The 72089-nt window shown below is 41.5% G+C and overlaps 1 protein-coding gene across 1 annotated transcript; it reads left to right on the plus strand.

Annotated features, from left to right (window-relative positions):
- Positions 1–18714: 18714 nt before the first annotated feature.
- On the plus strand, positions 18715–46854 carry QPCT (glutaminyl-peptide cyclotransferase). The gene is made up of 7 exons (XM_084793639.1): positions 18715–18916; positions 25220–25366; positions 31610–31888; positions 39102–39278; positions 41107–41206; positions 42712–42828; positions 46284–46854. The coding sequence occupies exons 1-7, from the start codon at positions 18791–18793 to the stop codon at positions 46427–46429; spliced, it is 1092 nt and encodes a 363-aa protein (XP_084649765.1). The 5' UTR covers positions 18715–18790; the 3' UTR covers positions 46430–46854.
- Positions 46855–72089: the final 25235 nt, after the last annotated feature.

Below are 72089 nucleotides of genomic sequence, written 5' to 3' on the forward strand. Positions count from 1 at the left end.
AACGGTCACTGTCTATGCGACCGGCTGGCAGTGTCTTGGTGTGTTATAAAAATCACAGAGTAGATAAATAAATAAATAAATACACTGGGTTTTCTTTTTACTATACTCAGTTGTAGTGGCTTGAATGCTTTACTATAACGTGTACCCTGATTACACCTCAAGTTTAAAAATTTCAAGTATCTCCAGACACACTTCTGATTATATGACTTGATGTTAAGCTCTCCTGTTTCCTTTAATGATGATGGTGACTTACCTGAAAAAAATGCTTGGTTTTAATTTAGTTTGGTTTCGTTCCTTTTGGCCCCCCCCCCCCCGAGACATCACAGTCTTTGATTTATTGATTCACAGAACATTTGAGAACCACTTGTGCATGTCAAACATTTGTGCAAGGCATTTGATCTGGAAGAGAAAGAGCTCCTGTTGAAATTTATTGGCTGTGATATGGACAAAAATATATAATACAGAGAGGAGTTTCAAAAAGTATAAGTAGAAGGCAAAATACAGGGATAGAAACTGTGGGAGAAGTTCATCTCAGGCGTTTGTAACCATGCTGATGGAAGTGAGCCTGTGTTGTCAGGTGTACAACAGCAAAGCCCATAGAACTATGCACAGTGCATAAAACTTAATAACATAACAGTAACAGAAAGCTCTGTGTTGTTGCATCTGTGTTTACCATACTGTTTATTTGTTTTTTTCCTTACTTAGTAACCCCTTGGTACTGAGGGTTGAACCAAAGACTTGTGGGAGCTAAATGCAAACCACTGAGCTGTATTTCTAGCACCCACTATGTTGCTTGCTATTTTAGACTGCAATACTGCCATTTTTTTTAAAGCATACTGTCAAATGCTGTATTTTGTGTTTTGATGATGGCAGCCTCATACATCTCATAGTTACAGTGCCTCTTGATCTCCCTGGTGCTTGATTCAATGTTCTGCTGGTTTTGTTCATCATGGCCCTAGGAGCTAGATGGCATACCAAACACACCAAATATGTAACCGTAAATGTGGGGAACTGGAGAGACGGCTCAGCAATTAAGAGTCCTGGCTGCCCTTCCAGAGGGTCAGGGTTCAATTCCCAGCACCCACATGGCAGCACTGTCTTTAATTCCAGGTCCAGGGGATCTGACATCCTCACAAAGACAAACATGCAGGTAAAATACCAATGCACGTAAAAAAGTCATTAAAAATTAAAAATAAACCAAATTTACACGTGTTCTTTGTAATACCAACTACATTGGTAAAGTCTGGTGTTTATATAGGGATGAAATCACATAACGACGTACTTCTTAGAAGGTTTTCTTGTCTTTAAGGGTCATGCAACTAGATTTATATGTTAAAGCTGTGTATACATTATACATTAATAATACTGTATGCTAGCTGTATGATCTGATAAACATATGTAGTAACACACAGAAATATGAGTAACATGCTGTTTATCTATTATTCTGTGTTTCCCTCATATTTTCAGCCTGTAAAATGCTTGAATAATAACCTTTACTGCTATATATATATATATATATATATATATATATATATATATATATATATAACCAGAATGGCATCTATTTCCTGGCTGAGACATTGCCTTATTTTCTTTTCTCAAAATCATAGTATTTATTTGGGTGTGAGTGAATGTGTGTTGTATGTGCATGCCTGCATGTAGAGGCCAAAGGAAGATGTCAGCTGTCATTTTACATCATTCTGTGTTTTATTTTCTTGACATAGACCTGTCATTATACCTGGAGTTACACTGGTGGCCAGACTTTCTCCATTCCCCTTGCTGCTGGGGTCATGGGAGCCACACCTAACTTTTTATACGGGTGCTGCGGATTTGAAATCAGGTCCTCACTCTTGTGACGCAAGACCTCGTACCTGCGAAGTCATCTCCCCAATGCTGGTGTCCTGTTTTCTTATCGATGCTTTTTTTTTCTCTTCTAAAAGCAATATTGACAATAGACCGTTTTGCCTTAACGCAGAATAAAGATGTCCAGTCCTGGAATGGCCACGCCTTTTTGTTTATGAAGCGTCCTTCCAATTTTCTTTCTAAAATTATTCCTTTGTTTCCTTCTAATTTGTAATACAATTTTATGACAAAACAGACACATATATTATGAAAAATAATTATTCAAAAAATTATTTTTCAGGACAGAGTCTCACTATCTCTGTCTGTCCCAGAATTCACTGTGTAACTAGATCGGCCTGGAAATTACAGAAATCTGCTTGCCTCTACCTCCCTTGTGATGAATAATCAATCAAATTATTTTTCTTTGTCCAAATCTCTGAGTTGACATGTTCTCTGTAATAGGTACCTGAGTTACTAAGTGATAACCTAAAAGACGAAGCCTTGTCAGTGACAGAAGGGGATTAGTCTTGCTAAAATTGTACTCTGAGATTTAAGCTTTTTTTTTTTTTGGTGGGAGTAGAAATTTAGGTACACTCTAGTTAATGATCAGCTTTGTTGAAGTGCTTTTTTGAACATTTAAACTGAAGATGGATTAGTTCATCTAATTTATGAAATGGATTGTGTAGTATAAATAAATTATAATATTCAAAAAATTTTATGACCACACTTATGTTGTTTTAGGGTTACAAAAACACTCAAAATACTTCACTAATGTTTATAGATATATAAATAAAAGAAACCAGTATGAAGTTAGTCTAAATTTAAATCCACATCCAGACAAAGTTAAATATAGTGTGTGTGTATATATATGTATATATATGTGTGCATGTATTATATGAACATATATGAGTTAAAGGTAGAATTTGAGTTATAGTATTATGTTGCTACTTCCTGGTAATATTGGTTAAAATAGCTATATGTGGTATTACCAGCATTATTTTTAAAGACTGTTGCTATTTCTGTAAATTTGTGTCATTTGTATTTGTTTGTTTTGTTCTGTGATTGGCCAGGGTTTCATGCTAAGCATGTGTTATGCCACCAGCCACACTCCTGGCCCCTATGTACTTTTTTTAGTATTCTATTTTTGGGGCCCTCTGGAAAGCGATGTTAGAGTATTTCTTCCTGTTTCAATGCATATTTCTAGACTTAACCTGCACCTTAACCACAAGCTTTTAAAAATATGTACATATTCCTTGAAGAAGGCCTTGAGTGTGAGGATGGGAGTGGGGGCAGGAGTGCTCCTAGATCTCTTTGTCCCTCTTTCCTGTGTGGCCACCTTAAGTAACCTCTTTCTTCCCATTTTCAGTTGCCTCTTATAATTGTTCAATGAGGATGAGCGGTCAGACCTTGACTGGCCTCAAATTCAATAACTGACCCCTTTTCAACACAGAACACCAATACAACTCTATTTAACAATAATCTTCCTCTTTTCATTTATCCCTCAAGATCTCATATTAATACAGATCACAATATAAAACATATTAAAAACTCAAACATTTTAAAAGTTCAGTCTCTTTACAAATCCAAGGTCCCCAAGAAATCTAAAGTTTCTTTAAAACTTCAGAAATCTCATTAAAAGTTCAAAGTCTCTCAGCTGTGGACTCCTATAAAATAAATACTTTCTTGTTCCAAGAAAGAAGAACCAGGTTGCAATTACATTCTGAACAAGGCAAATCCAACTCCAGCAGCATAAATAACTCAGTGTCCAATATCTGGGGCTCACTCGCAATCTTCTGGACTCCTCCTCTGCACAACACAGACAGCTTGTCCCATAGGCTCAGGCCAGTTCCACTCCATGGCTTCTGCTGTTCTTGGCCGTGGTCTCATAGTACTGCTGTCTCCAACCCCCTGGGGTTTCCTACAGCAATATGGCTGCGCTCTCACCACTAGCTTCTCCTGGGCTCCCTTCATGGTGCCAGGCCCCATCTTCCCTCTGTGACTCCTTCAATCCTGAAGCTTCAACTGCTACTGAGGTTGTCTCTTCAGCAGTGACTGCTCTTGACCTCTCATCTGTTCTCCATGACCTCCTCATCCTTCAAAACTAATATTACCTGGGAGACTCTTAACACAAGATCAAGTTCAGCTGCCAGTATAGCTACAGTTATACTGTCCATCTCTGGAACAGAGTTTACGTGCACTGCGCCTGAAGAAACACTTCCTAGAAGACTTCACCTCAGTGGGGCTGCTCTCTTCTTAGTCACCACTTATCTCCCAACCCTAACTAACTAACACCAATGGTCCAAGTAAAGCAAAGGCTTCATTTCAGTGGTCCAGACCTCTTGTTGAGCATAGCCAGCTCTTCAGCCCCAGCTGACCAGAACCACAGATTCTTAGTGTAAAAGGCCCTGCCTGACAGTCTTTAACAGAACTCACAAACTACCCTCTGAAACTTCACAAGCAAGGCCTCCGTCACCTGCATCCTCCTCCACACTCTTGCTTTCTAAGCTCCTACAGAACAGCCCACTGACCTCTCAACACTTAATGCATTTTCTAGCCCCAAATTCACAGGTTCTTCCTTCCACAGTCCTCCCCAAAACAACATACTCAGGTCTTCACAGCAATACCCCATTAGTTAAGGTTGATGTTGCTGTGATGAAACACCGTAATCAAAAGCAACCTGGGGAGGAAGAGGTTTATTTCACTTACACTTTCATAAAGTTAGTCACTGAAAGCAACGAGGGCAGGAATTCAAACAGGGCAGGAACCCTAGACAGGAGCTCATGCAGAGGCAATGAAAGGATGCAGCTTACTGGATTGCTCCTCATGGCTTGCTCACTCTGCTTTCTTATGGGACCTAGGACCTCCATGCCAAGAGTGGCCCCACCCACATAGGCTGGGTCCTCCCACATTAATCACTATGTAAGAAAAGTCCCTATAGACTTGCCTACAGTGTGACTTATGGAGACAGTTTCTCAGTTGTGTTTCCCTCTTCTCATAAGACTTCAGCTTGTGTCAAGTTGACACACAACTAGCCAGCACAATAACGTAATGGTGACCACGAAGGTGCAAAGACACATTTTGGGCAGGTGTGCCACTCATAGTGAGCAGACCATGGGTAGAGAAGAAAGATGGGAGTTCCCAACAGCTTCTGGAGCCATTTTATTCCAGGGACATTTTCCTGCCTTTCCACTTCAGCCCAGCTGCTTTATCTTTTTGTGGGAAACAGAGAAATGAGCTGCACTTTGTTTTGGCTTCTCAAGAAAGTCTGACCCTTGAAACACAGCATTGGAGAAAGGAACCTGAATTTTTGTTCAGGATTTTTGAGAATTTTGAGATGCTAGGACATTACCTAAAGGATAAGCAGAACATACTTAAGTTTGTTTGACCCTAAGAACCACTGCTTCAGTTGAGACTACATGGTGTATTGAATTCTAACTTCTTGACATCTGTCATCCCCACCCCCACCCCACAATGTGGGATCAAATCAGACCAACCAGGACAAACTGGCCTGGCATCAGGGGACAATGGAGAACAAACTAGCTGATGTTTAACCAGCAATGTCTTCAGGGGATATTGTTCAGAAACACGGGGCACGGTGTCAGAGCTAAAAGTCACACTGCACAAGGAAGTGGCTGCCTGAAAGCCACACACTTGAGAAGCTGAAACAGGAACATAGTAAGTTTGGGGCCCATCTAGGTTTCATAATGAGATCCTGCATCAAACCAAGAAGACAGAGTTGTATGTGTCTGCTCTTCCAAAAGTAACGAAAAGCCAAGGGCCATTATGAAAACGTATTCTTATGCACAGCTACCTGGCACTAAGTAAATGTGTTCACATTGATTCCTCCTTGCATTCTAGTCCCTGTGTTTGTTTCAGACATAGACATCTTCCACATCAAGATTAAGATGCTAAAATAGAAAGTGAGGAATCATAACAACCCTGGAAACAATGAAGATATTCTAAAGAGACACTGAAGTCTCTCACGGTGTCAGACCATGGAAACAATGGATTCCAAAGAAAGGGGAGTTTCCCTGGAGAATCTCATGCTGGGGAAAGGAAAAGGCAGGACAGAGGGAAGAGGAGGGAACTTGCTCATGGAAAGAGATCTCACAGAGTTCTAACGACTTGTCAGACGACATTACAGGATGAGACAAAGCCCAGGTAGGGGTGGTCAGAGGTGAGCGAGAACACACATCGATGAAGACGGTATAGATGTACAAATCCTTGGCCTTTTATTTAAACTTAAACTCACTTAAGGACTGTTTCGAAGGAACTGTGTGTGTGTGTGTGTGTGTGTGTGTGTGTGTTGGGGGGGTGTGGTCATTAGAAAGCTTCCTTATGTGACCATATTAAATCAATCATTTTCTGCTTTCACACACATACCTTGAAAGTTACTCATTGAAAGATTTCAAAGATCTTCTTTGAAAAGTTAGAAGAGGATAATTAATAACCACAGTTAACATTATCCCAACAATATAAGACTGAAAGAGCTTCCCCCCAGTAAAGACTGATTATATTCTTTATAGCCTCATCAGTCAAAAATCATTCACAATTTCATAGTGTTACAACACAGATGAATAGAATATAATTCCTTAGGAGAGTTACAAGCAGTTCCAAAGCAGAAGAGAACCGAGTGCCTCAGCCCTGATTTTAGATTAAGTTATATTTTCATATGCATTTTAGAAAAATATTATTTTTACCCCTCTTCTAACAGATAAAATAGATATTTGATCAAAAACAGAGAAAACAATACAACAATAAACACTCTGCTAAAAACCTGGAAGTAACACTTTCGAAGATGTCCAGCAGTCAAAGCTTACCTTAGCATATTAAAATTGTATCTTAATGACGACTTAAGTTTTCTCATTTGAAGAGATAACTGCCTGCAGGACTGCTTTGTTTAGGATATAATCTGTCTCCACATTGCTGCCAGTGTGACGACAGGAGAGGTGGTGGACTTTTAAGAATGGACCAAATCCCAGGAGGTTCGGTTCCGGTGGTGGTAGTAGCCTGGGAAGGAATTGCTATAGCCCTGGGTGACTTTTTTGCTTTGTTTTGTGTGCCATGCTGGAGCTAAAACCCAAGGCTGTGCATGTGAGGAGCCAGTGCTGTGCCCTTCAATACCATTCTTATAGGATCCTGGAGCATCCTCAAAAGAGAATTGTAACCGCTATGCAAGGACAAGACTGGGCCGTTGCCCTGCTCTGGGCTCCTGTCTTGATGTGTGTGGGCTTCTGTCATGATGTCATTTGCCCTGATAGGATGTGATCAATGTCTTTGCTAGAGCCAGCTCCACAATTGTTTAGACTTTCAGCCTTCCAAACTGTAAGAAACATCTTTTTCTTACGAGTTATTAGGCGTCGAGGATTTTGTTGCAACAGAAAATCAGCTAAGACAAGGGTAGATTAAAGTATATTAATTAGCTCTCTACAGCCTTTGACAGATAACCTCTTTGTGCCTTAATATTCTTGTTCACAATGAGGACGATGATATTACTGATATACTGATTTTCAGAATTAGAGGGTCTGTAAATGTATATTGTTGTTGGTACACCTAACCTCCTTCGTCATATTTTCAATGTATAACATAAAACTATAACTTACTATGGAAGTATGCTGCTTTTGCAGATCTGGCTATCCTGGAACTTTTTATGTAGTGCAAATTGGCCTTGAACTTGCAAGTTTTTCCCACCTCTGGGATTACAGATGTGTACCACTATTCTTGGCTAGAGGTAAGGTCTTAGTATAGAACTTTCATATCTTCCGTGTATTATCTTTAACATGTGATAGAAATTGGTGCTTTACCATCCTGTTGATTTCACAAGATACAAAAAACCATAATGCAATAAAAAGCCAACATATGTGTATTGGTAAACATACACACATGCACCATATATATAAATACACTTTCCAGATAGATTCTTTCCATGACAGCCACTTAATTGTGACTTCATTTGATGATCTTGACATTGTATATTTCAGAGCTGTCTGCTCTGTGAGAAATAGGGTTTTTCTTTAGTTCATCTTTGTTTTTTTTTCTGTGCTCATTTCTTTGAGTGCATAAAAATTCCTCATTAGAGATTAGTTTTTTCTTTTCAATTTTTTCTTTCTTTCTTTTTTGCTTTCTGTTTCTTGCTTTTTTGAGACAGGGTTTCTCTGTGTAGCCTTGGCTGTGCTGGACTCACTTTGTAGACCAGGCTGGCCTCGAACTCACAGAGATCTGCTTGTCTCTGCCTCCTGAGTGCTGGGATTACAAGTGTGCGCCACCACTCCTGGCGTGGTTAGTTTCTTCTAATCTTGAGTATCTTTAGTTTTTAGAGCCCTCACAGAATATTTAATTTAAAAGGCAACATTTATAAAAGGAAGCAAGAAAAAAATTTCTTTCTTTAAAATTTGAACTGTATTTATTTACTCACTTTACATCTTCTTTTGCAGCCTACCTCCTCCCAATCCTCCCTCGCATACCCCTCCCCTTATTCGGCCCTCTCCTCCTTCATGAAGAGAAAGAGAAGGTCCCCCTATGGGTACCAAGCTGCCCTGGCTCATTAAGTAGCTGCAGAACTAGGCACATCCTGTCCCATTGAAATTTTGTTGGAAATTCAAGATTAGTCCTCTAATCCCAGCACTTAGGAAACAGGTTGGTGGATGGCTGAGTGTGAGGCCAGCCTGGTCTAGGTCACAAGTTCCAGGTCAGTTAGCCAAGGACTGCATGGTGAGATCCTGTCTTAAAACAAAGAAAAGGACTCGAGGGCGCTGGAGTCTACCTTTTCCTTTCTTTGAGAGTGACTGCTGTTCTAACAGACTCAGGGAGAGGACACCAGAAAGCAGAGATGAAGGGCCCCTGTCCTGGCGTCAGTTTCTAAGGTCTCTGAGGAGCAGCAAACCCCTTACAGGACTGCGGGAGGGACTGGTTTGATTTCCCTTCTGGTGGACGGATTTGGGCAGAGGTAGGATGCGGGCTGCTTTAGTTCCCTATGACCATGAAAGGAGCGTTAACCGGAGGATAGGAGTTTCGCTAGTGTGTTTCTCAAAGCTCGTGGCTCAGTGCTGTGCTCCTTGGTTTTAGCTGCGCGTTAGAATCAGCTGGGGGCTTTTAGACAAGCCCACGCCAAGACGACACACTAGAAACAAGGCCAGTGCTGTACCCACAATTAGAACCGTTGGCCTAACACATTACCTCTCCCAAGTACAATGGTTCTTAAATGGTTTGGTCTCAAGAGCGTTAATTTTAATAACAATTATGGAGAACCACAAGTAGCTTTTATGTGGGTTATGTCTGTTGATGGCTGCTCTGTTAAAGAGTGAAGCAAATACTTTATAAATATTTAAGCATGGGTTAAAATAACGAGAGCATTACAGGTTACAAAGTACATTTTTATACACTAAACCCCCCTATATTTTCCAAAAACAAAGACTTTTGTAAGAGCACTGTCATTGTTAAATACATTTTAAAAAATCTTTAGAGCCTCACTTCTTAGAAGATAGCTAGAGTCTGATACTCATTGATCCATTTAAGCTGTTATTGGTTGACGTCTAGAAAGAAAGCCTGGCCCCCACACAAATGTGTAGCAAGAAGAGGGAAAATATTTTAATAGGACTTTCAGAGCCCTATTGAGAATCTTCATTAGTCGCCTGAATTATGACCTAAAAGTCAGTTGCCATTTAGAGTCTTAAACCAAATGGGTAAACTTCTTTATCCTGCTCCTTGTGTCCTTTACTTTGAATGGATCTTTTCTTTGTGACTTTATAACATGTAATCTGACAAAATTTGATTTTGAATTATACAGATATTCCAAATGTTGAGCATTTCATTATATATTATAATTATGCTCTTAAAAACTACTAATTTATTCAGGAAAAATGGCTATGCAAAAAGGAAACTATTAGGCTTATGGTAGCAGAAACAAAAGGAAATATTCTCCAAATCCATTTTTTTGTTTGAAAATCCAGCGTTATCATTGGCAACAAATGCTGCCATGTCCCAGAGGACATAGATGCTGTTTATTCATTTTAAAGCAAATGTTGGCCAAATACCCAAGTCTGAATACTCATAATTTATCAGTCACTGTTCTTTCAATTAGAAATGGTATTTTATGAGAAAACCAAATAGTTCACAGTGCATCTCAAATGACGGCACAGCTGAGATGACAACCGCCCTTCAGCGTGTAACAGAAATGCTTTATGTATACTTCCCGTTTGTCACGCAGCATAGGAAAAGGGAGCACACTGATGCTTCCAGTCAGGATGTGCACGGGTTTTTCACCTCATTTTGAAACAATCCTATCCAGAAATGATGCATACATGTTGGGAGAAAAGCACCGTGGGGAAGTGATGGGGAAAGGCATGAGCTGGAAGGAGCCTGAGGCTTTCCCGCCCCCACTCTGTGTATGTTCAAAACGAGAGACTGGGCCTTTTAGTCTTGGTAATGTTTTCTAACATTGGCTGTTCATTGTTCCACTTCGAGATGCACCTAGAGAGACCCACTCCAGAGAAGGCTTCGAGGTCCTGGGTTCCGGCTGCTGCTCCAGGTTCCGGCTACTGCAGTTGCAGCCCCCTTTGCTGAATTGCTGGTTTGCTGTTTAGTGGGTCTGCTGGAATCCTGCCAACTAAGCAAGTGGAATCGCTCCCAGGAACTGAGTCTAAGAAGGTCTGTTTCTCCTGTTCCCATTAACCTCTTTTCTCTCCTATCTCAGGTAGGTGGGTTGGAAGGGAAGTAGAAGCATTAAAGAAACCCAAATAAAGTAGGTTTGAAAAATTTTGAAGCTTACACATTGCCTCATGGAGGAATCAAGTGAGTCCCAGATTGCTCACTGCTCTCCCATGGCTAGTAAAAGTTAAAATCAGTTCTCCAAAAGATTAAAACATTTCCAATTTAATCAACTGTATTCTAGGACAAAGATGGAGACTATTTAAAGAAGTATAAAATAAATTCCAAGTGTTAAAAAAATAAAATTTACTATGCCTATTCTCTATCAAAAATTACTTGCCATGCAAAGGAACAGGCATATTCAATCCATAGTAAGGAGAAAAAACATCTACCAATAGAAAAAGATACAGATGATCAGTGATCAGATGAGGACAAACCATTCTTATAACTATATTCCATGTATTTAAGAGGACAGAAGAAAATATATGAACATGCAACCAAAGGCATGATGTTATAAAGAGGATCTAAACCAATCATATAAAAGAATGTCTGAGCTGAAAAAAACACATTAATGAGATGAAGACCAGATTAAATACTGCAAAAGAAAAGAGTTGTAAACTTGAAGTGAAAGAAAATAAAAGTGGAAGAAAGAAAGAAAGGAAGAAAGAAAAGAACAACACACAGAACCCAAAAACCTACTGGAAAACTTTATTTCTTTTCTAAGTATTTATTTTTTTATTAAGTATAAGGGCATCAGATCACATTATAGATGGTTGTGAGCCACCATGTGGCTGCCGGGAACTGAACTCAGGACCTTTGGAAGAACAGCCAGTGCTCTTAACCGCTGAGCCATCTCTCCAGCCCTTCCAGGAAAACGTGAAACAAATGGCTACACGTATAACGAGAGATCTCAAAGCAGTGTGTAGTATGTACAAGAACAGAGAGAAAATAGGCACATTTGAAGAAGCTATAGCTAATATATTTCCAAATTTTATGAAAACTTAAAACCCCTTGGCCAAAGAAACTCAGTATATCTGAAGCACAAGAACACACAAAATTCTACTAAGGAATCACACAACTAAATATAAAACCTGTAAAGAGTGCTCGCTGCTCCTCTAGGGGATTGGAGGTCGTTTCCCAGCACCTTCATAGGGTGCCACCTGTAACTCCAGCTTCAAAGGGATCTAACTCGCTCTTCTGACTTCGCTGGGCACCTGTGTGCTCCCAGATAAACACACAAGCAGACGCACAGAAGTACATATACAAAACCGTAAAAGTATATTTTACAAAAGAGTACGACAAGTTGGGTGTGGTGGAGCACATCTGTCCTTTAATTCTAAAACTCAGGTGGCGGACACAGAGGGATTTTTAGGAGTTCAAGGCCATCCTGCTCTATATAGAGAACTGCAGGGCTCCAGAACAGCCAGGGCTACATAAAGAGACCATGTCAAAACAATAATACTAAAAAATAACAGCAGCAGCAGCAGCAGCAGCAGCAGCAGCAGCAGCAGCAGCAGCAGCAGGAGCAGCAACAACAACAACATAAAAAAAGGAAAGAAAATAAAAGAGCAGATTTTTAAAAAAGATATATTCAGAGGCAAAAAAAAAAAAAAGATGATAGCAGAACTCTCCTCCAAAGTAAAACAAATCAAGATGGCACTGCACAAGTACATTTAAAGCACTGAAAAAAGTCTGTCAAGATAGATCATATACTCCAAAAAAAAAAAAAAAAAGGTAATGATGAGGAAAAAGTTTTTTTAGCATACAGAGCAAGAGAGAACCAGTCGCTACCAGACCTAAAACACATGAAATATTAAATCTCTATTTCAGGTTCAAAGAAAACTGTACCAGATGACTATATGCATCTTACAAAAAAGGGAAGAAAGTTAGATATTGTTAATATGTTTATAAGAGACTTAGCCATACTCATTTTAACACTCTCTTTAAAAGTCATTGTTTTAACCTTCCTTTGAGAGGCCTCACTCAGCAGCTGACAGGATCAGATGCTGAGGCTCACAGATCCTCTAAGACTGGCATTACAGATGGTCACGACCTGCCATGTGGGTGCACACAGGGGGTCAAACCTGTGTCCCCTACAAGAGTATCCAGTGATCTTAATCTCTGGACCATTTCTCCAGCCCATGTAATAAAAAATTTTTTAAAAGAATTTGTGCTTCTATAAAACTTATTTTAAAAAGGAAGTATAAAGATGGGAAAACATACCATATTAATATTCGTTAAAATAAACTTCAAATTATTATATTAATATCTGAAGAAAATAGACTGCAGAACAAATAATATTACCAATTACAAAACCATTTAATTGTGACAAAGGGATGATTTTAAAAAGGATATTATACTTATATATAACTATTATATACTCACTAGACAAGCTTAGAGATGAATAATATAACAACTTATAGAGCTGCAAGGAAAAATAGACAACTTTACAACTGTAATTAGATATCCCACCATTATTTTTTGAGTAATTAGTGGAACAAGTAGATTTAGCAACATATCAGCCACCTTGACCTAAGTTGCACTGAGTACTCTTCCTTGTAACAATAGAGTGCACAATATTTTTTAAAAATCTATACAAGGAACATTTATGGAGACAGATTTAATTCTTAGATATGAAGCATTCCTCAAAATTAAAAAAAAATACTAATCTATGTATTCTCTGACTGTGATGGAATTAGTATGAGGTCAATAAAAATCAGTAAAGAAAATCTTCAACTGTTTGAAATTTAAATAATACAATTTAAATAATGCCTGGGCAGGAGGCTGGAGAGATAGCCTAGTGGTTTGAGAGGACTGGCTGCTTTGCCACAGGACCAGAGTTTGACTGCCAGCACTGATGTGGGACGGCTCACCACCACCTGTAACTCCAGGAGATCTGACACACTCTTCTGACCTTCGTGGGCATGCATACCATGTGGCATACACACACACACACACACACACACACACACACACACACACACACACACACATGCATTGTGTAAAGGAAGAAACTGAAGGGAAACTGTGAAGTCATTGAATTGAATGAAAAGAAAGAGTCACCATAGTGACACCCATGGAACGTAATTAAGTAACATTTAAGGGGGAATTACAGTAACCAAAGGCCTCTCCTTAGAAAACTGAAATATTCTAAGTTACTGACTTAAACTTACCCTGTCCACGGCATAAATTAAAAAGTGAGGAATATCAATGTAAAAACAAAATGAGAAGAAAGGAAATAATAACCACCAAACGGAATAGAGAATGAAGCAGAGCAGAGAAAACCATCCCTCCGTACAGTTGCAGTTAGAGACTGGCCATGCGGAGCGTCGGTGAGGATGTGGAGAAGCTGTCGTGCGCATACCCATCGGCTAGCAAAGCAAAGTTGTATGTGCATCGTGTAATGTCTCCGCAAGCCAGAGCGGCTGTGTGGGATCAGGCAATGCAGGAATGGATTTATCAAGAGAGTGGGGCGTTTGGAGGTAGTAAAGATGTTCAATTTCTGGCACCAAACTCATATATATATATATATATACATATATTTGTTAAAATTGATCATAGTTTATATTTAAATTGCATGGTTTAATGTATCATAATTATAGCTTAATAAAGTTGTTTAAAAGATATGTACTTGGAAGTTGATATTTAACAAAAATGGTACTTCTTATTGTATCATCAACAAAAAATTTTAAAATATTAATTTTTTTACCAATTAATTTGAGAGAGAGAGAGAGAGAGAGAGAGAGAGAGAGAGAGAGAGAGAGAGTACTTGTATGTGGAAGCTTAAAGAGAATGTGTGATAGCTTCCTCTATGACTCTGTACTATTCATGTGAGGAAATGTCTCTCTCTCAACAATCCCCATTAGTTCCCTTGACTCCACTCTTTCAGAAGTAGGATTAAAACACTTGGAGGAACACCTTGCTTGTTATGGGATCTGACTCCAGTCCTCAAGATGGTAGAGCAAGCACTCTTAGCCACTGAGATGTCTCTTTAGTCCCTGTTGGTAAATTTTTCAGCAATACCAGCTATTTTTATTTTCATCTTTCATCCTTTTATGTTTTTTACTGTGTGCAGTACAATAAAAATGAAGCATCTCTTCTAATTTTTATTGATATATTTAAATATTTGTGTATTTCTTATATTATTTTTATTTCTTTTTTGAGAAAAGGTTTTGTTAGGTATAGCATCTTCAATGTTTAAAATGTAAAGCTTACTATTTCTATTGTTCATAGGAGGAGATTTCCAGAAGCTTTGAGAATAAAGGCAGGGATGGAAGAATGAGTGAAGAAAGGCGAACGAAGGATATTTGGTGTATATGAATCAAGAATGGCTCTTAACTCCCCCCACTCCTGTTCTAGAGACAGCCACATTTTCTTGTGCTGTGCCAGACTGGTCCTTGAAACGCAACACTGAATCATGAAGTGAGTGAATTGGGCCATACTGGGTGCCTGGTCACCAGGATGGCCTTCAACTCTGGCAAAGTGGATACTGTTACCATCAACGACCCTTTCATTGACTCCAACTATATGGTCTACGTGTCCCAGGATGATCCCACCTACAGCAAAGACCCACACAGCACAGTCAAGGCGGAGCATAGGAAATTTGTCATCAGTAGGAAGGCCATCTCCACCTTCCAGGAGTGAGGTCCTACAAATATCAAATGGGGTGATGCTGGTGCCGAGCATGGTGTGGAATCTACTGGTGTCTTCACCAGTGGGGACCACTTGAAGGGTGGAGACAAATGTGTCTTCATCTCTGCCTCTTCTGCTGATGCCCCCACGGTTGTGATGAGTGTGAACCATGAGAATTGTGAAAACTCAAGATTACCAGCATTGCCTCCTGCTCCAGCAACAGCTTAACCCCCCCGCCCCACCCACATCCCACCTGCCCACCACAGTAGTCCATTACAACGTCAACATCATGGAGGGACTCATGACCACAGTCCATGCTATCACTGCCACCCAGAAGATTTTAGGTAACCACTCTGGGAAGGTGAGGACCAGATTGTCTCTTGTGGCTTTCACAGTGACACCTACTCTTCCGCCTTTGGTGCCGGGGCTGGTATTGCTTTCAGTGACAGTGTTGTAAAGATCACATCCTGGTACAACAATAAATACAGCTACAGGGTTAGACCTCACGTTCCACATGACTTCCAAGGAGTAAGAAACCCTGGACCATCCACTCCAATAAGAACAAGAGGAAGTAAGAGGTCTTTGGCTGCTGAGGAACCCCTGTCCCAACTCAAGCCCTAACACACTAAGCATCTCTCCTTACAGTTCCCAGGAGAAGGGGAAGGGCCTAGGGAAGGTAAGGATTTGTCGATTTGTGGAAAGGTGTGAGAAAAGTTTTTACATAAGCAGAAACTCGATTGGTCAGCATCATTTACTGCATGAAATATTTGACTCATGTACAAGTTTCAACATTTGCATCAACGGCACTTGAGCACATCTGGGTGCATAGAGATGGGCTACCTAGCTCTCACTTCAGGGAAGGGCTGCTCCAGCTGTTGGAGTGCTGCTGGCTACAGCTTCTTCGGCAGCAGAGTCTCTTGCAGAAATCCCTCTGTTGAGATGAGCCGGAAAAGCCCGAGCCATTTTGGCCTACCACAGGACAGCCCTGAGTGCTATTACAGCTCCACAGCCCCCTAATGATGCTGGGGTCCCACTTGGATAAATGATGTCTCCCTCTGCCCTCTCCTGTTCCTCCCCAACAAGGGTTTGTCCCCAGGGCACTCTTTAAACCCAACCTACTTTCTAAACTGCAGACTTCAGAGTCTGCTTCTCGTGGATGCGAGATGGCAAGAACACTTTACTGAAAAATATAACCCCAATCAGAGAACTCTAGAGAGAAGGAACCATCTTCAAGCTACATGTTAACGGTTTATCTTGAGCAGTTCCACAGTTTCATTGAGTGGCTTTTACTTAGCATGCGATTGTGTTTCACCATTTTTTCCCCATATAGCCTTGGTGTTCCTGCCTCCTCTCTTTCTCTCAAAGGAGTTATATTGTGAAATCATAAAAAAGCAATAAATAAGGCAAGCAAGATAGGCTCCTTGCTCCTTAACCATTCAGGAAACCCACTTATTTCAAGGTTCCCTTACCTGCAGAGAGAAAGAATACTAGGAACTGCTGGTGGTGCTTTGTTCTGAATACTGAACCAAAAGAAACCCCTAACGTGGTCTGATTATGAGAACCGTCCCTGGATGTCCCAAGGCATACACCTAACGTTAGGCCTGGATACTTTAACTGCCACACAAACCTGAGACCTGAATAGGTTTACAGAAGTCTCGTGGACTAGCAAAACCATCTCCATTCTCTTTTCCGTTGCAGCTCCAGATGGGGCCAGGACAGTGTTCCTAGCGCTTCTTAATATTCCAAAGCCAAGCTTCGGAAGGTGTGTGTGTGTGTGTGTGTGTGTGTGTGTGTGTGTGTGTGTGTGTGTGTGTGCGCGCGCACCCTTTTGAAAGATTTCCTTACCATTAACTTTGGACCTTAAGAAATTTTCTGTGTGTCTTTGTTCTGATTTTTCTAGGAATTCTGTGCAGCTGGAAGCCGACTTGGGACTGAAGGAAGTCTTATCTTGACTGAGGATGAAGAAACCACCATCACACTTTAGGCCAGAAACATACACACCCCACCCTCCACTTTCGTTTTCTGCAGTGCTGAGAACTGAAGCCAAGGCTCACAGTACCCTCCCACTAGACCGCCCTGCAGCCTTGGTTGCAACCCTTCTCCTTCCGTGTTTTGTGGGACTGAACACATGTGCTTTACACTGTGACCCCATATCCAGCCAGTTTGTTTGTCTGTTTTTGTTTTAAAGATAGGCTTGTCTGGAGAATAATGATTTATGATGAAAAAAATCACCCCCTCCGGTGTCTGCAGAAAATTGTTTCTAGTATTACCCTCTCAATATCATAATCCACAGGTGTGCAATCCCTTATCCCATTTGTATAAATGGTATACCATTTACATATAAGATGAAATCCTCCCGTAGACCTTAAATTATCCATGGTTTGGTTACAAAAGTTAATGCCTTGCAAATAAATATTGTATTCTTTAAGGAATATGGGAGGGGGCTGATCACGTAGAGATAAAAACTCCTATTTTTTTTTTTTTTTTTGATTTATGGTTAGTTGAATGCCCAGTGAAAGTAAGGGGCCACCTAAAATTTGACTTGGGCTTTTCCTTTTGGAGACAGGAATTAGAAATAACTACCTTCGGGGGGGGGGCACAGTTAAATCTCATATATTTTAGTAATTATTTCAACCTTACTTGTCAATTTGGGAATACGGTGGTCAGTCTCTTAAAGGAGAGGTAACTACTTGAGAGAAAAGAGACACAAGATAAAAATCGCAGCCTCTAAGGAAGTGGTTCTCAATCTGTGGGAGACTTAGGGGAGGGGAGGGGAGTAGGGGGGAAGTGGGAGGAAGGGAGGAATGGGAGGATACATGGGATGGGCTAACAACTGAGATGTAATATGTATAAATTAATAAAAATGTATTAAAAAAACTAAAAAAAAAATAAAAAATTAAAAAAAAAGTTATTTTCACAGGGCTTGCCTAAGACCATGCTGAATATCAGATATTTACATTACGAATCATAATGGCAGCAAAATTACAGTTACAAAGTAACAATGAAAATAGTTTTATGGTTGGGGTCACCACAACATAAGGAACTGTATTAAAGGGTCGCAGCATTAAAAAGGTTGAGAACCACTGTTTTACAAGAAACACTTTCCCTAGGGGCTTCCAGTCCAGGCTTCTTCCAGTGAGGGGTCAGTTTCCACAAGTGTCAAATGGGGTTGGCAGATTAAATGGGAGCACCTAGAAGTTGGCACAGTGCCTGGTACAGAGCACACTGCACAAATATTGACTCTGTCCAGTCTCATCCATGAATAGGTGCAGAAAACCACTTACAGCACCAAGGGCCTGTTAAACCCCTTTCCTGTCTATTACTCCCTTTTATAGTGCTGGGGAAATCACTGAAAGTCTTTTCCATGCTCTTCCTTCCTTCCTTCCTTTCACTCTCTCCAAGACAAGGAAGTGGCCTTTTTGTTCCTTAGATTCCGAAGCTCGAATCTCTTGTCACCCAGGGCAGCCCCGTCCCCTGGCTTGCTGCCTTCAGGAGAAGGAGGGCTGCTGGCTTCTGCTTGCGCCGCTGTGCAGCGGGAGGCCACGCGAGGCAATGGGGAGGCGGGCACAGTCGACCCAGGGGTGGAGAAGGGGGAAGGCGACCGACGCGCGTTCCCGGGCTCGTGCCCGTCGGCGGCCTGGGCAATCCGCGCCCACACACTCTTGCAGAGATGGCAGGCGGAGAAGACCAGCGCGTCCTGGGCATCCTCCACCTGCTGCTGCTGCTGCTGGCGACCGTCCTGTCCCTGACAGCTGGGACTCTGAGTCCCGTCACCACTGCCTGGAGGCAAGAGAAGGTGAGGGGTCGCTGCTGCATGCTGTACCCTGATGGTTCTTGGATGGTGTCAGGACCTGGGACTCGGGCCACCTTCTTCTGGAGGTGGGTCAGGGATTCTGTCCCCCTGTCCAGGCTCAAAGTAGTCACCCAGCACCTGGGGAGCCAGGGCTCTCCTAAGCCTGGGCGCCAGGGCTGGTTTCGGGGCTGCGCTGGAGACGCCTGGGGGCTGGGTGATGTCACCGCCTCCCTTTGGCTGAGCTCTGATGGGGGTGCTGATAGACACAGGAAGTGTGTCTCGCTAGCTGTGCAAGAGCAGGGGCATAGGGGTTCCTTTGCCCACTCGCGAGGCCAGCGATCTCCGCGCCTCGGTGTCTAGACTGCGCATCCAGGGGTGTGTCCGCGGATCCCCAACTACTGCGTTCAAAGATGCTCCACCGGGATAGAGTTTCCTTGTGGACTCAGCGCCAACATCTTGTTAGGTATTTAAACCCAAAAGAGGCACATGCTGTTGTCAGATAAATGAATTCAGTTGTGGAAATCTCATTTAAGGAATATAGAATAAAAATGATTTGCCAAGTCGCTCTATGTGGGGAAAATAGATTCACAATTACTTCCTTTTCTTGTGCAACAGTTGTGAAATCATGAAATTGCTAAGGGCTGTGCAAATGTTGATGGTTTCCGATTAAAATGGCAATGCCTTTAAAGAAACTAAGAGAAGCATCGGTCTGGGGATATAAACTTTAGACGACATCGCTAAGTGGCTGTTTTAAACGCTTTCAGCATTTCTGTATGTCAGTGTGAGTGTGAGTGAGGAAGTCTCACAGCTTCAATCACTCCGCAACCGCAATGAGTAAGCTGCCTTCCCACAGATGCCCGGAAGTGCTGCCTAGGACCCTGAGCAAAATTCACTTCAGCACTCCTTTTGGTGTACCTGGGAGGTCAAGCACTGGGAAGGGGGATATTAAAACCAGAACGTGGCACCAGGCCAAATGTGTCTTTAAGACATATTTAAATGGGTGGAATATATTGTCGGGAGCTCAGCTACACTCAGGGCCTGCCTGTGGGGACGTGTAGTGGACGGGGGTATTTCTAGGTGGGAGAACATTCTGTGATCCTTTTTTATAGATTTTTTTTTCTTTTACATTTATTCTTCCTTACTTCAGTTTCTCCTTCCTCCCCCAACCCACCTCCCCCGCCTCAGTCAACCTCCTCTCCCTTCAGCTTTTCTCAGAAAAGAGCAGGCCTTCCAGGGACATCCACCAAATATGGAGGAACATGCTACAATAAGACCAGGGACATATTCTCACAGCAGGGCTGGACGAGCCAACCCAGTAAAAGGAAAAGGGTCCCGAAAGCAGGCAAGAGAGTCAGAGACAGCCCCTGCTCCCACTGTTAGGAGTCCCTACAGGAACACTGAGCTACATAACCGTAACATAGCCGCAGAGGACCTTGGTCGGACCCACGAGGGCTCCCTGAGCTCTGTGAACCCACCTGAGTCCTGGTCAGTCGATTCTGTGGACCATATTCTTAAAATGTCTTAAAGTAATGTGTGAATTTGACCCTTGAGAAATGTCTTTTGAAATATGAGTTTCCATTTTCTCCTAGAAGCTTCTAATGACTGTTTCACGGGGAAAGCAAACACTCTCAAATGGCACAAGAGAGTGACAGTTCAGCCATGACAGTCCTCAGATAATAGCTCCTCTTGAACTTCTGGTTCTAAAGGTCTCCGTAAGTCTTCCGGGCAACCAGCTCCGCTTTGCTGCCTGGCAGATGAATCAGTCCATGCTAAAATACGCACCTTCCTGCCTTTTTTTTTAAAAATGACGTTTGACTGTTTTAATCAGATGAGGTGTGCTCTTGGCGCACTGGTGTGCTAACCAGAGACGTGTGCTGAGGAAAGCTTCCTGGTTTTGAAATCCACTGCCTCGGTGGGGAAACAGAGGTGTGTCTTGTTTAGTGGTATCTAACGCGCAAAAGCAGCTCAACCCCTGGTTTACAGCTGTGTGTAGAACTAAGATGTGATGATTTGAAGCCTAGAAACATTAGAAAGGATTACATTCCCCACTGGGCCTGCGTATGCATGTATGTTAAAGGGTATGGACCTGAAGGTACCAGTTGGCAGATATACAAAAGCACCCCACTTGAATGTCACAGCTCCCCCCTCCCACCCCGTGGTCCCTTCCCCCTCCCCCAAAGAATGTGATTATCTCCATTTACAGACTGGAAAGTAGGATTTTTTAAGGAAGTGAGCCAAGGCTCTAGAATTTGGCTTGACACTCTGATCTTCTTTGGTTTGTTGTTGTTTTAAATTTTCTCTTTTAAGGTCAATAAGTATTGGCTGACTAAGGACCGAGGAACAGTGTCTAGATAGTTCATGTGTGTATGTGTTGTTTGAAGGACAGAGGAAGAGCTTTTTAAATCCTAGCTCTAATGCTCACCCTAACCCTAACCATCTTCCTGGGCCAAGATAGACCCTAAGTGGCATCATGAATCACAGAGCTTGTTTGGGACATCTTTTCTTCCCTAACCCCTAGACTCCTGGTTCTTGACCGCTCCCCCTCCACTTTTCAAGTTATCATTATGCTGAAAGTTGATCTATACCTAGAGTGTGAAGAAGAGATAAACATTTTTTGTTGTTGTTGTTGTTTAGATCACAAGTTGGGGATGACAAAAAGACTTGTGAGAGAGCAGGTGATGTTTATCCCCTTAGAAGTCAAACCACCGTGTGTGGGAGATTGGTTGTTAACCAGATGAAAAACATCCTTGAACAAAATGTGAGGAGATATAAATGTGAGCCAAAAATAGGAGGTGGGGCCTTTGGAGACTTGGGATAGTTTTGGCTGTTCATCGCTCCACTTCGAGACGCTCCTAGAGAGAGCCGCTCAACTGAAGGCTTCTGGGCTCCAGGCTCCTGCTGAGGTTCCAGGTTCTGGTCGCTCCAGGTTCCAGCAGAAGAAATCCTGCTGACTACGCCAGCAGAATTGTTCCTCAGAACTGATATCTTTATGGTTTCATTATTGTATTCTTTAATCTTCTTTTCCTATTGTTTAGGTTAGTCGGTTATAAGTGAGATACTCTTGGTTAATAAGTTCGTAATAAAATATATTTGTTAAGATAATTGAGCCTATAAAAATGATTGTTCCTGAATCCCACCCTTCCCACAATCCTCAGCTTTGGTTCTTTGCTACAGACTCATTATTTTGGTTTAGTTACAAAAAAAGAAAATCTCGCCAGGTGCAAGTGGCACCTACCTTTAATCCCAGCACTCAGGAGGCAGATACAGGTGGATCTTTGTGAGTTCAAGGCCAGCCTGGTCTACAGAGTGAGTTCCAGGACAGCAAGAGCTATACAAAGAAATGCTATCTCAAAACAAAAACAAAACAAAAAACCAAAACAACAACAACAACAACAAAACCCTAAATAAATAACAATCTCTTTAAATCAATTTTCCTTCACATGAGAAGTGCTTGCTATTGAAAAGCTTCCTATGTTTTAAAAGGAATGTTAGCTCCAATGAGGTAGATGGTGCAGCTTTGCCATGTCCTAGTGTGAATGTAACATGTACTCATTCTAAAAAACTTCAAAAGCACAAAATAATATGTCCTAAACAAACACACACACAAACAAACAAACATTGCCCACAAATCTCATTCTTCAGATAGTTTCTCTTAATCTTCTGGGTGTTTTTATTGCCACCCCCATGTACACACACACACACACACACACACACACACACACACATTGTCTTTGGCTCCTACACACAACATTTCAGTGTTAGCTGAATGGAAACTGCAGGTAGCAGAAGTTTAGTCTGAGGACTGTCTAGAGTGTTCATAAAAGATAGACCCTTGAACTGGCTGTATGCCCATAATAATCTCTTTTACGTTCAGTGTTTTGGAATTTCCACCGCCTCTGCCGGCTAGGCCACCTTTCCAAATTATGTAACAAAACGCCTCTGGCCCGAGCCCATGTGATTAGACAGGAGATGCTTCAGGATATCTGGTTCACAGGTTAGTTTTAGCTGACAGATTCTTGTCACCTAGAGCAGACTTCATTGTCCTTTCTGCCTGGATGGAAAGACAAGGCCGGGGCTGTCACCGAGCTTGCTCCTCTGAGAATGCTGGCAGCAACAGAAGCTGCAGATGCACCTCCAATTGAAATCCACCCACACTAAGCTTGGAGTTTACATTTGCCATCGGGCTTTGTGCTGTTTTGTTTTGGGCCAGAGTGTTGCTATGCCGCCCCGTCACAGGGCTGGAACTCACTGTATAGATCAGGCTGGCTTCCAATTTGGAGGGATTCTCCTGTCTCTGGCTCCTCGAGTGCTGGGGTCATGGGTGTGCACCTCCAAATCCAACTTCAGCATTGTGCTGGGCTCAGCGAGTGTCCTCTGAGCCTGTCCTTTCTTCTCACTTTTGTCTTCGTACTCGTTCTTGTTTCAAAGCAAGTTTTTGTGGTTAGTGAGTTCAGAGAGTACAAGTCCTTTAGTTCAGGGGTTCGCAGCCGTCCCAATGCTGTGACCCCCTTCATATGGTTCCACCACACCCCATAAAATTACCTTTGTTGCTACTTCAAAACTGTAAATTTGCTACTGCTACGAATCGTAATATAAATACCTGACATGGATATGGTCTTAGGTGACGCCTGTGAAAAGGTTGTTTGTCACCACCACCCCAGTAGAGGGGTCATGACCCACAGGTTGAGAACTGCTGCTTTAGTTGCATGTGTGCTGCATGCTTTTCCTCACTGGCTTTTTGGGACTCAAGGGGCTTGCAAAGTTGACCATAGTTGTTTTGCTTTCAGTGTTCTTCAGCAACTAGGAAGTTTACTATTCCTGTGAGTTTGCAGATTCATCTGCAGGTCCCAGAAAGAATGGGGGAAGGCAGTCTTTATTGAAGTGCACTTATAAAATTAACCATTTTTGTGGCTTAGCCCAGAAAGTTGAAGGGCGGATGGGTCTGTATTTGGGGTCATCCATAGGTCTGTCTCCTGCACTTACTATCAGCTACTAAGGGTTTAAAAAGTGTTCTAGTAACTACATTAAAAGGAAAAAGGTAAAATTAATGTTAGAAACTATTTTACCTATAGCATATTAAAAATTATTTCAGTACACACTCAGTAAAATATAAACAACATAATCTTTAAAATTAAAATGTCTTAAAAAGTGGTATGTTTGCCAGATGTGGTGGTGCACACCTTTAATCCCAGAGTTTGGTGGTTGGAGGACAGCCTAGTCTACATAACAAAGTCCAGATCATCTGAGGATACACAGTGAGACACTGTCTCAAAAACAAAAACAAAAGCAAAAAAAAAAAAAAAAAAAAAAAAACCCAACCCCGCAACCTGATATAGATATTACACTTAAAACACATCTTAAATTTCCAGCTACATTTCTAGTCGTATTATTCATGTGTGGCTAGTGGCTTCCTCTACTGGATATAGTATATATCTAGAACAAATCTGTTTACGATGTCCCCATCCCATGCCACTGCCCCCTGCCCAGGGAGTGGGAAAGTAAGAACTGACTGATGTCACAGAGTTCATAGATGGCAGCTAGAAGTCTTGCCTCTGGCTTCTCTGACTGGCAGTTCAGAATACCTCACCGCCTTTCATAAAATGCTCATACTAGCAGTGTGTGTCTTTGCTGTCTGCAGCTTTTTAAGTATTAAACTTTCTTTGGATAATAGTCTCATAATTGTTATTTTTTTGTTGTTGTTATGTTGGTGTTTTGAAATAGTCTTCCTCTGTGTAGTCCAGGCTGGCCTTGAAGTTGTGATCTTCATGTTTCTGCCTCCCAAGTGTTGGTTACAAATATATATATATATATATATATATATATATATATATATATATATATATCTGTGTGTGTGTGTGTGTGTGTGTGTGTGTGTGTGTGTGTGTGCATGTATACCGTGGTGTATGTATGGAGGTCAGAGTATGACAACTTGCTGGAGTCAGCTTTCTCCCTCCGCCATGTGGGTCCCAGAGACAGACAGCTCACCAAGGCTGGTTGGCAAATGCTTATCTATTGAGCCATCTCACCAACCCATACTGTTAATTTTAAACCTTACTTTTACAATGCAATTACCCAGAAAAACCATTTTAAGTTACACGGGTCGAAAAATACTGTCAATTTTGTTTTTTTTAAAAAAGCTACCCAAGTCAGAGAAGTCAAGGGGCCCATTTTACAGTTGACTGCTTTACCTCATATGACATCAACCGTATTCCGTCATTTTGAGGTTTTAAAGGGACTAACCACAAATGTACCATGTTCAGTCTTAAGCACATGCAGTGAGAGCTAAGCACTTTTATTTACTCATAGAACCACCACCAACCGGCACATCTGAATTCCTCATCTCTTCGGCAAGTTGCAGAAGGCACCAGTATTTCCGAAATGTGGCAGAACGACTTGAGGCCACTGCTGATAGAACGGTACCCAGGATCGGCCGGAAGCTACTCTGCTCGCCAGGTGAGAACACAGCCCACACACCTAAAAGCTTTCAAAAGATGACGGCTAAGGTTCTGAGTCGTGTAATACCCGGACACCTCATCTCATTACTCACTATCAGAGGTAACCCAAAACGCCGCAAGCCTGAGAGTGAATGTCTGTTCTGAACAAATCAGTTTATGTGTGAAACCACTGTCTTGGCTGCAGCAGCAATAATAGAGGGTTGGTCACTTCAGTAACACACACCGAGCTTACTAACTTTGTGGACCCTAGAATCCAAACTACCCAGACTTCAACAGCTCTATATAATGTTTGCTTAGCTAGCTTCTGTCCGTAGCTGAGCTTCTCAAACATTTACTTTGGCTCACACTAATGACATGCTGTGTATTTTACAGACATGGAGGGTTAACAACATATTTAGGTGCAACAAAGTTTTTTTTTGGGTGGGTGGGGACTACTCATTGTTATTACCTGTAATTTAGTTGGATATTGTAAAATCTCATTTGTGAATTGAAGGAAACGCTCATCGTGACCCACAAGACTGATTTCTAGGCTCACTGATTTAACAGCCACTTAAATAGCACTGCTGTAGAAGGTAGCACAGCTAGATGCTGGGATAGATCTTGAATCTCTCTTTGTAGTGTCAATCTGCCTGAGCAGCATGAAATCCTACCTCTCTATGTCTGCCTTTTCAAACTAATCTCATTTGGGGACAGCTTGGGAAAGAATGGGACTGGCCTCTCAAAGCCTCTTACTAAACATTTACTTGTTCAACTTCTTAGACAAAAAACAAAACAAAACAAAACAAAAAAAAACAAAAAAAACCTTGGCAACTATTGCTGCCCATAGAGAGACCTGCATGCTTTATCTCCCCAGCTTGTAGCTCTTCCTTTTCTACTGGGTAGCTTCTGCCCTGCCAAGTGTAGCCTTGACAGATGTGTTGGTTGCCTTTTTAGCCTCCTGCTTCCCATTTGAGCAGCTCCTCAGATAAGAGCTGAACAAACTTAGTTCTTTTAGCCTTCAGGAACATTGGGGGATGATGATGATGATGATGATAAGGGCCAACTTCTGTTCTTTTCTCCTTTCCTTTTAAAAAAACTTACACACACACACACACACACACACACACACACACACACACACACACACAGAGTCAGGCTGGCCTAGAACCTACTGTGTAGCCCAAGCTGGCCTTAAACTTGAGATAATTCTTTTGTCTCACTCTCCTGGGATGTAGGACTGCAGGTGTGAACTACCACGCCTGGATTGATGATGGCCCACTTTCAAAGAGCACTTAATAGCTCATTCAGTTTTCACAACAATGCTACAGTCCTACCCCGATGTACTTGTTTAAAAACTAGGTATCTGAATCAACTTATTCTCAGTTACATGTGTATTAGCAATTTGAACTCAGATCTTCTTGGTTTTCTATCACAGGAGGTCAGGGGGGAAAATCAGATCAGTGATAAACAAGCCCCAGTAACATCAGCTCTGGGTCTTCCCACAGCACACTGGAGAGTGAGGTACTCAGCAGCTAGCTTATAGTCTTCTCGAGGCTTCCTGTCCTAAGAATTTCCTTAAAAGGCCCCCAGATCCTCACCAGGAAACAATCAAAGTCTATGATACTCACCTGACTTAGTTTTTCCTTTTTTCTCACATTATTGGCTCAGAGGGTCATCTGTACTCAGATACATGTATGTATACTTGAGGCTTAGGTTACTTCTTTATGGACTCTAGAAGCCCATAAACACAGTGAGCATTGGTGAAACTTTGTCTTCTATGGAATACACAGTATACATAGTATACATTGGTATTATTATGATTTAAAAGACATACATCCAGGGGCTGGAGAGAGCTCAGCAATTGAGAGAACATACTCTTCAGGGCAGCCAAAGCTACACCGAGAAACTTTGTCTTGAAAAACAAAAACAAAACAAAACAAAAAAACCAAAGAGAACATACTCTTCTTGCAGAGGGCCAGAGTATGGTTCCTAGCACCCACATCCAGTGGCTCACAATTGCTTATAACTTCAACTCTAGGGAGACCCAACACCTCTGGCCTCACATGCACACACCCACATATAGACACATGCATGAACAAAATAAAAAGTAAAGAGAACGTTCAAAAATAAGTATCTAAGCATTTCACTGAGTCTACAACTATCTTGACATGGAAGAAACAAAGGGGAAATTTATTGACAGTATTTTAGAATGTGTTGGGCACTAGGCAGGACTGCCTGTATGTGGCTGACTTGACTGATGTAGCAGTAGGTAACAAGATTTTCATGTTAAAACTTTTATTTAAGGCCACCCTTCCCAGGAGAGCTATCCCTGCCCCTCCCCAGCTACTACAGGCTCTCCTCAGTTGATGGCAGGGATACAAGTAGAGAAAGATTCATCCTTCCTTGGGGGAATGTCTACTAGGAATTTGACCATGCCCCAGTGAGTATATGAACAACATACAATAGACTTGCTTTTTCCTTTTTTGGGGATGGAGGAAGACTGAGGGGCAGGAAGATGACACCATCAGGGTGCATGATGTGAAATTTCCAAATACTCAGTTAAACAAATAATAAAAGTGAAATTTTACTTAAGATGTTAGGTTTTTATTATTTTTAATAAGAAAATCAGTGTCATCAGTTTTTAGTGACCTTCCCAAAGTTGTGGAAGACAAAAGACTTCTGTATTTGAATGGAAAAGAGACAATTATTATGATGGGACCGTGCTAAGGATCTTAAGTTGAGTAGGATCAGAGCCTTTCACTCAGAGCCAGATTCAAGCAAACATCGCTCCTCCTAGTCTCTTGGGAGCTAGGTCAGCTGTTCTGTAGTTCAGAGAGCACAGGGTTATGACTGAAGAGGATTCTCAGACCTCAGAGTCCTGAGGCCTTGATACAAAGTCAGTTTGTGGGTTAGCTCTTGTAGTCACAGTAAAGATACACTTTGCTATGAGTTCTTTTGGGGATAAAGTATTTTGGAGAGTTGTATCTTAAAACTTGCATTTATGATCTTTGATCCATGAACCTCAAACTGACTATTGAATTATTGCAATTTTTTAAAATTTAAAGATATAACTTGTTACAGAAAAGATATAACTTGTTTATAAAACAAATAAATTGAAATCACAAGGGTAGTATAGTAAATTCTCATGAGGGTCAAGATCCTTTTCTCTCTCTCTCTCTCTCTCTCTCTCTCTCTCTCTCTCTCTCTCTCTCTCTCTCTCTCTCTTCCCAGAGTGCTGGGATTAAAGATTTGCACAATCACCTGGCTCAAGATCCTTTTCTTCCTTCCTTCCTTCCTTTTTACTTTTTTATTTTTAATTTACTCACTTTACATCTCGATTGTAGCCCCTTCCCTGGTCATCTCCCGATTCCACCCTCCCTCCCTCATAACCTCTCCCTTCCTCCCCTATTCCTCAGAAAAGGGAGCCCTCCTCCCCTAACATCTGACCTCAGCCTATCAAGTCTCATCTGGACTGCCTGTATCTCAAGACCTTTTTCTAATAGACAAACTAGATGCCCAGTGAGTGTGGAAAGCCAAGGCTGAATTGTAATGCAATGCATGTATATTGGTTAATTTGTGGTGCATAACAATGGAGTAGCTTCAGCTCAGATTCCTAGAGCCTTGTGCAGGGAAGAGTCTAGAAAACAGTTCTCTGGAAGTTCACTGTGGCAAAGTCTGAACCTCAACAATAGGATGTTTGTAGACTTAGTGCAAGTCCTGGCAAATCTAATTCCTCACAACAGTTCTGGTCTACTGATGATGTCACAATTTCTCAGATACTCAAAATTAGAATATAAATCTAATTACATTAGACCTAGGACCATTCATTAATGTTATCCTAGAATAACTTCCTCTATTGCCTCACCCAGAATCAGAACACTAAATAATAGTCTCCTCACCTCCTGGCCCCTCATCATTCCTAGAGGGCTCAGACTTTGATCCCTCTGATTCAAGCATGAAATGCTCTTTAGACTTTAGGAATAGTGTGATAAAAGCAGTCGCTTGGGGAAACTTCCTTCAGAGACTTCTGGGAGAGACTTGGAGACTAAATAAATCTGAAAACCAAAACCACCATGGGTATTGGTGTCCTAATTTCATCCTAGTTACTAAGATTTTTTTAAAAAGTGTTTATTTTGCACACAAAAAGGTTACTTCAGGGACAGCTCTTTGGGGCTCTTGTTGATTTTCTTTCTTGGAGGTCAGTGTACATATAGATGTAAGAAACCACGGCCAAGGGTGGGGACATTGAGTTGAGAAGTGAGGTTCTGGCTAGGCTTCTGAACAATGTTAACAGATAACCTTTCACAGATTCTTTTAAATCCCAGTTCGTTGCTCAGCCTACCATCAGTGTTAAGAAGACGTTCTCTGGAGCGGTTTGTCATCTGGACACCAGATGTTCTGGAGTTAAAGCCTAAGGATAACGCATTTTTATCTTCTTCAGGAAACTCATCTTCAAGAGTTCTCTCTAGTGAGACAGATAACGATCTATCTTGTGTGATTTTAAATGCTCTCGTTACTGCCCCACACTTACTGTTACATTCAAGTCCTATTCCCAACTGTGAACAAAGCACAGTATAGGGATTGTGGGGAACAACAAAATAAAAGAGATCCGAAAGCTGGCTGTGAAAAGGCTTTAAATGTTTCTTTTGATGAACTGAAAGAGATATCACGTCAAGTATTAGCCAAAAAGGAAGGTAAGGCATGCCATGTGCTGTTTAGGTTAAAGTCGGCCAAGTGTACAAGCCAAAGGGATTGGCCTGTGTATTCAGCTTTTTTTAAGACCGATGGTGTGTCACAGAGCCTCCACCCCCTCTTGTCTACGTTCCCTTCTCCTTGGAAGCTTCCTGCTATAGTTTGTCCAAAGTCAGAATTTGCCTCTGTGTCATGTTACATCAATGTGCTGTAGGCCACACAAGACTTGGCCGGAATAGAAAATCCTCTATTTCTATGGGAGAAAACACCCCTCACATTTACTTCCAGCTATTGTGAGTTATTTGTTCCTTTTCTCAAGGTCCCTCCTTTCTAGATGTTAACTGTGGGACAAACTGTCATTCTTATAAAGGCTAATTTGTCGTTTGAGGTTTAAAAGTGTTTTTAATGAGGCATCTTACAAAGATGAAAATGATACCGGAGGGGAATAAAGAAATACAGTGAAAGAAACAAGTCCAAGGAAGAATGAGGCTAGGGAAAAAGCAAAATGAAACAGCAATGAGCTCATTCGTAACTTCTCATGCCATAGTTTTTAGACTCTTAAGGAAGACACTTTCAGTTGCTGGCAGGGTGGTCCTTTTCTGCTTCCTGCTTCCGGCCTCTGTCACTGTGCTGCCGAGAAGGCCCACAGTGGCAACGAGGCGGTGCTGAGAGATTCCTCTGGGCTACAGGTCTGGACCTACCTGGGATACGGAAAGCAAGCTTCGATCTGAGTTGCTTATTGATTCTCACTGTAGGTATAGCCTGACCATACCCCCATTCATCTGTTGCTATGGGAACCTTTTCTATAACCATCAGCAGGGAGGTGCTAGTATCTTCCACTAGTGTTCACTACACAGGAGGCATTTGCAGAGCGTGGAGCACATTCTGTGTGGTCAGCATATGCACACACCCATCCACAGAGCTTAAAGTGGAAGCTTATAGATAGGATATGCTTAATTTCTCAAACAGACCACCTCAGCATCTTACAAATGTCAAAAGTGGTCTTTAGGAGTACTGAGCTGGATATGTCCCCTGACTGGATGTGTCCATGACAGATTATTAAGTGGACAAAACAAGGGGGAAATATTATATAAAGTAGGCCACCTTTTCTATAAAAATCCCACACCCCTCTCTCAAATACGTGTGCTTGTATGCTGGTGAGGTTGGTGCAATCAAAGAGGAGTGTGCAGAAAGATCCATATCAGATTGCTAGTGCTGGTAAATATTAACAACTGAATGGGATGGATAAGTAGGCAAAAGGTTAGGAGTGAGGGAGATTAGCCTCTTCTTTCAATTATAAATTGCTGTTGATTAAAATAACAACTAGTAGTGATGCTGTAACAATCAGTAAGCAGGCAAGCATGTGTGCCATTAATCCCAGTGCTTGGAATGAAGATGATGATGATGAGGAATTAACATAAATTCAATGCTAGCTTAGGGCCTGACCGGATCCCTATTTTCCAGTCCAGCCTGGGCTACAGGGTGAGACTTTGTTTCCAACAACGAAAGAAAACATCATATAGAGTTTTAGAGACACAGCTAACCAATGAAAATCATTTGTTTTGATCAGCACATCATGCAGCGAATTCAGAGACTTCAGGCTGAGTGGGTTGTGGAAGTCGACACCTTCTTGAGTAAGACACCTTATGGGTACCGGTCCTTCTCCAATATCATCTGCACCCTTAACCCAGAAGCCAAACGGCACTTGGTCCTCGCCTGCCACTACGACTCCAAGTATTTCCCTCAATGGGACAGCAGAGTGTTCGTGGGAGCCACTGACTCAGCCGTGCCGTGCGCAATGATGCTGGAACTTGCTCGTGCCTTAGACAAGAAACTCCAGACCTTGAAGGTATCTGCTTTCTTTTTGTTGACTCCTAGGATTAAAACAAAACCAAAACCAAAAAAGACCAGTCAGTAACAACTCCATGAAATCTAGAATCCTTAGAGCGGGGAGGTCATCTGGAAATCAAACTTTCGGTGTGCGTTTTAAAATAATTTGTTAAAAAAATATGAAACTGAAGGAGTATTACTTGGAAGATCACATGATTTGAAGTGTCTATCATGGGCAATAATTCACAGATAGATGATAGTATGTTCGTTCACCAACAGCTGGTATCTCAGATTTGAATATATGTTAAAATGAGCACAACATTTCTTTGCAAATAATGGAATAAGAGGAAAGCTGGTGCTGGCTTAAGTATATCTATTTTGTTTTATAGTGAGAAGTGCTTATTTCTTCTTGTTTACACAGCCGTGAAACATCGCAACCTTCGGCTGGGAGAGAGGGAGGCTCTGGAGTTGGGGGAGGACTGGGGATAATTCAGACATAACCTTCATGAAAAGCACATGGTAGAAACGTGTTGTTGTTGTAGCTGCGAACCAGGGCTTCATTTTACGCAGCATAGCAGAGCTTTTGTTCTGCCTGGGACTCAGAATGCTTGATTCTCAGATTTGATTTCAGCCTCTGTGTTCAGGGTGTATTTGCGGGGGAGAGTGCTAAACTAGATGCTCAAACTACTGCCCATAACCAAGTAAACATGACAAAGCAAACACAAAAACCTTCTTCACAGGCAAAGAGTGCTTGCCCCCTACCCTGGGCTTCAGCTTTTGATACAATGAGAGGAAAGAAATAAAAGGTTTATCTTGTAATGGAAGTAATAGAGATATTTGGTTCTGTTTTTGCTGGATATGCTGAACTTGAAGAAAGCAAGGATTGTTTATAGCCTCTTAATATCTTTTTCACATTTTTTTTCCTGGGCCTTCTATAAGGCCTTTGTCCCAGGCCCTGCCCTGCTTTGAACTGGTAACCATTCCTGAGGGAATTTGTAAGCAGACATGCCATTTAGTGTTTTATACTTATGTTTCTAGCAGAAAGACATGGAATAGATGAGGTGAGACTTAAAGGCATATTTCTGCTTGTCGCAAACATTTTTTTTCTCTGTGACCCACTTGCCTTCTTTCTGCACGGCACACATCTGCCTTGGGTATGAGAAATGGAGAGAGCTAAAGTGGGTGATGTGGAACGATGGTCCTGTGGTCCCAGCTCTGTAAGGCCGAGGCAAGAGGATGGATAGCCATCATTTGGAGGCCATCCTGGACTACATATTAAGCACCAGGTGGGCTAGGGCCCCACAAAAGACATAATAATTACAAAAATAATGCCAATAAGCGTAAAAAAAAAAGAAATAGAACTGAATTATTGAATGGGAATTCTCTACATTATTGATGTCAATGTATGCTTTTTCTAAATTACCTTTTTCTACTAGCGGTAAGTGGTGATGCTAACAATTTTTAGACCGGGCTAATGTTGAATGCAAACTGTATCAGATTTATTTTCAGGTATGTTTTAACTGAATTTGAGGGATATAAGTTCTTTAGCTACCGTGAGTTGTGAGGGAGGTGGCGGGAAGTGGTTTGGATAAGTGTTCTGACTCTCTGCAGCCTTCCTCACCTATCTCCAGTAACACATAGCAATCACATGTTGACATCTTGTACCTTGTCACTTTGCTGTATCCTCCCACTGTAGTGGGTTATACTCTTATGTCCTTTGACTGTGGACTTCTTATTTATTTGTCTTGGAAAGTGAGATGGTAGGGATGTGACATGAGGCGGGCATATGCTCGCCATCCCTGTCTTTGTCATCACCATGAGAGGGGCCTGCTAGTCCCAGCAGGAGGAAAAGAGACATGTGGACTGGAGCCAACCTCACTGACAACAGGGAAACACTGAGCTGCTCTGGCTAAACTCAAGAAGGGTGTCCTCATCCTTGGACGATCCACTTGTGTCCTGTACCCAGGATCATGCATAATTGTTTCAAGCCACTGATTTGGGGGGTATTTATTATATTTTACTACTGAGGTAGTAGCTAAATTGCAGAGCCTTAGATTAGGAAACACGATGGAAATTTGATGCTCTGTATCCTACAATAGCAGAACCTATGTAATATTACCACCCAAACCATCAAAGCCAAGTTGGTGGGACACACCTGCAATCCCAGCTACTCAGAAGGCTAAGGGGGGATTGCAGGTTCAAGGCTCGATTAGGCCACAGAAAGGTCAAGGCCCTCTTGAGCAACTTGTTTAGTCACGGTCCTAAAATAAAAAAGTAATATAGGGCTGAGGCTGTAGAACTTTACTTACATGTAGGAGGCCTTGGGTTCAATCCGATTACTGAAAAGAAAACCACTAAAATACCAGGCCACAAAGATCCTCCACATGTCTAGGTATCATCCTAAATTAGTAGAAACTGAAGACCATGGTTATTTTTCTGCCAACTCTAAAAAGAAACAAAAAGAGCTTCTTGCCTCATGGAGCTTAGGATCAGTATCCACAAGGCTCTAGTCCTGTCCAAGCGAACCGATGCTGACAGAATGGGATGAGTGAGGACTACTGTTTGCTGTCACCTGGCTGCTGGCCTTCCAGTGAGACTCATGAGCTCTTAAGCCTGAAGGAAGTGGACAGAAGATCTCTGACCTGGGCATGGCCAGAAGGCGTCTGCTTTGGGCATGAACAGAATGCTTCTGGTACCTTACAGCCTGATTCTGTCCTCTTGGTTCATGGTTATGTTGTTTTACTTGGGGACAGTAACAGCTCTCTTTTGTTTACGACTAGAAGCTTAGGCTTGTATATTTTCTGATGAGAAAATATACTTAACTATGTAATGCTTATTAAACCTTCAAGAGCATTTATGCTTAATATTATTGGGAGTAATCAGAGATTCAAAGTCTAACGAGCTCTCTTTCTTGCGGTCTAATTAAAAAGCAATACTAAGACAATTTAAATGCTTAGCCTACAAAGTTCTTTACTTTTCAGATGATAAAATCTTTTTTTTTTACTGGGTGTGGGGGCTCACATTATTTAATCTCAGTATTTGGGAGGTAGTCAAGGCTACACTAGTTTACACTGGAGTGCCAGGACAGACAGGGCTATAACATGAGATCCCCTCTCAAAAGCAAAACAAAACAATCCACAAAGAAACAAACTGTTCTGTTGGCTCGGTTTCTTAACAATTAACCTTTATTATACAACCCAGCTAGCTTACACAAGAGAAAAAAGAGGTTAAAGGGAAAAAAGAGTGAACCTAACAGTATCCATTCCACTGGATGGGTCCCTAGGTGTCTCTGGTCTGAGCGCTGGTCCGGCTTGTTTGCTGATCCTCTTTTCTGATCCAAGTGCTCTCAAGCCCGGTCTCCACCTGCTGCTCCTCTCTCTCCTCTCGGCCTGCCTGTCTCCTACATTCAAGGGGCGGTCTCCCTCTCCCATTGAGGGTCGATTAGAAACACAATAGTCCAGATGGAGTCCCCAGATCTGCTTCCTGAACTCCAGGCCCAGGATGGCTTCACCCAGTCTATCTCAAAGTTAATATCAGGGAGTATCTGTGGTTTGTCCAAGGGCAAAGCCCACCAAGACTGCTTTCACCTGTGACAAAGTTTACACTCCTTCCCACACTGTTCAAAACCTTGCTTTCTCTTTTATCTAGTATCACTCTAAAGCAACCAGGGAAATTCTATCCTTGAAGAAACTAGGGGACATGTGCTAGTGGGAAATGCCAACATGGAGACAAGAAATGGATGCCATAGCATCGTGGAAAGAGAGAAGCCACATTTCCTGGTGAAATGGAAAAGCTCCAGAATGTTCCACACAGTCTCTTGACAAAATCCTAAAGGGTAGGTAGTTAGAGACAGGGAGCGCTTAGGAAGGTGGAAGTGAGGTGGGTGTGTGGTGTGTGGCACAGAGAGTATAAGGAACACACGGATGTATAGATTTCAAATCAACGCCAGGCAGGGAAGCGAGTATCTCACTGGCTCTCAGAAACGTTCTAAAGAAATTAAACCAAGGATACTTTGGTCTTGGGAGGACAAGCTATAAAGGAGGGCAGTGATGAGGAGCCCTCGGGAGATCAGGGAGTTTAGGTGAATAACATGCTGAACAGTGAGGTCTTTAGGCTTTCTTCGATTTCTAGCACCAGAAAGCCAGCAGCAGACCGAGGGCTGGAGGGTCTGTCTCCAGAGGATGCGGATGCCACAGAAGAGGATGCCAAGGGAGACATTTGGCAATCTTAAATGAGAACACTGAATAGACACCAGATTGCTCTGGAGTGACTGCAGTAGAGCCAACCAATTTGTGTCTCCAGTGAACATTTTAGTACCTTGTTCTTCAATACAAATGAACACCAGGTGTGGCCAGATACTGGAGAACAGTTTCAGCTGTGGAAGAAAGCAAGGAAAACTAATTATGCAAATTGAAATACGAAATTGGAGGAAATAGAATAGTGCAAGGGGCAGAAGATAGCTTGACACTATTTAAAAAATCCTTAGAGACAAAAGAATTTATATTCATGAAACAAAACAGAGTGTTCAATAACAGAGTAATTGCATCATAGCGAAGAGCTCTTGAAAAACTGAAATTAAAAATACTATTTTTGAGAAAGGCACTAAGAGCATAGGATTCTGGAGTAGATGAAATATCTTTTCTAGAAACGAGAAAACAAAACAAAACGAAATGATGATGAGTTCTTTTGTGGGATCATTCCAGGTCATTTAAAAAGTAGTAAGAGTGAATATGACACTGGACTTCCCAATAGAAATCTTGGAAGCTAGAAAATAACGGGGTTGTGCCTTAAATATTTTAAATAAAAAATCTATTGCCACATGAAACCACAGAATGAAGACTTTTTTTTACATGTGTAAAATATCAGCAATCTGCACTCTCATGCACTGTTCCACTTTAGAAGTCTCGTCTAAATTTGCTCCAGCAAAAGTAAGGGGAAAACTTCAGGAAACCACAGACGATAAAGTCCTGAGGTTCTAGTTACTGGAGAAGAAGAGAGAGGCCACAGGGTGGATGGAGGTGAAAGGTGACCAGAGATCGGGGCAAGTGAACAGCCAGCACAGGCTGGAACAAGTAAAGGGCAAAGGCTCTAGAGGGCTCTGGGAAGAGCACATCCGTACAGAATAAAACCAACTGGCTCTCAGGACTGTGGGGGATGTATCAGGCAGAAAGAAAATTAAGCAAATGAAGAAGGCAGACATGTGATTAGGGAAGCTGGAGAAGCACCAGTTATGCTGGATGCCGTCAGTAAGTGAAGGACGCTGAAGACCGAGGGTTGGCCTTTGCCTTTAGCAATGTATAGGTCATAGGTGTTCTTGACAAGGTCAGTTTCAGTAGATAGAGGAGATGAAGCTGAAAGGGGTAGGCTTAGGAACAGAACTCATAGAAAGCCTGAGAGGGGGGGCGACATGTTTCACTTGGTAGAGTTCTTTGCCTTACATGCTTGGAGCCCTTGGTTCAACACCCAGAATTTTTTTTTTTTTTTTTTTTTTACAAAAAATATGGAGTGCAAGAATAAGACTTAGGCACAGTGCAAATATAGAACTTTTTCCAGTGAGATTTTCTGTGAATAGGAAAAAAGGTCAACAATCAGTGGAGATTGCAAGTCTATAGAAATATTCAGTAGAGATAGAAAACCTGATGTAGGAGAAAAGGTGTTTGCTAAAGCAATGCCCTTGAGCAGACAAGAGGAGATGGAATTTAGTGCATACATAGAGAGATTGGCATCTAATGAGGCTGGCAAGAGGAAATCAAGGCCATCACTCGGGAGCAAGGATGGGTGACTTTGAGGAACTGCAGATTAGGGAAAGGAAGAGTGTGAAATATTCAGTGTGGTGAACCAGAATGGATGAACCGAGAAAATACAGTATGGCTTCCGGTTAACACAAATAGAAATTTGTGGTCATGGATGCCAAGCTAGCAAAACGGTGTGGTTGTTTATTTCTTCTAGTCAGGTTTGGCATCTTGAGAGTAGTCACAGACTAGGTGGAGAATGCTACTCCATGCTATTGCTATTTGTCCTGTGAAAGTGTGACTAAGAAGAGAGGGGCAAAGGAACAGACCAAGAATTTGACCAGACATGGAGCAAATAGGGTCATTAGAAGAGTGTTAACTGTGAAGAGGTGAGGTTAAGTGGCCTTCGGGATTCTGGTGAAGATGAAGGACCTGGGGATTTGAATACCCAAAGGACTGATCTGTACAAAAGAGTTATAGGCAGACCAAATAAAAAAATAAAAACTATACCTTTTTAGTTTCTCAAATACTGTCTCTCTCACAAAGCCTGGATTGATGCCCACAGACTCCATTTCTCATTTCCCCGAATCTTCAGTGCATGCGTGTTTCACACTTGAGCCTCTTGCGTATTCCATATGATGCTTATCTATCTGTTTTATCTCTCCTAACTCTTAAATAATTCTGTCTGTGCCCCTACATCATTCCGAGGGAAGACTCTTGAACCTAGAGTCTCAATAACAAATTGCAGACGTCAGTAAGGCGAGAAGGTACCCAGTTGTTTGAGGTTAGGTTCCCAGGAAACAAGGTGGAACATCATCTGACAAGCATTCAGGTCAGCGAGTAGGGAGTGGCCTTGTATCAACAGCGGCAGCAGGGAGAGGGATGAAATGGGATTAGGAGGAAGGAACAATGGAGCTGCAGTTCAGGTTTTGCAGCAGCCTTAGTCAACCTCTGGGGAGAGCAGTGGAGGTGGTGGCCCTGTGGAAAGGCCCAGTGCTTGAACAGGTAGTCAAGGGACACTCCCAAGAGGTACAGCCCAGGAGAGGCAACACATCCCATGGAGGGGGAACCCTGGCGTGACACAGTGTTCCCCACAGCATCCTAAGTCTAACAGCTTGGCAGGGAGGAAGCAAATGTAAGGCATTTCAGTTGAGGAGGAGCGGGATTGGCATGGTGTGATGATGTTTGCAGTGTAACTACTGTGAAGTAACCTCTGGCATATCTTCCCTTGCTTGGACATCTTCTTCTTACGGAACATCTGTCTTTTTGCCCAGTTACTAGGAAAGAATGCGATTTTTTAATTGACTGGAGCATCTTGCTCTTTTTTTTTATTTTTCCTACTGATGATCGTCATGAACCCATCTTGAAGATATAATGTTCACAGATGTCTTTGAAGACAATCTCAGGTCAATATGTCTTCACTAAGTGCTTTATAATATAGTCCGGGAGTGAGAGTTTCCATTGGTTTGGTTTTGTTTTTCAAATTGTTCTCTTTACCAGGATGCCTCTGGGCCCAAGAGAGATCTCTCACTCCGGCTCATTTTCTTTGATGGCGAAGAGGCTTTTCTCCACTGGTCTCCCCAAGATTCTCTGTATGGGTCTCGGCACTTAGCCCAGAAGATGGCATCGAGCCCTCACCCTCCTGGATCGAGAGGCACCAACCAACTGGACGGCATGGTTAGTAATGACCTTGGCTCTGTAGCTCAGCCTCTGCCTGCGGAGAAAAGGCTTCGAAGACCAAGTAAAGGCCTGAAAGTGCAGTGGAATCCTCAGAGCAGTGTTTATTGTAGAACATTCCCTGGCAAGCTCTGGATTTTTGAGGAATCCCAGAGCTAAGAAGAATGACTCTGTGTTAGATGCCGTGTTTGGCTGAGCTTAATTAAAATGATGTGAAAATCAGATTAAGGAGCTATTAGATTCAGTGTAGCTCAGCCAGACCACATCCCCCTCGTACTGTGTACTACGGAGAGAGAGAGGAAAAAAAAAACCTTTTTCAAGCAGAGGAGGCATGAAAAGGAGAGAGTGACGACGTCCCCACGTGTTTAAAGCAGTATAGCGACCGCAGTGTGGATGCTTAATTTGATATAGTAGGTCGAAGTGGTATTTATAATGTAAGGGTAGAGACATCTTGAGGATGCCTCAAAATCCTGCTATTATTAGGAAGTGGGTGCAGCATCCAACCTCCATCCATCCTCATCTAGTGCCCCATCAGTGCACATCTTCCTGTGACTCTTCCCACACTTGATCTCCACTCTGTCACCAAGTCCTCACCAACCCCAGCTTAGAACCTTCTGCTACCCGTGGGACTTTGTCCCTCCCAGTGGTCTCCACTTATCTCTGACATTCTCTCTAAACCCGCCACCCTGCGTTCATGAATCCCCACTGTTTGTCATGTGACTGACTGGCCTGCACCCTCTGAATCAAATGATGTGAACATCATTTGTGAACATCCTTATGTGATGTTCCTCACGCTCCTTATGTGAACATGACTTTCTCAGGTACATTGCCCGCTTGCACGGAGACAAAAGGCATGTAGTCAGTATTTCACTCATTCACTTGTGCCCAAGTGGCTCAGAAGGGTTCAGGGAAATGAGGAGAGGCATAGAGAATTAATAGTTATTTATCAGTCCAGATATATGATCCACAGTGATGGAAAGGAATATTTCTTTCTCAGGCAGAGACTTAGCCAATCAACTGAATATGTTCATATTTCAAACAAGCGTTTTTCCAAATGAATAAATATATATTAATTGCATATGTGGATAAGCATATATCACTCATGTACACTATGTCTTTGGAATCATGAAATCTGAGAACGTTTACCCGGTACGTCAGATTTCACACTAGGTAGTTACCCACAAATTATTTCACTTACTTAAATCGGGAGGGTTTAATCTAGGTGGTGGTGGTCAGGGAGCCCACAAGCTTGCTGGTGTATTTTGGCTCTAATAAGCTAAGAAACATTGGTTTAATACGGAATGGTGTAACCTGGAGATGTTAGAGAGTTGCTGGATCGAGCTCCTTGTTTGCTACACAAAGAAATGGCGATCCTGTAGCATGGTGCATATAGTTTCCTTTAAAGGAATTTTTTTCATATGTGCTGTATGAGTCATAGCTTCTGCCCTCATGTTCCTCTATCATTACAGACTAAAGTTAAAATGCCTAATTATAATGGCATAGAAAATTAGACAGGTTCGAACTCCCATGTGAACATAAAGCAAATGAATTCCTTTTCAAGCCATGAAATATGCATCGAATCTCCCTTTCTAATTTTTCTTGGCTATGTTCATTTGGTGTATAATACACTGTCGTTTATTCACATTGAAAGATTTTAAAATGTTCTCTAAAGTCATTACCAAATAATGTCACTAAACTCTTTGTTCACTTATATAGTTCTCTGTGTGATTCTCGATTATTAAAATGTATTTACTTTTGACCGTTCTTCTCTACCAATGGGTCTGAAGCATGCCTGGGTGACTGACAAAACAATCTTCTTCTCCCTTAGGATCTGCTTGTCTTACTAGATTTAATTGGAGCTGCAAATCCAACATTTCCCAATTTTTTTCCCAAGACTACCAGATGGTTTAATAGACTTCAAGCAATTGGTAAGCACCACAGCTATTAAAGAGCAACATGTTGTTTCTTCCTTCTGACACATGTGCTACACCTTAAAATTCAAAATTGATAGTTTAAATGTGCTATTTAAATATCTAACATGCCTCTCTGGCATTGTCTTACCCTACCAGTTTATTATTTCTAATTCTTTAGCAGGCCTAGATTAGTTTCCTAGTCTATTTTGAAATGCAAACATCAAAACACTACATTTCTACCTCAATTTTGTCGCATTCTATTTTCTTCCTTTGTCTTTTTCCCCCCAAGGACTCCATGTGGTCCCTTTATTTCCTTTTCTAAAATGCACACATCAATAAATTGTACCTTATTGCCATTAAAATTCATTGTACTTTCCTCCTTCACGGTATTTACATATCTAACTATATCATTAATTGTATAGGAAAAATTTACCTTATGGCTAAGGAAATATAAACATTGATAAATAGGAATATTATTTTTTTGTGTTAGTTGTAAGTGTAAGTGTAAAATTTCACTACACTTACTTACTAGTTGGTATAGTTTTAACCCTTGAAATTTAACAGTTACAAAAATGAACAGCTGTCTCAGGGAGTTTTATTTCCATGTTTTATAATCTCACGATCTCTTATCATCTTGGACAAACCACACATGGGTTATGTATAACATGAGTTACATGCTACCAGATAACAAGAGCAAAGAGTTATATCAGTCAGTGGTTCTCAGCATTTTGTACAGTTCATACTGAGGCATGGATTACTGGGTTGTACCCCAGAATTTCTGATTCATTAAGCCTGAGTCAGCACCAGCGAACTTGCATCTTTAAGTCATTCTCAGGTGATGCTGAAGCCACTGGAACTACATCTTGAGAATATAGATCACGGTAGGTCACGGTAGGTGTCTTTTCCCCCACAGAGTGGCCAGTTGATGTACTTCCTCTTACTCTGCCTGACTATTCCACTTTTTAGCCCCACAGTCCTCTGCAGGCATTCCCCACACACCATCTGCATCTACGAGCATCTGCACCTGAGTTTTCCCAACACCCTTGACTCTTATTTTCTCCTTCTCAATCTCTCTATCATTCTGCTGAGCGTCTAACTCTTTTTTTTTTTGATTTATTTGTTACATATACAGTATTCTCTGCACCAGAGGATACTGGTGGGCACCAGCTCTCCTTATCGATGGTTGTGAGCCATCATGTGGTTGCTGGGAATTTAACTCAGGACCTCTGGAAGAGCAGACAGTGCTCTTAATCACTGAGCCATCTTTCCAGCCCTTAGCGTCTACTCTTCAGGAGGTTTTCGCCAGAGTCACGTGTGGCTTTGTTTCTATTCGCCGTCACTCTGAAGTGTGCCTAGGTGCAGGACAAGGCACTTGCCCTATTTGTGGCTATGCTTGTTGATATGTATCTAGAGAAGAATTCCTTGTGTGGTAAGATTTCAAGCTCCCTGAATAAGGATGTATTCTGAGTCTCCATCAGATAATTTTAGATGTGCATCTCCTGTCTGATTGCTATCTGCAGAACAGGAACTCTATGAACTGGGTTTACTCAAGGACCATTCTTTGGAGAGGAAGTATTTCCAAAATTTCGGTTATGGAAACATTATCCAGGATGACCACATTCCATTCTTAAGAAAAGGTAAATGTGTGTGTGTGTGTTTGTATCATTGTGCATGTCTGTTATATCTACTGTGCCTACCACATTTGTTATATTTTATGTGCATTTTGGAAATTTAAAACAAAATCATTTACACCTTCTTTTATCATTTAGTTTTATTATTATATGTTAATTGTCCATAGTGCTTCATTATGACATTTTATAGATGTATATAATGTAGCTTGAACATATTTATTCCTTTGCCATTTTTTGAACCTTCCCCTTCCTCAAATAATCTCCCTTCCCCTTTCATGCATTTAAAAAAAAATGACTCAGTGGGTTTCATTAGGGTTGCTTACAGGAGAGCATACAGGAGGCTACTACAGGAGTATAGCAGCACTGGTAAGGACACCTTACCAACAGGTTCACCATTGAAGTACACGCCTCTCCCTCCGCCAATAACCATTATAACTATGTATAAATCCTCAGAGAGGGGTGAAGCCTTATGAGACCTTTCGCTCTCCATGACATGATACTGTGGGCCCAATCTCACGAAGATCTTGGAGAGGTCATGGCTGTTGTGAGTTCAAGAGTGTAGAGGCCATGTTCTGCTTGCATTTCACACCGTTCTCCCCATCCTTCCCCTGTGTCTTCCATCTTTTTCATCCCTCGCCTTTGATGCTCACTGGGCCTTAGATGATACAGATGTCCAAGTTATGGCTTAACATTCAACAGTCATTTATTCTCCTTATTTTAATCAGTTATGGGTCTTTGCAGTTACTGTTGCCAGTATAAAAAGAACCTTCCTAGTCACTAGCTTTTTTTTTTTTTTACTTTGCTCCCTGGTGCCCTTACCCAGCTTTCTTTAATGGTGAAAGTTTCCAGTCTCCAACTGCTGCATGTGTTTGAGAAACAAATTAAACATAAGTAATATTGGTGTACTTCCAGTCACTAAGCCCATGTTTCCTTAGTTGACTCCCTTCCAAGCTTGACCGAATTACATTTATATATTAGTGTTTTGACACATATAAAGGTATTTTAAAAGATCTAAAAGTGGCTGGGCATGATGGCACACATCTCTAATCCCAGCACTCAGGAGGCAGAGGCAGGCAGATCTCTGTGAGTTCGAGGCCAGCCTGGTCTACAGAGTGATTCTAGGACAGCCAGAGATATACAGAGAAACCTAGTCTGGAACCACTCCTTCAAAAGGCCTAAAAAAAGACACTAAGTTAATTTGAATGAGAACTTATCTGTAAGAGGAAGTATAAATATTTTGCTATAAATAAGTTTTGGGCAACATTTGTTTTCTGGATATTTATCTACAAGATAAATATTAGATAACTAAACCAAATTAAATGAGAAGGAAGCCATCTAGACACACCCTCACCTCATCTATGTTGGTGCCAGGTACTAGTCAGACACAACATGTAATGCATTAGCATCCCTTACCAGGTAACTGAACACACCCCTAACTGAAAAGTCCTACTTCTACCCAAGAAGCTATTTGAAATTTATATCCACTGGGAGACGGGAAAATAATTTTTTTTTCCTCAGTGGAAAGACACTGGGCAGTCCCCATTGGCCAACACAAATAGACTCCATTTTGAGTGTGTATGTGTATGCCCACTTTTTGTTTACTTGTTTTGATTTTTTGAGAGAGAAAGAAAGAGACAGAAGCAGACAGACAGACAGACAGACACACACATACACACACAGACAGACAGACAGAGAGAGACAGAGAGACAGAGAGAGACAAAGAGACAGAGGCAGACAGACAGGCACAGAGAGAGAGAGAGAGAGAGAGAGAGAGAGAGAGAGAGAGAGGGAGGGAGGGAGGGAGGGAGGGAGGGAGGGGGAGGGAGGGAGGGAGGGGAGGGAGGGAGGGAGGGAGGGAGGGAGGGAGAGAGAGAGAGAGAGAGAGAGAGAGAGAGAGAGAGAGAGAGAGAGAGAGAGAGAATGAAATTGGGAGGATAGGAAGTGAGGAAGATCTTGGAGCTGGTGGGGAAAAAATGATCAAAATATATAGTATGAAAAATTAAAGATGATAAATACAAACGAAATGGAATGAAACAAACCCCACCCCCTTAGCAGCCCTCTCTTTTTGGATATTTAGATGAAATGATAGAGTCCATTATTGTTCACTGGCATGGAAGAGTTCGTGGCATGGAACGTTCCTTTCCTAGTCTTGCCCTTTTCAGTAAATGATCTACATTTATCCATTTGCTCGAGGCAGAATACTGCGAGCTGTCTTTAGTTCTACCCTTTCCCTGAGTTCCACCTCTATTTCATACACACATATGTGTTTAAGTCTTCAAGATGACATCTATGTTGGAATCTCATATACAGCACTGGACTTACACAATATTCCCATTTCCCCCATTAGCAACAATTTAGGAGTGATAAGAGTCACTAAGTATAATACATCAATTAATTTGCCATTGTGTCATTCATTCATAGCTTTTCTTTTCTCATGAAAGGCATTCTGAATTTTTTGTTTGTTTGTTTTTTGAGACAAGGTTTTTCTGTGTAGCTTTGGCTTTCCTGAACTCACTTTGTAGACCAGACTGGCCTCGAACTCACAGAGATCCACCTGCCTCTGCCACCAAGTGCTGGGATTAAAGGCGTGTGCCACCACGCCCGGTGGCATTCTAAATTCTTGAAGATATCTTTGTTTCTCAATATCCAGAATATAGTTAGGAAATCTTAAAACCCACTGACAGTATGCCTTGCATAAAGTTAAGTTATATTCTTGCTCTTCTTTTTTTTTGCACATAAATAGACTTGACTCATCTTCTAAAAATGTAAATCAAATTATGCTAATACTGCTTTAAAGCTCTAGTGGTTTGCTGTCTTACAGAGTAAGATGGAAAGTGTTTACCATGGCCCTAACATGACTTCTATTTTCTGATTCTGTTTCAATATCATCTCCTACTTCTCTTCTCACTTCTTCCTGTGCTCTCCACCCAATGGCCGTCTTAGTGTCCTCTGCTTGGGGCAAGCCTCATGACCTTTGCACTTAGGGATATTGTTGCCCATGGTGTGCTGATTCCTAGATCTTTGCCTGGCTTGCTTTCTCTTGCGTTTGTGCCTCTAGTTAAATGTTATCTTCTGGTTTTAAATAGCCCCTCATTCAGTTCCCCTGACCGCTTTCCATCTTTATCCTCGTACCTCATTTTGTTATTTTTTAAAAGCTTTAGACTGCCTATGATTACGTCTTGTATGGTCATGCTCATAGGCAAGTCTTGCCTTTTCACTCCCAGAACAAGAGCTCTCAGGCAATAGGCGCCTTAACATCCCTTACTGGATTAACTGATGTTTGTTTACAAGTCTTGAAGTAATCATGCTTCAAGTATGAAGTCAAAAATAAAGATGTCCACGTGGGACAATAAATTGTTAAATGTCTTATAAGATACAGAACTTCTCTGCTTACAAAGGCCGCTTCCCAGTTGGCCCACGGGAAATTCTTACTAACGTACCAGTTTCTCATCTCCTGTCAGGCGTTCCAGTTCTTCACCTGATAGCTTCTCCCTTCCCTGAAGTCTGGCACACCATGGATGACAATGAAGAAAACCTGAGCGAGGCAACCATTGACAACCTAAACAAAATCATTCAAGTCTTTGTGCTGGAGTATCTTCACTTGTAATATTTGGATTTAGTTTGTGGTAGTTGTTTCTGTATCAACTTCAAAAGTCAATACGTTGTTTAAATAATCTGACTCCAGATAAATGTTGTGTGTTAAAGTCTGTCCTGTAGATTTATTTGCCTTCATGACTCTTTCATCTAGAGACAAGAAAGGAACATATAAAGAAATAAAAAACCAGTAGTTTTTGAAAATCCTTCGGGTGAAAACTTTAAAATGATGTCAGGTCCATTATCAAAATCATAGTCTTTAAGCAGTGCTTAATAAAATGATGTTGTACAATATGTCGTGGTAGTTTTATGTGTTATGTTGGATAATGTGTCATAGAATATGTAATACAACAGATACGTACTTTGACAGCTCTTACATTTCTTCAAGAAGCTTCGTGGAGTTTATTTCTTGGAAATTAAAATCTGAATTAAATGTTATATAGTCGTCTGTTCTCCATTTCTATAAATGAGAAGTATATGTTTTAATGCATGGTTCAATTTTCTAGACTTTTACACCTTTAATTTTTTTCTGTAAAAATGATATATTCAGTAGCAAAACCATTGGAGAAGGATACAAAAATATAACCCCAGTGTATTAACAGAGTCACTATTGCCTCTTTAGTTCGGTATATAGGTATAGATATAACCAAACTATCTATCTAATTTTGGGGGTTTCCCTGCATAATGTATTTATAAGGTATGTATTTACTGTTTGCATCTTGGGTTGAGATAAAAACAGAAAAAGATCACTAAATGTTCCCTCAAGAGTTAATGATAAGGTATAATAACAGTAGCATATGATACTTGTTTTGCAATTAGATATTTTGGTATTTGGATTTGGTAGATAGTAGCCTTTTCTTTTCTGGAGACACAGGCATCCTGGATTATGTTTAGAGATAGGAAACGATTATCTGTAAGTAACAATCTCAATCAAGTGAGTACATAGGGAAATTGCTCATTTCAAATAAATGAAGCTAGTCGGCGTCATTGTTCTGTGTGCTCCCTGTTCAGGGAAGACGTGGAGCACACGCTCAGCGTTCGATGTGCTCCCTGTTCAGGGAAGACGTGGAGCACACGCTCAGCGTTCGGTGTGCTCCCTGTTCAGGGAAGACATGGAGCACACGCTCAGTGTTCTGTGTGTTCCCTGTTCAGGGAAGACATGGAGCACACGCTCAGTGTTCTGAGGGCAGTACAGAGTGGCTAGCTGGGTTGGGAAACATTGTTGGTTTTAAGTTTAATAACAGTGGAAGTAATGAAAAATAATTTACTTGCTAAAATATAAGTTCTAGGTAGGACAAGTAAAACATATAATTTTAATTATGTGATTGCATAGTTATGTACACTGACACAGTTACTATGATGTATAACATATTGTAATTTCATATTTTACACAATTAGATTTTTCTAGGCTTTCTTTTTATTTTACAATGCTGTTCCTAAGGCTATAAGGGATGTTGTGCCTTTGTAATTTTAAACTTATTTTTTTAGATTTGCTTATTTTATTTTATGTGTACACCATGCATGGGCCTGATGCTCTGCAAGGTCAGGAGAAGACATCATATCCTCTGGGACTGTTACAGATGTCTTTGAGCCACCATGTCGGTGCTGGAAACCAAACCTGGGGCCTCTGCAAGAAAAAGTGTTCTTAACCACTGAGCAATCATCCAACCTCACTTAGCTTAAAAATTAAAAAAAAAAATGCATAGTCTCATTTATGCCAGGCTGACCTTGAAGTCACTATGTAGGCGAGAGGACTTTGAACTTCCTGTTACCTTCTTTGCATCCCCGAATACAGGCTGAGGTTACAGACACATGCCATTGCATGCGGTTTATGAGGTGCTGGGGATGGAACACCAGGGCTTTGGACATGCTAGGCATGCACTCTGTTAGCTGACCTATCTCCCTATCTAGAGCCAATAGGTATCAAGTGATAATTTTGGGTGACAGACGATGCTGGTAGTGCTTCGTGTATTTTTGCCAATGCAATCCTCACAGCACCTCAAGAGGTATGTGGTATCATTACCATTACTTTATGGTGCGTAGCATAGTTAGTTAAGTTCCTCAAAATCATGTAATAATGGTAGAATCTGAATCCAGGCTTTAGAATCCGACCTTAAAGCGCACACATATTCTGTTGTTTAGAACTTTCCACAATACTGTTAATGTTAAACAAAGTGTCAGTTGTATGTTGAACATTTCACAGGGCGTCCCCTCATTCTCGACCCCTTTTTTGCTAAGATTTGCTTTACAGTTTTAGCCATCAGAAACCTGTCATCTCTATGCAGATTTATTTCCACGCCATACCAAAGGCTATATATATATATTTTTTGCACCAGCTCATGTACAACAGAAATCAACATAAATGGTTCCAGGGCAGAGGAATCTAAGCCACAAAGCAGGATTAAAGGGAGCTCAGTTTTACAGATTAATTTTTGTTAATATGACAGAAAAATAGTTTGCGGAAGATACATTCCTTTTTTCACACCAGGAACTAAGCCGCTGTGTTGATGAGGCATATGCCTTAAGCCATAATAGTCAACAGGAGAATGCGTTTAGTCTGGAATCTGAACTTTAGTTGACAGAGCTGCACACAGAATTAAAAGCCAAGATGATAAGCTCCTTTTTGAGGCAGAGTGAAATTAATAGGCGATCTACTATAATCTGTTGAGCTGGCATTCGGAGGATTATTTTTAGCGGAGGTTGGAGGATATGTTGAAATGGGATACCGGGCGGGTGAGGCGGGAAAGCAAAAACATAAGCAGCTTAATGCAGTGAAGGCTTCCTTGCTTTGCAACAGCGCCCTGCTTTACTTCACCAAGAGTCTGCATGACTCTGAGGGAAGCAATCATGATGTCATCAATAGAGATGCTTTGGGGCATGAATTTTGATGGTAATCTCTGGAATACGTTTTGGGCAATTCACGCCAGTCAGAAACATTATTACCTTTTGAGAGTGACAGCTGTAGAGGCAGTGCTCCACATACACTTTACAGCCCTTAAGAGAACAACTGGTATATTTTTCCTACTAGTCTTGGCCCTGCAATACGTATGTCTATTTTTATTTCCCTGCTTCAAGAGAAATGAGTTCAAAGGCAAATATTCACAAAAGAGTATTCATAACTTTGGTATCTAAGAAAAACGTCATGAGCCTGTTATTGTAGCTTGAGGGCTGTGACTGGAGGAGAAAAGACAGATGCTTATGATGAAGAAAGGACACAAGGACAAAGACCATGTTTGCAGTCTGGGCTCCAGCTCCTCAAACACTGCACTTCGTGAAGCTTCTGTCATTCATCAAAGAAACACGTTGATTACAGTGTCCCAGCAAAAAAAATCATGTGAAAAAGCCGAACGTTTGCCTATCAAACCAGCCCAACTGGAGATTACTTAAAGGGGAAGTGGGTGGGATTCTCGGTTCTTCCGTTCTGTGGCAGCTCCTCGGGAGCCTTGGCCACATTCTGCTCTGATGAAAATAACATCTCAGTCTCTTTGGAAGACTTAAATGGGAGGAATGAAGGTGTGGCGACCATGGGAATAAAGAGAAGACGAGGAAGCCTATTCGGTAACTTAAAGGCAAGCTAATGTGGGCCACCACTTAAATTGTCTGTTCACGAAGGTGGGTGTTCTTTAGAGGCACTCTTCCTGCCTGCCTTAGGCTTCAAAGATGAATGTAAGAAAGCTGAGGTTTTTCTCAGTTTCAGGGCTACTGTTCCATACAGCCTGAAACTCTACAAGTAGTTTTGAAGTGGTTTGCTTATTTCCTCCTTCAGTATTACCTCTCTGACACCCACAATTTATCTTTTTCAGCCTTCAAAATTCCCCTGCATGGGGCAGAAGCCATAGTATAAATTCACCGCCACAGAGAATTATTGGTTATCTAATTGGGTAGCAGGGTGGTATCGGGTACTCCTCAAATCCTCTTACCCATAAAAATAGGATCCAGAATCCTGGCAATAGATCCAACAGCAAAAAAAATTATGACAGTTCTGAAGCATGCTGGATGAAAGGACTGCCTTGTGTCATGGCGGGACCCCTCAGCCTCAACTTGGCTGGCATGCTCACGCAATGTGAAGTCATTATATTATGCTCATATTTCAAAGGCAACGCATGAAACATAGCCCAGCCTCCCAACATATCCCAAATTGGAAGTGGAGAATTCAGACAATTTGAGAGTCAATATCATGATCACACACTTGCTAAGAAGAGAAAACAAAATACAATAAAGAAAAACAAAAGCAAAAAACAACCCCCCAAAAACCACTCAATGTTACAAACACTACGAAGGTAGCAAAAGTAAAAATTAAAACTGGTTAAGTATAAAGAACATCACCCGGGGATGTTTCCATCTCTCACCTACTTAGTGCCATGGGTATAAAAGGTCCTTGGCCTGCATGGACTTAGTACTTGTGGGTTTGGCTAAGCAAGACTGACATGTAGCGAATTAGGTTACTGGAGAGGTCAGTGTAGAGCTGGGAATGAGGGGTGCTGACTCCCAGCCATAATTTACTGCTGTCCTTATGATGCCTGCAGGAGCTCTTGGGCCTATTTTCTTGTTAAAATTAATTTCATACCCATCCTCCAAACTATATATTCTTGCTGGAGATGTAACTAGAGAAGTAGAGAAAAATGATGGATGCACACATGAGGTATGTAGCTGATTTTCATCTTTTATTGATAGAAAAATTAAAGGTTTTAAACACACTTTTAAGACTGCCGATATGCCAGGGGTGGTGGCACACGCCTGTAATCCTAGCACTCAGGGGTCAGAACCAGGCAGATCTCTTTAAGTTTGAGGCCAGCCTGGTGTACAAAGTGAGTCAAGGATAGTCAAGACTACACAGAGAAACCCTATCTCAAAAAACCAAAAAAGAAAAAAAAAAGACTTTAGGTTTTATTTCTCTTTTTTCTTATTTATTATTTTTCTTTTTCTTATATATATTTATAACATTACACATATATACAATTAACTACCTACAGCAAGAAGAACCATGAAACAACCAGGAATTATACAAATGTCACATTTATAATGCTTTGGCTATTTTTATTTGGCAGCCTTGAAGAAAACATCTTTCCTACCTTGGTGAGTCTAAAATTCTGAATGTTAATCAATATACATCATATCTCATCTTTATCAACTTATAATATCTATCTAGACCTAAAATCATCTTAATCCCTAAACAACTAAGCTTAATCGTAAAACTATACTATCTGGTCTTCAGCCCCATATTGGGCCAGAAGGCTGAAGATGATGCTCCAAAGTTATAAAGAGTTTTGGGTGACTGTTTAGGCAGCAAATTGTCTCTGCCATCTTCTCATTTTGGAAGCTGCACTTCCTGTCTCCTTAGGTAATTAATTTTATTCCTTCTCAAGTCTCTGATGGTGTTATTTCTCTTTTTAATGGGGCAAATGATATAAAATAAAGGTAGTTAAGTATTTAACTAACTCTTTGGGGGGAATACGTTAATCATCCATTTTAGATTATGTTAAGAGTTATGTGATGTCAAGTACTGTATTGCTATACATTTTGATAGGCTTACCCATGATGTTGATATTTTTATCCTCATCTTCTTAAGATGGGGACAGATGGAACCACAGAGCAAGGCTTCTACCAGCCAGAGTGCTGGGTGGCCAGATGACTTTTCCTGACCTGACTTCAAGCTCAAGCCTTTGGATCCGGCCTTCAGTTTCCAGCTGAGTTTGGGAGTCTTGTAGCAGAAATGTAGCTGAGTTACAGTGGCCACAAGGTTCAGTAGGTCAAAAATTCCCTAGGTCTTCCTCTTGCCTTTCCTCACCTCTCTCTTTCAGAAGGATGGCAGTTAAAGAAATGCCAGGGAAAAGAGATAAAAAACGATCTGTGTGAAATAATGTGGGGTTGGGCATGGTAGTACATACTTGTAAGCCGTGAACTTGGGAAGTGGAGCTGGGAGAAACAGAGGTTCAAAGTCATTCTTAGCAAAGTCATACTGAGCTTGTCACTAGCCTGGGTTACATAAAACCCTGCCTTAAAACAATAACAAAATCAAACGACAAAGTGTGAAGAAGAATAAAATTTTGCTCAGCACCAGAGAAGTTTCTGGAAGACACACTTGCTGTAAGGACTGATATCGGCTCAGGATCCCCAAGACCAAGTTCTCAGCGCAAAGGAAATTTATTGTCCTAGAAGGATAGAGGGCAGGCCATAAGAGATAAATACAGGAGACAGAGGATGAGGGGGGAGGGGAAGGGAACAAGGCAGAGGGGGCACGACTATTTGTTCCAGAGTGGGACAAAGGACCACCTTTGGATAGAGAGGAGAGAGATGTGGCCCATAGGAAAATGATGGTTTATAAAGGTAAAAGGGGGAAATGCTGTGTTAGGATGAATGCTTAATTTAATTGGGCATGTTAACTAGGTGAGCCAAAGGGGGCTTTTGATTGCTGGACTTCAGTACTTTGATAGCTGGATCTTGGCTAGGAGGAAGAAGTTGTCAAGCAAGGGAATAGACCTTGGTGGCTAGCTTTAGGCATGTAATCTAATGATTTTTTTTTTTTTAGCAATACAGAAGGAATGCGGAGAAGGGCAAGGCCTACCAGAGCTATGCCCACCACAATCAAGCTGGCCAGAGTCCCTTCACTTGTGTGGGATCAAAAGGTCAGAAGTTCACAGAGGAGGGAGGAAGTGGGAGAAGACTTTGAAGCACCTTCAGGCGTTGAGCAAAACTTCCCTCAGCTCCCTATCATAGGCACACTTGCCCTCCTTTCGGCTTCTGTGTATCAGTCAGGGCTTTGGGTTTAGGCTGTTTCCTCTGGTAGCGAAGAACTCATTCTAAGAAAATTTGCGTGGGCATCTCTAAAACCTCAAGAGGAGGCTTTCTGACTCATCTTCATGCCTCCCTCCCACTGCTAGCTCTCTGTGAGGAAACTCCCAGGGTGGAGTCAACACTGTCTGACTTCTGGGTCTGGACCCCTTCCCTTCCTGCGCGTGGGTTGGAAGTGGAGGTAGGCTTTCTCTGTCTTCGTCACACCGCCCTTCATGTCCCTTCTTCCCTTTTCCAGTAAGCTCGGTTTGGAGTTGAAAAGGAAGGATAGCAGGTCTTATTCAAAACATGTTGGTAAGCGGGATCTCAAAACTGGAGATATGCCTTTGTAGGTAAGGATACTTGTAGCTTCTCTAGGGGACTTGAGTTTAGTTCCTAGCACTTACATGGTGGCTCACAACTCTTTATAACTCCAGTCCCAGGGACTCTTATGCCCTCTTCTGATCTCTGTGGGCACCAGGAATGCATGTGGTACACATACATCCACACACATTAAAGAAAAAACTCTAAGTAAAAACAACAACAACCCCCCCCCCAAAAAAAACAACCCAGGAGCTCACTAGTTAACTCAGATTGCTTTGCAGCATCCTATGTAGGCCAGTGTGCCTGCACATAGTCATCCTGTCTTAGCCTCTCAAGTGCTAGGATTGCAGACACGTGCTATCCTTCACAGTTAGAAAACACTTTGTAGGTAGGCAGTGGTGGTGCATGCCTTTAATCCCAGCATTTGGGAGGCAGATGCAGGCCTGGTCTACAGAGCTAGTTCCAGGATGGCTAGGGCTACACAGAGAAACTCTGTTTCCAAAAAGCAAACCAAAGCAACCAACCACAAAACACAAACAAACAAAACAAAAAGGCAAGGAAGACAAAACAAAAAAGAGATTAAAGTTAGATAACGTTGAAATTCCAGTTTACAAGTCCAATTGTAGAGTTGAAACTTTGAAGATATTTCTGTGCTCTTTATCCCTACGCATTGCTATCTGCTTAGAGTAACTCCTGTAAGGATGTAGGGCAGGACCTGTCTAGGGGCACTAGGCTTCTCATCTCAAATGGGTGTGTCTGGGACAATAGGCCATATGGCCAATGTTCAGCCATCTTGTCAAAGTCTGCACCTTTAAGTCTCTGTTTTTCCCAGAGCTTGCCTTTCACCAGAAACTAGCTGACCCTGTTGTGGGTCAGCAGTTAGACTAAAGACAGATAGGGATGGAGCGACCCTGTTGTGGTTCAGCAGTTAGACTAAAGACAGATAGAGATGAAACAACCCTGTTATGGTTTAGCAGTTAGACTAGACAAAGAGGGAGCCAGATACCCTGTGTGGCAGGACATTATGATTCTGTTTGGAATTCCCTGTGTTGTGAGAAAAGCCTGCAGCTGGGTTGCTATAACAATATGCTTCCCTGCCCTCTGACTTATAAAAGCTGCTGCCTGACTAATAAAGTTTGAGAGTTTGATCAATCAGACTTGCTCTCCTTTTTTGTGTCTTGCATTTTCCACAGGTGAACTTCCTCCCGAGTTTTAGTTGAACCCCGCAGGCCGGGGCATGGGTGGATACTGTACACTGATCTGTGGCCTTCTTCACTGAGTTGAGCTCCTACCTTGGACGTATGGCCAAGCTTCTCAGCATGGGTGACACCCTGATATTTTGTCACAGGGGCATTCTGTCATTATGTGTTTCGATTGAGTTGCATGAGGGTGCAATCTGTGATTTGTATTTTGACATATAGCTACCCCTTTGGACAGGGCTTATACCACACCTGTCTATTTCAGCTATCTCCCCAATGTTAAGGCTGTGTCTCTGTCTACTACACAGTGACCATGAAGCAGGCTGGAAATGAATGGGTGTGGAGTTTAAAGGATTAACAAAGGAACATTCAGGATTGTAGAATCTGTGTGCATTGACTCATGACAAATATTAACAGAGAATAGAATGTCCTTTACTATATACTTATTGAACCGAGAATCTGCCTTTCTCTGCTTCGTTCTTCTCCAGCTCATATAACTCTGTTCCGGTCTCTGCTGGTTTCTCCTCATCTTCAGATTTAGTCGTGTTGAGAGGCTGTAGCTCTTGGTCTTCCTCATCACTCTGTCTCAGTCCATGATCAAACTCACCTGGCTTCAAGCTTTGAAAGAGTATCCATGTGTTCACAGGACAGCAGCAGCTGTGCCAATCGCCTCTAGGTTCATGCACGCCTCGCCTGGCAGAGGTCCACACAGGGGACTCAACCCACCCCACTAAATGCATCTTCTCCACCTTGGTTGTCTGTAATGTGTTCTTCCTGCACTTCAGCCCACCGTTAGAGCCATTCTTAATTTCTCTTTCACACCCCACGCTCAACTAGTCGGCAAATGGGCAGGCCAGGCCTATCTTGAAAGCACACCCAGAGTCTAGTCTATCCTTTTGGTACCTTCACGACTACATCTTACTCCAAGGCTCCATAGCCTAATGTTCCAGTTACTGTGAGAACTTCTTGCCAACTACACCTGCTTCTACCCTGTCCCCTTAGACTTTACTTTGTGCAACAGCGTGACCCTTTGGGAGAGTATATCAGATCATGTCACTGTCCAACTCTGAGTCCAGAAACAGGTATAGACTTGGAGTAAATGTCATGTCTGTATAGTTGACTTATTTGTCCCTTTGTGATCTGTCCCTTGACACGCTTTGACTTATCTAAGTCTTTTTTTATTGTTCACTCTGAACTAGCTACACTGGACCATTTGCTATTAGTCATACATCTCAAGCTTTGTGTCTCTAAGCCTGCTTCCCCTCAGTCAATGTGACAGGACGGTCTTTTTGTTTTGGGGACATCTTTACTTCACATCTTTGGTCTGCTTTTGTTTCTGCCCCACCAAGCCTGGATACTCATGCTTTTATTGAGACTTTTCAGTTACTTGTTAGAAATTTCAGCTTCTCTGCTCCCTTCTGCAAACTGTGTAGTGATGTGTAGAAACATAGGTTTTATCTTATGGAGATTCAGATGTCTTTTGGGTATGGATAATAATTCAAAACCATCTATTTTAATTCACTGGAAAGCACAGGAAAGAAAACCTTAAAAACAGCTAAAAGGTAATATATTTCCAACAGAGACTACTGTTTCTTTTATGGTATAAAGGTATCCATAATAAAACTAGCTAATAGGATGCTCACACACAGAAAGGATAAAAGGAATCTTCTGTCCAATAATCTCTCAATAAGAACTCCAATGTCACAGTCTTCATAGAGATCCCTCAGACAAATTCTGTTAAGCAATGTAAACATAAATTTAATGATAATTATGACACAAAATCCCCCACCTCTACATGCTGTCTTTTGTTGACTGTAAGGTTAACAGGGACACTTAAAAGGCCAGTGATGTCACAGTATATACACAGGTAATATTAACTTGTTGCATCACCCCATGTGTGTAATTTGGATTCAACCCTCCCTTATTACGGTTATGTTGCACAATACCTTCTAAGCTAAACAATTGCCACCTTAAAAACTCCAACTGTGCCTACTTAAAGCAATTACAACTGGACTTGTTAAATGTTAAAGTGCCTTTAAAGAATGAGGAGTCAGTCATTGGTCCTTCACCTCTGTATACAGTCTCTCCTCCTAGCTGGTTGCATGTGATTGGACCCTAATTATATGAACCATGAAGGTTTCCTGGGTGTCATAATTACATGAGACACCTAAGTTTTCTGGGTGTGCATGCTAAAAACTAAAATGGGGAGGAAGTCCACTTAAACACTAAGAAAACACTATTATATATACTGAGTAAAGGCCCAAATACTGCCTACCACCTACTTCCTGTTACTCACAGGCCAGGTCTACCATCAGAGCATACCCAGAAGCTAGTCTAGATAACTTCACTGCTACATCCTGGGCCAAGGCTCCATCACCAACTCATCTGCTTCTACCCTGTACCCTCAGAGTACTCCATGTAACAGAATGGCCCTTTGGACAGTACATCAGATTATGTCACACTCCAACTTAAAGTCCTGTAACAGGCATAGACTCAGAGTACATGCCAGTGCCTGGCCTTACTACTGCTATAAGAAAAAGTTCTTACAACAATGGTGAGTTTATTTGTTACTATTATGTCTCATGGTATTTAAATTGTTTTTAATCATGAGAGATGTATATATAAAAGGTAAGTCTCTAAATATAATCATGAATGTTTACCTTCCTAAATACTCCCCCCACCTTCTTGGTTCTTGTTAACTTAAAACCTACAACATAAAAGTTAATAGTTAAAAATCCATGTATAGGTGATCTTATAAGTCCTTAAGGTTATATTGGCCCATTCATGTTAACAAAATCTGACTTAAAGGTGTGTATCCAATCACTTAGGTCTTTGTTAACTTTATTAAGCTTTGGCTATTTAGAAAATAAGTAAATCATATATAAAACTCTAATATTTTATAAAAGTAAACTATAAAAGAATAAAAACAAGGTCTTTAGTCTTTTCATGAACCAGATCTATGGTTTAAAGTTTATTTTAATGATAAAAGAGCTTCAATTCAAAATTATAAGTTTTAAGACTCAAACTTAACAGAGATTAAATTATAAAATTTTAATCTTATAAAAATTACATACTGTACAACTGTTAAAGATAATTAGGACATACAAGCTAGTGGTCAGTCGCTGTTTAATAACCAAATTCTTTAAAGTACTCAAACTATGTGTGTAGTCATGCTAAGTACAAATATAATTCATTTACACAGACAAACTTGGAGGGAGGGGCCAATTTACATTTCTCATTATATAGTCTTCTGTATATGTTTAAGCCTGAAACAAGTAATCCAAAACATGTTTAAAGTAAACTTAAAGCTTGTTTAATGTAAAGTAATATTTAAACCCAGGTAAACTGGTTGTGAAAAATAAATACTTGAGTAAAATGGGTTAAATTTATAACACACCTACACGGCGGGAAGTTGCCAAGCCCAAGTAGGTTCCTTGAGTGGGGCACAACACCACCAGAGCAAATTGCATTTTCGCCTCATTTCAGGATGAGGATGCGTGGGAAAATAAGACCTGCCAGAAGCCTGACACTCCTGTCACTGCCTGCCTGATCAGCTCTGGTTGTGTAGGCCTGACCAACTCCAGCTCTATAGGCCAAACCCAAAACCCAAACCAAATCACTACCAACAAAACCTCCTTATCTATAAGAAAGATAATGCCTCATGTCTCATGTGATGGTGATGGATTCTCTTGGCCAGTGGAGGAGTCTACACCCATATCCTAAATGTCTCAAACAACAGAGAGTTGAATAGCAATTACACTGTCCTCAACAGGGATGCGGTGAACAGGGACACCTTGTCCCTAAGCTACCACCCAACGTAGGGCCCCCACGTTAGTTCAATTGGCCACGCCCTTTACCTTGCTTTCAGTTCTTCCTCTGAGCAAAAGCTAATTCCAGGGTTCGCCCCCTAACCACCCATGCGCCGTGATTACAGGAGATGGGGAGACACTCCGTCATCATACTCAGAGTGTCGGGTGTTTGTTCGGACCATCAAAGTGGTGCCTTTAAAAATCTTTGCCAGACAACCCTATTAAAATGACTCAGTTCCTCATGACCCAACGCTTTGCACATGCTGTTTCCTCTGCCTAGAGAAATCTCCACCCAGCAAGGTAGTTTCTTGACTAATTAATTTAGTTCCTCGTAATCCTCTATTTAAAATCGAGACCTTGATTTCTCTGCGTTCTATCCTTTCTTTAATCACTTTCTAAATACATGATTTATTTAATTATTTTTTATTTTTATTATCTGCTTTCCTTCTTCAAAATGTAAATGCTACTAAGGTAGGTCTTTGGCTTGCTCACTTGAGGGTTTTGCTAAATGAATGAGTTAATTGCAACGGGACCAGAGGCGTTCTTACAAGGGGTCCAAAGGAAAGGTGGACGGTAGAGGTATGCTGCGCGCATGTGAAATTGGAACTGGCATTGTAAGCCATAATGGTAATGCAGTGGCCTCCTGGGGTTTGCTACAATCTCAGTGATGGACAGTCAGCCACATCCTAGGTAGACCTTGTGAATGGGTGTGGTTTAGAGTATTCTGTTTTTCCTTGCCTTAGTTATCAAGAGGCCAATGACGTTTCATAATGAAAAGAGATACTTGAATTGCCCCCCTCCCCGTGCAGACATTCTTTCTTTTAATGGAGGAAAAAGTGACAAGTCCCAGGAGAAATGTTTTATTCACAGCTGAGGTGAGAGGCAGAGTTAGCACGAGCCAAATGGAGAAAATGTGCAGGTGAATTCTTTCTGGCCTCTGCCCGCTGTAGACCCAAGCACTCCCACCTGCTGGCGGAAACACAGCGGTGGAGGCGTGGCCTATAGATACGGATGGGGAGCCGCACATCAGCAGCCTGTTTCAAGACCAGAACCCTCAGGAATGCTCAAGCTTGCCTCCATCTTTCTGCTTCTGGTGTCAGACCCTTTGATTTAAATTCTGATCACTCTGTCCCTTGCTGACTTCCCCAACATGGTGTATCAGGTTAAAGCTCTACCTTATGGATATGGTGGATGCGGAGAGAAGGGTCACCAGGAGTCCTCATTATGATGACGAATCTGGGGACTTCCTGTGACTTGGGCTTCTTATTTCATGATCTCCGGGCTCACCCTACATGAGATGTCCTGCCTCCCAGCCCTCCGCTCCCCACATTGGTGGAAACTAGCTTGTGTGGACATTCAATTTCCCTAGAAGCTCTAAGGTTCACCAAGTACATACTGTGTAATTAGACCACTGAATAGCAGGATGGACTTCAAGTCTCTGATTACCAGAGAAAGGGGAAGTGGTGCTAAACGGGAAGAGAAAGCCCAGTGCGTGCCTTGGAACCAGGAACCACATCAGCTCAAAGACTGAACAACGGATCTCACTGTCCTTGGAAGTGAAGTTTGTGGTGTTTCTTGTTAGGTGTCTGGGTCAATCCTAGTGCTTTTCTGGGCTGTGATACCCTCGGCTGCAAATGACGTAGACCCAACCCTATGCTGTGCCCGGCGGCAGGGATCCTTTGAGCTCTAAGAGGCATGCAGCCACTCACAGTATTGTTCAAGGACTTTACCTTTGGATTCGCAGCTGAATTCAAAACCTTGTCCTGCAATATAAAACACGTTCAAATTTGAGCAGGCTGTATTTCATTTCCCTCATGTGGATACTGGGGGTTTTACCTACTGGATTTTAATAATGATGTGAAATAACACTTTAAAAAGTAGCTTGTGTAAGTATCTGCCACTTAATTATTCATAAAGGGTGCTCACGATTATGACCTTGCATGAGGATGCTTTCTTTTCTTTTTCTTTTTTTCCCCCTATTTTGGTTTTTATTAGGATATTTTATCACAGCAACAGAAATAAAAGTTGGACACAAGGATTTCCCAAAAAGGCCATAAAATTTTTCCCTTAAAAAGCATAAAGAAATTGAACTTGATTAAAAGGCAAAGAGACAAAATTGAAAAGGCAGGCACAGTCAGCAAGGAAATATTTTTAATATATATACTCAGATAAAAATTTTAGAACACACATCTATACAGCAGAAGTAAAAAAATCAAATGAAAAGACATCTAATATAATATAAAAAATGAGTATCAAATGACTATTCATTTCCTTAAAGCTAATATAACAAAGGCAATGAACCCAGTAAAAGACTCCCACACCTCCTTTACCACTTAACAACATAACATCTTGATGGGTGGATCGGGGCCCAGGGGGATCTGCTCAAACTATTGCACTAACCAAGGACAATATAAATAGTAAACATCGAACCCCTACTCTGATCTAGCTAAGGGACATGACATCCTTCACAGTTATGTGGAGAGCATGGACTGTCTCTGACATGAACTCTGGCGCCCCATATTTGACCACCTCCCCTGGTTGGGGAGGCGTGATGGCACTCAGAGAAAGAATAAGCAGGCCACCAAGATGAGACTTGATAGCCCATGACCATATAGTGAGGGAGGAGGTCCTCCTCGGTCTTAGACCTAGGGGAGGGGAAGAGGGTGAAAGTGGGAAGGAGGCAGGAATGCGAGTATACAAACGATGGGATAACAAATTAGTTGTAATCTGAATAAATTAATAAAGTAAAAATTAAAAAATAAAATAAAATATTGATGCTTTCTTTTCTTTTTTGCTAATTTTCCTGTGCTAACAAAGTAAGAGGTTTCAATATGAATTTTAAAAATACATTATATCCTTTGTTCTTACTCACCACAACTGTCTTCTCCTCTCAATAGTTGTTCCTTCCTCTTCCGCGTTACATATATTCCCCAGTCCTTTCTAGTTCACCTCTTTCCAATTCCCTCTTCTAGTCTATTCTTTTTCTCGCTCTCCCTACAAACACACACACACACACACATACGCACGCACACACACACACACACACACACATGCACACACATGCACAGAGAGAGAGACATGAAAATTCTGAATATGAGAGAGAACATGCAATATTTATCATAATTCTGCATCTGACTTATGTCACTTAACATAATGATTTCTAGTTCTGTCCATTTTCCTGAAAATGTCTTGACTTCATTCTTTATGGCTGCATAAAATTGTATATATGTATAACACCCATTTTTCTTACCATTCACCTATCGATGAACATGTAATCTGGTCATGTAACTCGGATACAGTATATATTGTTGTAATAAACATGAATGAATAAGTGTTTCTGTAGCATGGTAATGTAGATTTCCTTGGGTGTATTCCTAGGAAAAAACATAGCTGGGATCATGTAATTCTGTATTAGGGATTATTGAGGAAGCACCTGGTTTCGATACCGACCACACCACTTAACACTCTCTACGTACTAACCTGCAATGGCTCCCTGTGACCACGCTTCCCAGCAGTTTAGTTGTTATTTTAATGATGAGGGTGATACAAAACATCGTTGTAGCTTTGGTTTGCATTTTGGATGGGGTTGCTTTCAAGGGACAGCACTTGATGTAAAGGTGGCAGCTGTGGAAGGTCAGCTGCAAGGCTCTTGTCACATTGAACAATGAGAAGACTAAAACTGAATGGAGTCGGTGATAGCAGGGTGTGTGCAAGAGCCAGGACCTTGGCACACTCCGTGGGCCATGAGTCTAGCACTCAGGCACGCATCGGAGAGACAGAGATGGATTCGCCTACTCGGTGGAGCAGGCTTCTGACTCACAGCCACTTACAGAAGAAAACATGCAGATGATACAGAGGCCACTGTCAGCATCCAGGACATCACCAGGGGACGCAGACACAGCTGCCTGCTTCCTAGGAATGGTGCCGCTGTATCTTTCTTCATTCCTGCTGTTCAGCAACTTTGTCTGCTGGTGCTGTTAACATCACCATGACGACAGACTGTTGCAGGCTTTGCACTTTCATGAACCTACTTTATTTATTTATTTAATGCTTATACCTCTCTTCCAACCTTCCTGTGCTAGATAGGAGAGAAAAGAGGTTAATGAGAATAGGAGATACAGACCTTTTTAGACTTTTTAGACACTTCGTAGTCAGGATTTCAACAGACCCATTAAACAGCAAACCAGCGCCATTCAGTGAAGGTGATCGCAACCAAAGCAGCCAGAACTGAGAGCAGCAGCAGGAACCTGGAGTAGCAGCCAGAACCTTGAAGCACTCTCTCTTAGGAGGGTCTCAAAGGGGAGCAATGGCTAGCCAAACAATAAGAAGCAGTGCCAAAACAAAACAAAAAAAAAGTCGAAAAGAGAGTCCATACTTAGGATGTTTATCAGCTGGCAAAGACCATGCCCTCTCCGACCCCTCGCAGGAGGCGGTTCCTCTTCTAGTGGACAAACATCACCTGTTGTCTCACAAGTCTGTTTCCAGCAGACAAACATCGCAGGCCCTTACACAAGTCTGTTTCACATCCCACACTTGGTGGGATTAAAACAAAACTATGTTTACATGCACTACTGACTCTGCTTTTTTTGGTCCTCTCTGATGTGGCTCCTGAGGCCCTAGTCTCGGCAGCCCACTTCTGATCTTGAACACGGATCCTTTGCTGTCATTTTATAGCCTAATGCTCTTTTTAAAAAGTCATTGAAACTGTTTGCTTCATAAAAGTTCATATTTATTGCTTTTTAAATGCTTATAAAGTAATGCACACTTACTTCAGCAAAATTGAAAAGTACAGACGTGTATAAATAAGAAAGCAGTAATATTAAAGATGATCATTCCTGCCCTCCCTTCCTTCTTTTTCTTCTCCTCTGTAACTCTAGGCCTTGTGCACGCCAGGCAAACATTCTACCATGGAACTCCTGGCCTTCTCAGATTTCTTACTGTAAATATGGATGCATATCATTTTTCCTATTCATAGAAACCATTATCATCAACTATTATCCGTATTTTGCATATAATGTGCTTTGTTTAATTATTTTGGGGAATATTGTTAATAAAGTTATTTGAAAAGAGCTTTTCATGGCTCCATGATAGTCTATTGTGTGGATATCTATCTCCCACTGCATTTCTAATATTTTACTTTTATAAATAAGTAATACGCAATAAAAATTTTCTGTATAAACCTTTGTCCAGATCTCTGTTTCCTTGACAGATGGGGTTAGGACAACTAACTACAGGAGGCCTGCTTTCTGCATGTGACTTCAGGCTGCCAGTAGGTGGCACCTTTGCCTCATGTTTCTTCTTGCAGTGTCTCACCCATGTTTTCTCAGGATTGTCTTTGAAGGCCTGTGATAGGTTAGTGAGTCAACAGAGTTCTTTCCAAATATTGCAGTCTCTCCTGAGGGTCATAACTCGCAGTGCTGAGGGCCTGGCTATTTTTCTTTCCTACGTGCTGTTGATTTTATCCAACACAGCAGTATGTATGCTGCTGACCTGATATTAAGAGAAATGTGGTCAGTCAGCACAGGCAGCAAAACTCCATCTTTTTAGACTCTCTAGGAAATATGTACCTGTGCATCTCTGCATCTCTCTCTCTCTCTCTCTCTCTCTCTCTCTCTCTCTCTCTCTCTCTCTCTCTCTCACACACACACACACACACACAGCTGGAAGAGATACAAGCTCTTGCTTATTGGGTGAGTTCTTGAAGCATCCTAAAATTTAAAAATTCATAATAACCTTAAAAAGATATTTATTTTAGTCAGCCCCCTTTCTAGATAAAAAAACTGAGTCTTGGAGAAGTTAAGTTGTTAAGATGGTGCAACTAGTAAGACAGTTAACTGTCAGTGTCAATCTACTAGATTTAGAGTCACCAGGGAGACTGAAGTACACCTCTGAGTGTGTCTGGAGGGACATTTCCAGGGTGGCTTATTAGAGAAGGAATGATGCACACTAAGTAGGTGACTTTGTTCCATGGCCGGGGGGCAAGGATGTGTGTGTGTGTGTGTGTGTGTGTGTGTGTGTGTGTGTGTGTGTGTAATAAAAGGAGAAGAGAGAGAAAGAAAGCCATCGTGTTTCTGCTCAGCTTTTTCCATGCCCTCCTTGCCATGGTGAGCCACTGAAAGCCAGAGTCCACCATATCTTTTCTGGCTTTAGTTCTTTCTTTATGGTATTTTGTCATAGCAATGAGAAAATTAATGGGTGCACACTAGGCTGAAGCCAAATTCACTCCAGGTACATTTTTTGAAGCCTATAACTTGAACAATCTCTCCATGTTTGTTTAAAAAAATATAAAATACCAAAGCTCTCTATTAACCACCTGGGCATGGTCCCCAAGAACGGTGTCTGTAAGATCTTCCTGGGAGATTCGTATGAGTAGTATTAATTGTAGACAGCCATTTCATCTGCACTGAGACCCACTGGACCAACTGGAAGCCATGATGAGGGAGGGTAGGTTGACTTGTGTGATCTGAGTGTTCAAGTAACTTTTTAAAACTCATCCTATGACAGCCACAAAGGTCTTCAATCCCTTGGACAGGCCTGGCTTACAGAGACTGGTAATGTGTTTTGAACCTGTGAGCTTTGTTGCTAGGCAACCACTTTTCTTTCTTTCTTTCTTTCTTTCTTTCTTTCTTTCTTTCTTTCAACAATGTTATTAGCTGATACCTGGTTCATTCTTTAGCCGAGCACTGGAGTGTTCAGGCCTGGCTCTGTGCTTTAGAGTTAGTCAGAACTGGAATTGACTTGTATTTGTATTACTTACAGTTCTCTGAGACTGACCAGGTTACTTAAGCTCAGTGCCTCAGTTTCTCCCTCCAGAAACTGGGTATAACTGTACCTGCCTCACAGAACTGAGGTGAATATGTGAGACATTAGCAGTATAAGTGTTATATCCTGTGCCAAAATTGGTGTCTAGGAACTGACAGAAAGGAATAACATTCAACTAAACAACAGGGAGACAATGTTATTATAAGCCTAGACAATGTCTTTCTAATTATTCATAAATAGCCTAATTACATAGACAGCTGAAGTCTGCCCATCCCATTTGTCAGGTTTATTATTTCCTAGCACACCTGTTCATTTGTGTAACCTGTGTGATCTGACCTTCCCTTGCTAGTCTCCCCTTCCTGCCTTTAGAATGGGTATGTTTACTCTGTGCTATTGTAGGTTTGATTTTTGATTTTACTGGGACTCAGCTAGGAGATTGCCTTGAGTCTCAGAAGAGACTTTGGCCATTTTGAACAATGTTGGGACTGGATGTATTTTCCATTATATGGATATTTCTATCACCCCAAAGAGTTCTTTTACCTGGTGCTGGTAGTCATCACTTACAGGCATCCCTTACACAACAGATTTTTTTTTTTCTGTCTCTAGGGATGTTCCAATTTTGGGCATTTCACTCACATGAGATGATAAAATATGCAATCTCTAATGTCTGGCTTCTTTACTAACTAAGCATATAATTGCAAGGCTTGCCCATTTTGTCGTATGTACCAGGATCTCTTCCCTTTTATTGTTAAGCTATATCCCATTGTATGGACATAATATCTTGTTTGTCCACTCACCAGCTGATGGACATTGGGTTATTTTTATGTTTTGCTCATTATGAATAATAGTGTTTTCAGCATTTGCTCTGAGTTTTCCCAGAATACGTGCTCTCAATTCTCTTGGGTACACCTAGAAGTAAAACTGGTGGCTAATTAAAAGCTGGGAGCTTAATTTGTTTACTTGATCTTGATTACATTTTGATATTTGGTATCTATCAAGAAAATTGTTCATTTCATTTAGATTTTCAAAATTTGTGGCATATAGGATTTTGAAATAAGACCTAATGATTCTTTGGATTTCCCCGGTGTCTGTCATTATATCTCCCTTTTCAATTCTGATTTTTGTTAATTTGAATACTCTCCCTATGCCTTTTAGTTAGTTTGGTTAAGAGTTTGTTTATCTTGTTGAGTTTTTCAAAGAACCAGCTCTTGGTTTCATTGATTATTTGAATTGTTCTCTTTGTTTCTAATGGTTTAACAGCTAGATATGATTCTATAGCTAGATAAGGTAAAATAGTTAGATAAGGTCTTCAAAAGCCTCAGAGATCTACAAAATATGGCATTTAAAGTTTTTTTTTATTATTTGGAAGATTCTTTGACAATAAGACATGTTAACTCTTGGCAATACCTAGCCTACCTCAAAGAAGATGATGGGCATCAAAGAAACCTCCTTATGGAGATGGCTTCAAATGTGGCAAACCGGCCACTGGGCAAAAGGTCCTCATTTCTGCCACAGACAGAATTCTGCCTAAAAATGGGCAAGCTTGGATGCAGGCAGGGTTGATGGCCAAACTATGTCAAGACAGGGTAAGCAAGTCTTCAATAGTTCCTGTCCTACAAATATGTCTGTCAGATATATTGAGCCAGAAGGCTGAAGATGATGTTCCAATGTTATAGAGAGTTTCGGGTGACTGTTCAGACAGCAAAGTGTCTCTGTCATTTCTTTTTCACTTTGGAAACTGCTAACCTGCACTTCCTGGTTACTCAGGTAACCAATTTTTATTCCTTCTCAAGTCTCTGATGAGGTTGAAGACCAGATAGTTTAGTTTTACAATTAAACTTTGTTGTTTAGAGGGTTAAGATGTTTTTAGGTCTAGATAAATGGTTTAAGTTGATAATGATGAGATATGATAGATATTGATTTACACTCAGAAGTTTAGACTTACCAAGAGAGAAAACATGATTTTTCCAAGGTTGCCAAATACAAATAGCCAAAAACACTATGAATGTAATGTTTATATAATTCCTGAGTATTTTGTGGTTCTCCTTGCTATATGTAGTTTATTGTATATATGTGTAATAATATAAATGTATATGTAAAAAAAAAGAAAAAGAATAAAGAAAAAAACAGAAAAAAAGCTGGGAATTTTTGAGAACCCACCAAACTGTTCTCCAAAGCCCACGTCATTTTAGTTTCTCCACACCTTTACCAACACTTGTTGTTATCTGTCATCTCAGTGATAGGAGTAATAGTGGATCAGAAGTGGTATTTCCCTGTGATGTTGGACATCATGATGTGCTTGTATCTCCCTTGTAAAACTGCATATTCGATTTGCCTGGCTTTTTTTCCCTACAGGACCTTACTATATAGCCCTGGCTGTCCCAGAACTCTTCATGTATACTCAGGCTGGCCACAATCTCATAGAGATCCCTCCCGCTTCTGCCTCTTGAGTGATGGGATTAAAAGTGTGCACCGCTGTGCCCTATTTGCCCTTTTTTTTTATTTTTCAGTTATGTGTTCTTTACTTGCTCTGAATATATTTTCTGAAATTGATATGAATTGCAAATATTTCCCTCATCTTTGAGTTTTTTTTTTAATCCTAATTACAATGAATTGTTTTTGTGTGGTCTATGTGTGTATGTGCCGTGTGAACAGGGGACAGAGGTTGGTGTGTATTTCTTCCTTTAGCATTTCTCACTGTGTTTTTTTGAGATAGGATCTCTCATTGAATCTGGATCTTGTGATTTGGATAGACAATGCTGTCAGCAAGCCCTAGGGCTTCTACTTCCCCAGTTCTTGGATTATAGACACGTTACTGTGCCCCAGCTGTTTTCATGTGGCTGTTGGACTCGAACTCAGGTTTTCTTGCTTGTATGCTAATCACTTTATCAACTTAGCCATCTTCCCAGCCTCCTTTTCACCTCACTGATAACACTTGAAGTAGTAAGACTTTAGTTTTTGAATTAAGGCTAATTTGTCTTGTTTGTGATTTTAATGCATTTGGTGGTTGAAATAAGAAAGGATTCCTATAGGCCCCTGTACCTGAGTACTTGGTGTCTACCTAGTGGCATTGCTTGGAGAGGTTTGGAAGGTGAAATGTTGGTGGAGGAATCGTGTCCCTGAGGGTAGGCATTGAGAGCTTAAAGTCTTGTCCTACTTCTGGTTTTCCCTATCTGCTTTATGGTTGCATTCGAAGGTGGAAACTCTCTGTTAACTGATCCTGCTGCCATGCTTGCCACTTGCTGGTACATCTTCCTGCACTCTTATTCCTCTGGAGCCAAAAGCCCAAATAAACCCCTTATGTAAGTTGTCCTGGGCATGATATTTTATCACAGCAACAGAAAACTAACTCACACCGTGCCCTAAGAATCTATTGCCAAATTCAAGGTTGTGAACACTACTCCTATGTTTTGTTTTTTGAGAGTTTTATTATGTTAATTCCCATGGTCACACAAATCACATCTATACTAGCATGGAGCAAATACTCCCACCCGACCCCACTCCTACAGTTCTGTCACTTGCAGCACACACAGTCTCTCTCTTGGGCTGGCTTCACTTGGTAAGCAGATATTCCATGTCCTGGCATCTGCTACATCCCAGGTCCCCATTTCAACGTAGAATCTGATCCTGTTCCATATTGTCTGGCTTCACTGGCTTTCCCCTCATGATTTCTGGTATAAGTCTTCATGAAATGGTAGCATTCTGCATCCCTGCAAAAGTAGCACAGTGTGGATGATAAGCAAGTTCTGATGACAGTTTGAGCATTACCAGGCCCCCTCCCCCCTTTTTTTAAAACCATGGTTCCATCTGCCTCTGAATGCTTGGCTGATGGAGCCCAGCAAAACATCCTAAAGTGGTCTTGTTACAACAGGATGTGCTGAAAGCTCTTTCTTTCTTTCTTTCTTTCTTTCTTTCCTTCCTTCTTTCTTTCTTTCTTTCTTTCTGTCTGTCTGTCTTTCTTTCTTTCCTGAGACTTTCTTTTCAAATGAAAGTCTTAACAATGAGCTTACTTTTTTAGCTCCTTCAACCTTTGATGGAAAGGGACTTACTCTTTACTGTCATCTCAGTGTACACTGCTGGTCTACTTCTTAACAGGATCAATCTCTTTAACAACTAAGCCTGCTTTGTCTCCAGCATTCCCTTCTACAACTTAAGTTTTTAATTATAAAAGAAGTCTTCTAGTTCTGGGGATAGGACCAAGGGCTTCATGCACTATGTGTAAGTGTTCAAATACTGTCTGTCAAGGATTTAGGGTGACAGTCCTGGGCCACTTGGTTTAAGACTTTATCTACAACTTTAACTATGTTTATACTTTTTCCTCTTCTTCACTTTCTTCCTTCTGTTTAACTTCTCCCTCCAAATTCTCATTATAAGTCTAGCCAGAAGCAGTGAGCAATAAACAACATCACAGCCTGATTCTATGCTGCCTGAAATTCCCCCTCCCAAATAAAGTCTATTACCTTTATTTCAGGCTATTGCAAAATTTTAGGGCATGATCAAAATGCAGCTTGACCCTTTGCCGGAAGGTAACACAATCCCCATGCCGGCCCCCTCCCCCGCTGTCAAGTCCAGTTTGTGAAGGAATTCTTGCCCCTTCTTGAGGCCTCAAGAACAAAGTCTTTACTCTCCTCATTCCTCTCATTCCAGACTCCCAGAAGAACAAATCCTTCAAGCTTTGGAGCAACGTTCTGTAACATTGTTAGCCACTGTCTCCAAGCTCTTCCATCATCTTCTCACAAAGCAGTTCGAAGCCCAAGAAACACATAGGGCTGTTTTAGCAATGACTCATTTCTCTGACACAGACTTTTTGACTGGTTACATTTGCATTGCTGCAATAGAATACCTAAGGGACAACATGTGTGTGGGGGAATATTGATCATAACTCACAGTTTCAGAGGGATTTCAGCCACTATGACAGGGAATACTCAGTCTGTGGCAGAAGGAGCTTGTGACAGCAGCATTGCCTTTGAAGGCCTATCCTTTAAGAGCTATTTCTATGAGCTAGACCACAGCCAGAACATTGTCAGAATCTGGGGAGCGATTCTTCAAAGTAGGAGTATGTGGGGACCATTTCAAACTCAAACTGTTAAATTTATTTTTTGCATGGTCTACACATAAAATATAGTTTTATCACCAAGTGCTAGAAAAGGGAAACCTCTATTCAAGTTGTTGGTTGAGAGCATCTAAAAGGCGCCCAGAATAATACAGGCTATTGGTATTGCCCCTGGTTGCTTCTTAGAACTTGAAGGTAGGGTCTGTATTACTTAAGACACTATACACTTCAGAAACAAGGCCTGGAGGAATCTGGTTCTATTTGACCCAGAAGCCTTTCTCCCTGAGGCCTAGCTCTCACAGTACTGGGAGGAGCTATCTAAAGAAAGCAACCAATAGCTATACTCAGCTGGAAAGCACAAAGTCATAACAGTGACACGATGCCATGCTATCCCCAGTGATAAAGTGGTAGCACTCAGATCTTGGGGACAACTAACAGGTGTCTAAGTAGACTTACAACCTGCTTAATAGGCAGGATCACGCCTGGTACTGTAAATTCAGCTTGTGGTTGGAGAGGTCAGAGGCCCCAGAAGAGAGTCTACTACTGCCACTTTCTTAAATGAACACCCTCTAACTGTATTGTAAATACATGTCCTTTTAGCCACAGATAAATGCAGCTCTCACTTCTCAGCAAAGGAGCTGCTTGCCTAACATGTATTTCTAATCCCAGTATGGAAATAACCTACTCAAAGTTATAGTCTTCAACATCCTTTGCCACACCTTGCTTGTAATGTCAGTCTTTTCTTCAGTAGTAGACCAGTTACTTGTAATGCCTGTCACTTTTTTTTTTCTGTTAGGTATATCCTTATCTCTCATAACTTTAGAATAATAACTTATTTCTTTCACAATTTTATACATGTATGCAATGTATCCTGAGCATATCCCTCCCTCCTCCTTTCTCCACTCTTTCCTCTCCCTCCATCTGGACCTCCACCAACACATCTCCCTCTTCGATCTCTGTCTCTCTGTGTCTTAGTCTCTCTCTGTGTCTCTGTCTCTGTCTCTGTCTCTGTCTGTCTGTCTCTCTATGATACAGGGTTTCACTGGCTAGCACAGGTAGGCCTGGCTGTTATTGCTACGCAGTCCATGCTAGCCTCAGTCTCACAGGGATCCACTCGCCTCAGGAATTAAAGGCATGCACCACTATGTCACAAATGTCTTTCTCATTAAAAACAAGTTCTTGTAATTTAGAGTCCACTTAGCTATTTTCATATGGATGAGGATGCGGGGCCATCAGAGCATCCATAGCCTGCCAGTGGCCACACTTCCCTAAGAGAGATGAGTTCCCTCCAGGAACCCATCACTTGCTAAGGGCTTCTTAGTGACAGGACCTTGTGCGATCCTCCACAGCCATGCTGCAATGTTAAAGGATCCAGTCCTGATCAGCAGTCATCCAGGTAACCGTAGCTGCGGTGAGTTCATGAGTTCACTGGCTGAATTATGCCCTGAAGACAGTGTTTCACCACACACACCCTCCTCCTTTGGCCCTTACAGCCCTCTGTCCACTGTTCTATATTGTTCCCTGATTCTTGGGCGGGGGTGAGGGGTGGGTGGAATCCTTGTACATTTTCCCCATGATCTTAAAAATGCTTTCTGCTACTTCTAGCACCTTATATAATAAAGGCATCTCTGCTTTAACATGAAGTGTGGTCCTGAAGGCTTTGAATATCATAAACATTAAACATAGGCACTACACACTACATACTAGGGCCTATGGGGAAAACATGTTTGGGGTATATATCTCAATATACATCTC

Source organism: Acomys minous (genome assembly GCF_964271855.1).
Source record: "Acomys minous genome assembly, chromosome: 8".
NCBI classification, from domain to species: Eukaryota; Metazoa; Chordata; class Mammalia; order Rodentia; family Muridae; genus Acomys; species Acomys minous.

Coding starts and splice junctions, on each gene's coding strand:
- QPCT (XM_084793639.1), top strand. CDS start 18,791: ATGGCAGGCGGAGAAGACCAGCGCGTCCTGGGCATCCTCCACCTGCTG. Junction 39,279..41,106: donor CCAACCAACTGGACGGCATG/GTTAGTAATGAC, acceptor CTTCTCCCTTAG/GATCTGCTTGTCTTACTAGA. Junction 41,207..42,711: donor TAATAGACTTCAAGCAATTG/GTAAGCACCACA, acceptor TGCTATCTGCAG/AACAGGAACTCTATGAACTG.